Below are 70,993 nucleotides of genomic sequence, written 5' to 3' on the forward strand. Positions count from 1 at the left end.
AAAACACGATTTCAATATCAAATGAATGGACACGCCGTCCTGTTACCTCTCTCAACTCATCGGGTTTTTTTTCTATATTTATAGAATCTGAAAGAGATTCTCTCACAACATGAGCAAAATCTACGCTGTTCGATTAATACTGTATCTTCAGGTACTATTAACACATCGTATCCATCTTCCATCAAATATGTGATTTTGCAATGTGAAAATCAGCTCTCTCCAGTCACAAGACAAAGCAATTCTACAGAGGCGAGAGCATTCTACATCAGAAGCTTTCCAAAAATAAAGGAAAAATTCCCAGTGAGATCAAATCTTGACGAATCTGTCAGTGGTCAATCCTGAGAACCATGATGATGTGAAAGCAGAGCAGATTTTGACTTTGGCAGAGAGATTTCCAAATGTAATGAAGGCCGATGCCAGAGAACAACTCCATTTAGAACTCCTGGATTATGTCTCATCTAACCTGGAAGCACTGGTACCAAATTATAAGAATTTACCAGTTGATGAGTTCTGGGGGAAGCTGTCCAAAGTCACATCTGTGAGCCCAGGGCGGGTGAGGGTCAGGGAGCTCTCTCAGCTGATGAAGCTGCTATTGGTGCTGCCAAATTGTAACTGTGATGTGGAAAGGGCTTTCAGCATGGTGCGTCACATCAAGACAGAATTTAGGAGTCAGACGTCTCACCAAACACGTGTGAATCTGATGTCTTGCAAGATTAATAAGTTTATTGACACAGAGTACTACGAGGTGGAGGTGTCTGGAAAACTGCTCAAATCTGCAAAGCAAGCAGCCTCTAAATACAATGAAAGCTTGCAAAAGGAACAGGCAGAGAACAGAGGAAAGGAAAGAGCCCTTTAGGCCGACATGTACAATTGCATTCATTGTCATTCATGCAATTCATTCATTGCTCTGTTATATTCATCTGTGTTTCGGTATCTAAGTAAAGCAATGTTCTGTGGTGAAATATCTCTCTATCCTGCTCATCCTTCCTTATTTATGGGGGGGGGGTCCAGATTCAATCAGTAAGGAGCTTAATATATGGCACATTGTAGTTATCATAGTTTATGGGTTGGTGCAGCTCAGTCCCCACGTCAGGGTGTCAGCTATGAATCGGAGTGAACTGAGTGAATTCAGGTATACTGTAGTTCATCTCCAAAAGGCCACCCCAAAATCCACCAGAATGCTAGTCTGGCTAACGCGACTTCAAAGCTCTGCGACCATTTGGTCTGGCAAAGCTATTAAGCCCAACCATTTCCCAAAGCGTGTGGTTGACCCGCCTCCCTGAAATGCCTCAGTTTGCTACTGGTCGAAGCCAGAAAAGGCTGTGACGAAGCTTAAACCAATCACATCACTCTTTCCTCTGACGTATGTGACGCGACGGAAACTGCTTGAGTAACAGGAAGAAGATAAATACCTCCAGGGCTGCTCTTTGCTCTGTTTTCAATGAGAACTTCCCGTTGAATGCTTTCAATACAGCATCTACCGCTGTGTCAAAGGCTTGCCGCTGCTCCATGTTCGTGATGTTTCTAGTGAATGAAGCGCTTCCGGCATAGATTCTGTAAACAATCTATGGCTTCCGGTCGCAGTTCTACTATGTCAGTGCCTTGAACACGCCTCTACCCAGGGCCGTTGGAGATGCTCAAAGTTGATTGGCTCCCGATTTTTCGGGAGCTTGGAAAAGCTGTAGATAGCTTGCCTTGCCAGACTAAGGGCCTCTGCATGCTCTTGCGACAAGGCTTTTGCAGATAGCTTTTCGCAGACAGTTGTAATTTATCGTTGAGCGGGGAGTAATAGGCGTGCGCGATGTTATTCACTGCCACAATGCAAGGGGTCACGAAATCGCTAGGAGTAGTTGGTGGGTGTGGTTAGTGGAGTGTTTATCCTCTGGTTACTTATAATGACTAGAACTGGAGTCGTATAGATGTACGTACTTCCTCACTTCCTCGATCAACCGCTCTTCGTGCTGCTCCATCTTCGCTCGTGCTTTTAAAAATGGCAGTCGTGAAAACAAACCAAACCGGGAAAGTAGGGAAGCGGAAGTGCATGTACAGCGGATGTAGAGTGGACCAATCAGAGCCCTCTTGTCTACGACGCTGTCTGCGAGGGTTCTGCGGTGGTCACAATTTTTGGGAGGTGCGCGCAGAGCGTCTGCGAAGGTGGGGGGGCTACGCAGACGCCATCTGCAAGGACTGTGTTGTCAGCATAAATTGGCCTTAAGTTCGCAACAGGTCCTTGTGTTGCATCACACTTAGGATGGGTGGGCCCAGGCTACCAGAATGCAGGAAATCACATCAACCAAATCCAAAATTTTCTGGGGGAGAACCCCCATACCCCCCAGCAATGTATTTGTCATAAAAAAAAAATCCCCCAAAAAAGGGGGGGGGTCTCCCTGAAATGAATTTGATCAGGTTGGGATGTCTGTGATGTCTTGAAGTAAACATGCAGCTCAATTCTTTTTTTTTTGCCATGCTGCAAGTTAAATTTTGAACACAACTCTGAATAGTAGCATGCTAAGCTAGCAATCAGAACCATATTAAAACTGACATATACATTTTATATATATAAAATGCTGGGGGATGCTAATGGACAAAGAACAGCTAATCAGCTAAGTTAACCTTCCAAAACGTGGATGTTCCAGACACAAAGTGATGCAAACTCGGGTGGCAAGCTCATGAACAAAGTTAACTATCAACCAACACAGGGGCACTTATTATCAGTACGGATGTCAGAGTGTTATTTAGCAGGTTTGCTAACATCAACTTGAGATGTAGCTAGCGGGAAAACATCTGTTGAAATGGATGAGCTTGGCTTCTGATCAAAAGTTTGCAAGTTGACAACTTTACTAACAGCCAAACATCAAGCAACTACAACAACTCGACACACAGCGAGACAGCGAATGTAATATTACTAATGAGTTCAACAGAAAGAAACCCAGCGTGGCGTCTGTCTTACAGCATTTTATCTCTCTGAGCTCTCAGTAATGTGTGAAATCCAGTCCTAGAGTTACTCTTGTTCAGTCTCTTGCTCTGTGACTCTTCCTGGCTTCCTCCATCATAGTCTTCTTCATCTAGACTACCATGATGTCCACACTGAGAACACTGATTTAGCTTATTTTATGGGTCGTGTTGCTGGCTGATTTTGGAAGCTGGTCATGGTGCCGTAAAGCGACACGCGGATCTCACGCTGCCGTAAAGCGACACGCGGATCTCACGGTGCCGTAAAGAGACACGCGGATCTCACGGTGCTGTAAAGAGACACGCCGATCTCACGGTGCCGTAAAGAGACACGCGGATCTCACGGTGCCATAAAGCGACACGCGGATCTAACTGTGCCGTAAAGCGACACGCGGATCTAACTGTGCCGTAAAGCGACACGCGGATCTAACTGTGCCGTAAAGCGACACTCACCGCTCACGGTGCTGTAAAGAGACACGCGGATCTCACGGTGCCGTAAAGAGACACGCGGATCTCACGGTGCCGTAAAGAGACACGCGGATCTCACGGTGCCGTAAAGCGACACGCGGATCTCACGGTGCCGTAAAGAGACACGCGGATCTCACGGTGCCGTAAAGCGACACGCGGATCTCACGGTGCCGTAAAGAGACACGCGGATCTCACGGTGCCGTAAAGAGACACGCGGATCTCACGGTGCCGTAAAGAGACACGCGGATCTCACGGTGCCGTAAAGAGACACGCGGATCTCACGGTGCCGTAAAGAGACACGCGGATCTCACGGTGCCGTAAAGAGACACGCGGATCTCACGGTGCCGTAAAGCGACACGCGGATCTCACGGTGCCGTAAAGCGACACGCGGATCTCACGGTGCCGTAAAGAGACACGCGGATCTCACGGTGCCGTAAAGAGACACGCGGATCTCACGGTGCCGTAAAGCGACACGCAGATCTCATGGAACACAAGCCATTCTCCTGATTACAAATCAATATGCCATTGAAATGATACTGAAGCTGATATTTTAAGGTAAATATCCTCCTCATGTTGCTTGCAGTACTTTACTGCCGCTACCTGTATAGTAGTCAAGTTTATTTGTATAGCGCTTTTTCCAATAGACATTGTTCCAAAGCAGCTTTACAGAATGTGAATGACCCAAGACATGAGCCAATTTTATCCCTAATCTATTAATGACATATTATAACATTAATAACAGTAAATACAGTCTATAATTATTTTATCATGTGTTCATTAAAGTAAGTTCAGATGTAAAGTTCAGTGAGGAGCAGTAAAGCTCCATGACCTCACTGATAAATGAAGCGTGAACTTATGTGTTTTTTTGGGAGGAATAAACTGCCCGAGTATCATCATGTCCTGCCTTTAGGTGATGAACTTGTTGAAGAACGATGTGGACTGTGATTCTGAACTTTACTTTGACCTGAGTGTCTAATAATCAACACTGAATGTATTACTCAACTGTGACTGTGAATCTTTTACTAAACCTCCTGGAGCAATTTATATCCACACAGCGGTGAGTGTGAATGCAGTATAAACTTTATAAACTCGAAACTGAAATGTGAAAGTGGAAAAAAACCCACTTATTTTCACCTGAACAGAACAGAGTGAGTTAAAATCATGAGTCTTTCATTAACTTTAAACACACACACAGTTTATCTGTCTGTAGTATTACACAGCACGGTGGTGTAGTGGTTAGCACCGTCGCCTGACAACAAGAAGGTTTTGGGTTCGAGCCCAGTGGGGCTTTTCTGTGTGGAGTTTGCATGTTCTCCCCATGTCTGTGTGGGTTTCCTCCGGGTTCTCCAGTTTCCCCCACAGTCCAAAGACATGCAGGTTAGGATAATTGTGCTGTCGGTGTGAATGTGTACCTGCCACCAAAGGAGGGTTCGAGTCCCTCTAGTGCGTTATAATCACCCAAAAGAATTCGTGGAAGGTAGCTGACGGCTCCCTGCATCGCTGACCCTCAACTTTGAGAAGAAGCAACACACACCAGTATAATTCATCATAAATACATTTTAAAAAGTTTATATATCAGTAAATGTAATGTATAGGAATTTATTTTTATTATTATTGCAGAAAATCTCAGACTTCCTGTTTTGACAAACCTTTGACCTGCTTCCCTCCTGAGAGCGTCTGTTACATATGAAGTTGCCATAGCAACAGGGACATGTATCTGAGGATATCTAAAAGCACTGTTTTGTAATGTTAAGAATTTACTGTGAGCCTTTTGCTTCTTTTGCTCTCCGCTGGGTCGCGTCCTGAATCACAGCCTGGGTGTGAAACACACTACAGTGAGGGAGTGTGCAGGTTTATGGCCCTGAAGGAACGCCACGGTGAGCGTGGAGCTCTCTGGCAGGTCAGAGAATGAACGGTTGCTAAGCAACACACTGAAGTGGTGAAAGTGAAGCATTGTGGGAAAGAGTTCCTGTGCTTTATACAGTGCCTTGCAAAAGTATTCATACCCCTGAACTTTTTCACATTTTTCCACCTTACAACCACGAACTTAAAAGTTTTTTATTGAGATTTTATGTGACAGACCAACACAGAGTAGCACAGAATTGTGAAATGAAACGAAAATGATAAATGGTCTTCAAAATTTTAAACAAATAAAAATCTGAAAAATGTGATGTGCATTAGTATTCAGCCCCCCTGCGTCAATACTTTGTAGAGCCACCTTTTGCTGCAATTACAGCTGCAAGTCTTTTGTGGTATGTCTCTACCAGCTTTGCACATCTAGACACTGAAATTTTTGCCCATTCTTCTTTGCAAAATAGCTCAAGCTCAGCCAGATTGGATGGAGAGCGTCTGTGAACAGCAATTTTCAAGTCTTGCCACAGATGCTCAATGGGATTTAGGTCTGGACTTTGACTGGGCCATTCGAACACATGAATATTCTTTGATCTAAACCGTTCCATTGTAGCTCTGGCTGTATGTTTAGGGTCATTGTCTTGCTGGAAGGTGAATCTCCTTCCCAGTCTCAAGTCTTTTGCAGCCTCCAACAGGTTTTCTTCCAGGATTGCCCTGTATTTAGCTCCATCCATCTTCCCATCAACTCTGACCAGCTTCCCTGTCCCTGCTGAAGAAAAGCATCCCCATAGCATGATGCTGCCACCACCATGTTTCACAGTGGGGATGGTGTGTGCAGGGTGATGAGCAGTGTTAGTTTTCCGCCACACGTAGCGCTTTGCATTTAGGCCAAAAAGTTCAACTTTGGTCTCATCTGACCAAAGCACCTTCTTCCACATGTTTGCTGTGTCCCCTACATGGCTTCTTATGCCTGTCTTTCAACAATGGCTTTCTTCTTGCCACTCTTCCAAAAAGGCCAGATTTGTGGAGTGTACGACTTATAGTTGTCCTGTGCACAGATTCTCCCACCTGAGCTGTGGATTTCTGCAGCTCCTCCAGAGTGATCATGGGCCTCTTGGCTGCTTCTCTGACCAGTGCTCTCCTTGCTCGCTCTGTCAGTTTAGGTGGACGGCCATGTCTTGGTAGGTTTGCAGTTGTGCCATACTTTTTCCATTTTTGAATGATGGATTGAACAGTGCTTCTTGAGATGTTCAGAGCTTGGGATATTTTTTTATAACCTAACCCTGCTTTAAACTTCTCCAGAACTTTATCCCTGACCTGTCTGGTGAGTTCTTTGGTCTTCATGATGCTGTTTGTTCTTCAGCGTTCTCTAACAAACCACTGAGGCCTTCACAGAACAAGTGTATTTATGCTGAGAGTAAATTACACACAGTAGGACTCTATTAACTAATTAATGACTTCTGAAGGCAATTGATTGCACCGGATTGTATTTAGAGGTATCAGAGTACAGGGGGCTGAATACTAATGCACACCACATTTTTCAGATTTTTATTTGTTTCAAATTTTGAAGACCATTTATCATTTTCATTTCACTTCACAATTATGTGCTACTCTGTGTTGGTCTATCACATAAAATCTCAATAAAAAACTTTTAAGTTCGTGGTTGTAAGGTGGAAAAATGTGAAAAAGTTCAGGGGTATGAATACTTTTGCAAGGCACTGTAGATTCTCAGCTCTTCATCACACTGTGTTTTAAACTTCTCATCTCATTATCTGTAGCCGCTTTATCCTGTTCTACAGGGTCGCAGGCGAGCTGGAGCCTATCCCAGCTGACTACGGGTGAAAGGCGGGGTTCACCCTGGACAAGTCGCCAGGTCATCACAGGGCTGACACATAGACACAGACAACCATTCACACTCACATTCACACCTACGCTCAATTTAGAGTCACCAGTTAACCTAACCTGCATGTCTTTGGACTGTGGGGGAAACCGGAGCACCCGGAGGAAACCCACGCGGACACGGGGAGAACATGCAAACTCCGCACAGAAAGGCCCTCGCCGGCCCCGGGGCTCGAACCCAGGACCTTCTTGCCGTGAGGCAACAGCGCTAACCACTACACCACCGTGCCGCCCCTTAAACATTTGTGACTCATTTAAAAGAAATATATTTGTAATATTCCTACTAGAAATGTTTGTGATGTACCTTTAATAAAACTGATTTATATTCATACTTTAAATTTATGTATTAATATTTAATTGTTCCAAATAAAAAATGTGTATTTGTAGAGAGGGAAAAAAAAAAATTCTCTATACATAAATTTGCTGTATTTAATGGGGAACAACAAAAAAAAACCCTAAAATTCTTTAGACTTTAAATGTCATTTCAAAATTTACAGCTATATCATTTGTCTAAAATTTACAGAATCAGACAAATATACAGCAATCTAAAATATTTTATTTTATTGATAAAGTACACACACAGTGTTTATCATTGATTTAAAAAAAAAAAAAAGGTCACAGGTATGGACTGATTTGTGAAGCTGCTACAAAGTCATGAACTCTCATCTGTCTCTCCCTCACACACACACACACACACACACACACACTCTCGCTCTATTTGGAGGGTGTGTGTGTATCGAGCAGTGCTGATCTGATGCCCAGTTTGTCCAGTTCCTCCACCAGGTCTCCACTCTGATGCATCTGCAGTAAAATGTCACAGCCGCCCACAAACTCTCCGTTAAAGAACACCTGAGGAATCGTGGGCCAGTTTGAGAACGTCTTCACACCTGGACAAACAACAACAAATAAATATTACAAAAACAGTGCACCACTGATCTGTGTGTAAATGTTTAAAGTGACAGTAAGGACAGAACGGTGAACACACTGTTACAGAAACATGAACAATGCCTCGTGTGTGTAAGAATTGAACGTAAACGCCCTCACACATCTGTACACAACTGATAAAACATAGTGAGGCCACGCCCACCGTGCTATGATCAGATTAGGGCGGAGTCATGGTGTTCGGTGGAGAAGAGAAAATCCACAACGTTCTGAAGATTAACGACATCAAACTGACTTAAGAGAGAGAGAGTGCTTTATCTGACCGCTGATGTTCCACCCCAGAGCTGTGGCAACACACACACACACGGGGGGCGGCGGGTTTCAGTGCCACTTCAGCCATTCTTGCTCATCCAGGGAATCAAACCAGCAACCTTTTGGTCCCAAAGCTGCTTCTCTAACCTTTAGGCTATGGTTTCCGTCATTACAGGGGATAATATTCTGCTTACTCGAGGAGGAGGAGGAGGAGGAGGGCTGCAACAGAGGTTCAGACTGTAAATGAATAAATCTAACGAGTTATCTGTAAATAAACAACTAAAACTCCACGTGCTCGGTGGTGAACAGCAGCGGAGACGCTTAAAATCGTTTCACAGTGACGCCGCTGAGAGAAACACCACGCCGTTTCATTTTCTTCATTTACTCCAACGCTCACATTTTGAGATTGAAGACAGTTACAGCTTTTACGGAGGTGAAGAACACCGGGAGGGGAGAAGATCCTTCAGAAACCCCGTGTGTAGCCGCTCTGCTCTGAAGGCTCGCAGCGGGTTAGTAATTAATAAAGTTCGGAACAGGAGAGAAGGAAACGAGCATCACGACATACAGCGCACTCTGTTCCTGCAGAGAGTACATTCCCAGTAAATTCCCAGTAAGTAAGGAATGTGTGTACGGAAGCTCCGTCCATCACTGGTGAAGTTCCTTCAGTATGAATGCGACGTTTCTCTCAAACACTCCGTTTCTCAGTCAGTCCTTTTCACCAATACTCAACAGCTCAGTACAAAAGTTTGCACCCCCCAGTTTGTGTGTGGAAACTCCCCTGCAGTGTTCAGTTTCTCTTAAATCTCTGTTTAACAAAAATCAGCAGAGGAATCGAGGAATTAAACTGTAAATGAAGGCTGTGCGCATAGACACAGCGGCTGAGTACACTCTACAATGGAAACGCATCTTGTTTTTGATTGTGTTCTGGAAATTTAACCACGGCACATCAAATGTGATTCGTTACACCCGGGAATCACCGGGACAAATCAGGAACTATTCAGCATCCCTTTCCGATTCCAGCGGAGCTCGCTCGACCACCGCGGTCTCCGTGGGTCATCACAAATACAATTATAAAATCTACTGACGAGACAACAGGAGTGGGATTGATCTCCAATGGCAATGAGGCAGCTTATCAGACCCTCCAGGATGTTGTGATTTGCAACTTCAACGCAAATTCAACCAATCCCCGTGAATTCAGGGCGGTGTTGCAATTATATCCAAATCACCGCAACTTTCCCGCAAATTTGACCAATCTCTGGCGTTGTCTTGAGGTGACGTCGACAAACTACCTTCTGCCTTACTTCCAGTGTTGCCAGATTGGGCGGTTTCAAGTGCATTTTGGTGGGTTTTGAACATATTTTGGGATGGAAAATGTCAACAGGATCTGGCAACACTGCATGTGCGAGTCAGTGTTTATGTAGGCTTAAATTCTGTTACTGAAAGTGTGTGATGTTTACAGTGAAGGACTGTGTGCACTTGACATTATTTTTTTTACTGAATACAAGAAATTAATGGATGCCAACATTTTTGCCAAAATGGTATTTTATTTTCCATTGTTTAGGCAGCTTCAGCATCATACTGTGAGATTCTGTTCAAATTGTTTTTTTTCTTCTATGAAGCCTGAGCCATTTATTTTATTAGTTTATAATTATTGTTTAATTTAGGCTACGTTTACATTACATCGAATCAGCGGATCATCAGATTAATGTTCTTAAAATGATTCGCGTTTACACTAAAACCGTTAGCCGTGCACACAGCAACACCAATACGCGGATACGCTCGGCTCCGCAGGCATCCTGCGCTCCAAATCACTCCGCCCTGAACAGCGAGTGCCCTCTGGAGGGTGCGCACTCCGGCCCTGCGCAGCTCACAGAGCGCGCGAGTGAAGCGCACGAGCAGTGATTCGGGACTGAGCCGCTGTGTGTGAGATCCCAGCGCAGATCACTTACCACTTGCAAGTGGAAGGATGGCAAGCCTAAAGACAATCATAACTACACAATGGGCAGTATTTGCATCAGTATTTGCAGTATTTTCATACTTTTATACTCTTTAATGAAAGGTGATACAAGGCGGAAGTCCGCACCGTTTTTCAGCAGTCGCGTCACATGACCAATGCCAGCGAATCAGGAAGGTGGATGTCACAGTGACGTTGTCCAATGAGACGCCAGCTAGAGCTCAGCACAGCGTATCCGCGTATTTTGAATGTTTACACAGCACCGGAGCTGACACGATCTGGATTGAATACGTGGACGCTGGCGGATTCCCGTTTCCAGGCGGTTTAATGTAAACGGACAGTGCATCCGCGAAGAAAACGAGACAGATACGGTCTAGTGTAAACGTAGCCTTAGTCTTCAGGAGAGACTGCCTGCACACAGTACTAGTATTAATAGTTTTTTTTTTCATACATGAAAGCTGAGGCATTTATATTATATTTGAAGGTAACTTCATGTTGTGCTGTGAGGTTCTCTGCACTTTAACTTTAGAACCAACAGGTGCATTTGGATAAGTAAAGCCTATTTTTCTGCATTTTTGTAGTCCTGGTAATCTTTTATATTGGTAAAGTTGTTTATAGGACCATTTCTCAGTGTCTTTGTTTTTTTAATCAATAGTTTTTCAGTAATAACTTAATATTTAACATATCACTCAATTTTAATCACAAAAAGAGAAAATCGCAACAATTTCTCGCAACTTTCACTTCCTCCCGCAATGCAATCGCAACAAAAACCTAAAAAATGCTGCAACTTTCATCGCAATTTTTTGGAAAACCCCCGCAACATCAGACATTTTAGCCCGCAACAATCACAAAAAAGGCCCGCGGAATCCTGGGGGGGACTGTCTTATAGGGACGAGGACCGCAAGCTGACTGAATGGTGTGCGGATAACAACCGGCCACTAAACATCAAAAAAGACAAAAGGAGCTTCTTATAGACTTCAGACGGTATCAGGAGGAACCCCTGCCACTGGAAATAAGGGGACAGAAGGTGGAGAGGGTCTCCAGTTTTAAGTTCCTGGGAACCCACATCAGTGAGGACCTCAAGTGGACGGTCAGCTCCACCGCTAGAGTCAAAAAGGCTCAACAGAGACTCTACAGACTCTGAGGAAGACCAACATCTTTGCAAAGCTGCTGGAGTCATTCTACAACCGCTCAGACGAGAGCATACTGACCTACTGCAGAACGGGCTGCGATGGAAACCGTTCAGCAGCAGACAGATGCCGCTTTTCCACTACCAATGCGGCTGAGTTGGGCTGAGCCGTGCCGTGCTGAGTCGGGCTGAGCCGTGCCGTGCTGAGTTGGGCTGAGTCGGGCTGAGCGGGGCTGTTGGAGTTGCATTTCGACTACAACCGCACTGAACCGTGCTGGCTGGAAGTGGGTGGACACATTGGGTGGAGTTAGTGAAAGTGGGTGGACGTCACGTGATGTCGTTAGGTGGCGCAAACAGTGACATCAGTGATCTTTTAAGCGGTAGTCTCACGACCCGGATAGTAAACAATAAACATGGAGGACATGGAGTCGTTAGTGTTGCTGGTCTTGGTGCTGTGGCTTGTTGTCACCGACAACGCGGACAGATACTGGCAAGAGCGTATAGATGAGGCGAGGCGCATAAGGCTTCAGAAATTCTCGTAATTCTTCTTCTTCCGGGTTTACGGTGTTTACAGATCCCAGCGTGCTCGCGGGGCGTGTGTGGGCATGTGAGGACACTCCTCTTCACCAATCAGTGCACAGGGGAGTGTCTCCTCATGCCCCTAGCCTCACTCGGCTCGGCTCGCTTCAGCCCCACTCCAAAACCGTGCGAGTTTTGGGTGCTGAGCAGGGCTGAAGCGAGCGGAGTCGTGCTGCTCTGAGGTAGTTGAAACGTGAGCCGTGTCGGGCTGAAGTGAGCTGAAAAAGGGTAGTGGAAAAGGGCCAAGAGCAGCCCTTCAGAGGGTATTAATACGGCACAAGATCATCAGGCTCCCCCTGGAAGTCATGTACAGATCTCACTGCCTCAGCAGAGACGATACGCTTCAGTTTCATCACCTGTTCTCACTCCTGCCATGTGGAAGACGCGACAGAGCCGGAAGGGCTGCAGCTCCAGACTCAAGAACAGCTTCGACCCAACAACCATCAGTGAACTGAACCCACACCCGTCCACCCACCACGACAACTTTACTTCAAGCGCAACAATAACTGCAGAAGTTGCTTTAAATTGTTTTATACACTTTAAATTATTTCATATTCTAGTCATTAAGTGATCACTTATTTTAACGTGTGAATGGACCGATGAGTCGAGTGAACAGGGTTCAGTTTAACTTCGTTTTAAGAGAAACACCAAGTTTCACTGTACGTTCATATGCAGCGACACTAAGGGGGTTCTGGTTCTGAACAGAGAGCTGAAAAAATAAGGTACAAAAGTCTCTCCATCTAATTCAATATTCCACTTTGTCTTAAGGGTGTGTAAACTTTTACACTCAGGCGGAACTGAATTATAATAGATTGATGTGATGGCAGTGTGTGTGTGTGTACCTTGTCTGAGCTCCTGGTCCTCCAGCACGTTGTAAGCAGTGTGTGTGTGTGTGAGTGTGTGTGTGTGAGTGTGTGTGTACCTTGTCTGAGCTCCTGGTCCTCCAGCACGTTGTAAGCAGTGTGTGTGTGTGAGTGAGAGTGTGTGTGTGTGTGTGTGTGTGTGAGAGTGAGAGTGTGTGTGTGAGAGAGTGAGTGTGTGAGTGAGAGTGTGTGTGAGAGAGTGAGTGTGTGAGTGAGAGTGTGTGTGTGTGTGAGAGAGTGAGTGTGTGAGTGAGAGTGTGTGTGTGTGTGTGTGTGAGAGAGAGAGTGTGTGTGTGTACCTTGTCTGAGCTCCTGGTCCTCCAGCACGTTGTAAGCAGTGTGTGAGAGTGTGTGTGTGAGTGAGTGAGTGTGTGAGTGAGTGAGAGTGTGTGTGAGAGTGTGTGTGTGAGTGTGTACCTTGTCTGAGCTCCTGGTCCTCCAGCACGTTGTAAGCAGTGTACTCCTCCACCCCGTGCATCCTGAGGATCTGCACCACGGCGTTGCTGAAGCCGCACATGGGCTGCGCTGGAGTTCCCTTGATGAACACCACCACCCTGTCCTTCTTCACCAGCAGCTCCAGCTTCTTCAGCACCTCTCCTGAGGATGAGGAGCAGCGGGGGCGCGCGCCTGCAGCCAGCCAATCCGCTGCGACCGAGCGCGCGCTCCACCTCAGCACACCGTTCAACAAGCGACTCATCCTCAACCACGCGCTCAGACCCGGACCCGAACCGGAACCGAACCAGACCCGAACCAGGAACTTTCTTTATTTTCCTGCTGCTGCTGAGCCACGAGCCGCCTGTCCTTCCAGAAGAGTACACCAAGCTCCGCCCCTAAACACAGAAAACAAATCTTATTGGGTCACATGGCCAGCTGCTTCTATTTCATTGGCTACCGAAAACGTCAATCATTCCGGGACCGGCTCCGTCCAGTGATCTCATCCAATGAGCACACAGCTTTATTATTATCGGTTTAAAGTCATTTAAAGAGAATATCTGTGAGTGTTTAACGCCGTGTTGCTGTAAATGTAAAAATAAATGTTGATCCTATTTTAACCAGATTCACCATGTCGGATTTTTTTTTCTTTTACATAAACATACAAAACAAGTACTTCCGGATATAGACTTAAATTTCTTCCGGTTCACCTTCTACTCCATCCGGGTTATTTTGCCGCTTCTTGTTTAAAAGGTGAGCAGGTTTGTGTTTATTTGTAACTGTACATTTTTAATATTATTTTATATGAATATTCTGCATCTTTACGGACAGTTTGAGCCGCACTGCTGCGGTATTATTGTAAAAAAAAAAATCCTTTTCGGCGGATTTAACCCTCAGTGTGTTTGTTCGGTTTTACTTCTAATATTTTTATGAGTTTATTTTGGGAAATTAATCCTTATTTTATTCATTAAACAAGATAAAACAGCATTACTTAAATTATTAACTTGGAATAATTTAATTAATTTAGACAAAAAACCCCGAGGATTAAAAACTTGTCCGCAGACTGCAGTAGAATAAGGCGGGGCAGGCTGGCTCTCTCTCTCTCTCTGTCTCTCTCTCTCTCTCTCTCTGCTCCCTCAGGGACTTTAATCTGCTTTACTGCCTCAGCAGCTACAGTACAATCATTTAATAAAGACTAAAGCAGTTATAGACATAGAATAAAAAAATACAAGAATCTGAAATATACACGTTTGAAAAGTGGATATATTTAAGGGGGAAATTAAATATATAATATAAATTAAAATAAAATATATTTTTAAAAAGTTTTTGTGATCCATGAAGGTTATGTATCGTGATATTTATCTATTGTTATATATAATTTGTCTTTATTTTCTTCAGTAAACCTTAAAGACACCAGAGTTCTGTGATAGGAAATTATTTTTATTTATTTTTAATTTAATGTCTGTTATCCCAGGAGTAATAGGGTTATACCCAGAACAAATTAGTAACAAGCTGAAAATTTCAGAATATGTTCAGAATACCTTTCGGAATAACCTACGGTGGATCAGGATATGGTGCACTCTGACATCTCTCCTGGACTGAGACAACTTTGGACTGAAGGTGTCGAATTTTGTAATAAAAAGTGCGATAAATTTTTAAGACGTTGCTTACAAAATAATTGCTTTCCTAATTCTGTCAAAAGAGATTACATATTAAAAGATTTTGAAACAGTAGAAATTAAAAAGATTAGAACTAAATATCTCTCCTTTCTAATTCCCTTCAAAGCGAAAGAAATACAGTTCAAAATTTTGAATAGAATTTACCCAACCAAAGAATTTCTTAAGAAGAAATTTAAATTTGAAACTGGTAAATGTGTGTTTTGTGAAACAGAGGAGGAGGATTTGGAACATCTTTTCTTTCAGTGTGATTTAATACAAAGATTTTGGATTGATTTTCAGGCTTGGCTACAGTCTCGGGGGATTCAGTTTGCCCCTTTATCCATTCAAGAAATTAAATTTGGAGTGTTTTTAAATAATAACAAAATTGAATATGGTATTAATAATTTACTACTTTTAGGTAAACACTTTATTCACAAATGTCGTTTTTTTAAAACTAAACCTTATGTTACACACTGGAAGAATTAGACTAGGTCGATTTTCAGATAATGTGACACCCCCAGGCATTTTTGAGTAAAAGTTGGCAAACAAACTTTTCTAAAAGTATTTTTTGTGCTGAATCCATTTTTGCTGTTTGCCAAGCTGTATCTCTTATGTGGAAGTCTGTAGAGCACAAAATCTAAGACAACCTCTAAAATTTCAGTAAATTCCGTTTTTTTAATTTTACATCATGTACAACAATAATGATCAAGTCTAGGAGGTTTATTTGTAGTGAGAATTATGGTACTTGTATGTGACAAGGACAATTGCACTTTCATTTCTTATTGTTGTCCTGAATATGTCTTCTTTTATCCCTATATTTCAAGCAGACAAATAGAAAATCTTACATTCCTGAGTCATTTCATTGAGGATGCAAGGAAACTGTTGCCATCACATCAGAGTTTGTAAATTAACTTCAAACTTATCCACAAGAACTTTAATTCAAAATAAAATCACTTTTTGCCATCATTTCTATTTCCATACAGTGTTTAAATATTGCTAATCATAGGGCTGGGCAATATATTGATATTTAAGATGTATCAAGATGGACAAGTATCTCGATATGGATTTTGAGATGTCGAATTAATCGAGAAAAAAAATTACTTTTTGGAATTACAGAGGTTTGGTCACCCTATCACTCTGTAACACCTCAAAGCACTGTTAGTTGAAAGATAAGTAGCATTTAATATTGTGCAGTAGCATTTACTTGATTGTGTTTTCACATATTTCCACTGCATGCCTTCGGTTGGCTACTCCAGCGACTTCACTCAGACTGCCCGTGCTTCGATCGCCCATGCTGCAGTAGCTTCAAAGAACATCATCACCTCCTCACAGGCATAGGTCGAGGCGAACTGGCTGACCAAACTGCAAAAGATGCTAAATTATTTGTGTGTAAGGTGTATCGGGCTCACAATGTAACCAGCGTGAACAAGGCAAGGGAACTCCTATTTGTACAGTCCCGAGCTCCAGAGAGTCTTCCACCAACCAGTGATGCACTGTCATTTCATATCCGTCGGGCACATTACCAGTCTGCTTTGTGGCGCCAAGCAAACAAGCTATATCCTGTCCTTCCTCCTCCAGAGAAAATGGGATGGAGACTGGAAGGTTCTACACTAGTGCCCATCTTGATGTCACTTCCTCCAGTCCCAGACTACTGTTTGGAACTGATCAGCTGCAGCTGCACCTCAAGATGTATGAGTGCACGATGTATGTGCAAAAAGTCCCATTTACGTTGCTCTGCTGCATGTAAGTGTAAAACAAGTGATGCAGAATGTAGCAATTGCTGAACTTTAGTTTAGTTAACTTCATTTTAAGATCATTGGCCAGGCATGATATCACAGTCTGTGGTATTTTTGCTGTTTTGTGAAAATTAGTCATATTGGAGAATCTTGTCATGTTGTTGTTTATAGTTTTATGTTAATATATGTTTATATGTTAAACCATCACCCTAGTTACATTACATAGTTACAGATCATTTATGTACATATGATTTTGATGTTCCTATATGGATGCATTCAAGTAAAAAAAAAAAATCAAAGTTCTGGAGGCGCCGTGGCTTGGTTGGCTGGGATGCCGTAACATAAATCCGGGGACCCAGGTTTGAGTCTGACCCAAGGTCATTTCCCGATCCTTCCCCATCTCTCTCTCCCAATCATTTCCTCTCGCCCTCTAAATGTCCTACATAAAGGCAAAAAAGACCAAAAAAAAAAAATATATATATATATATATATATATATATATATTTGGTCTTTTATTTATATATATATATATATATATATATATATATATATATATATATATATAAATGGATAAAAAGTTCAGTGTTCACCAAAAATATTCTGAGATAAATATTATGTATTTTAAATATTAGCCTATGTTTGTTTTCTGTACCCAATAAATCTTCTGTCGCAATTTAAGATTTTATTTTTGAGCCAGAGCTGAGAAATGTGTTTATTTTTTTAGCCTATGAGACTGCCACTCTACTGAGTTACAAATAAAAAGACTGCCTAAATGGATTCAGCAGAAATAATTACCCTTTATATAGTCTATTATATAGTCTATAAACTCAAGACCACGAATTTTATAATTTAATATGGTAATTTGGACCACACACACTACCTAAAGTCTGTTTTTGAGAGTTCCTTTCACCCAATTGAAGCCAAATTTTGTACTTATTTAGCCAAGAGGTATATGCAACTTTCTGCTATTTTACTTTTTTCATACTGTACAACATTGAAGAGTTTTATATTGAAATACTCGAAATATGCAAATTATATGCAAATGTGCCCTCTACTGGGCTCCACGTATGAGATACAGCTTGGCAAACAGCAAAAATGGATTCAGCGCAAAAAATACCTTTAGAAAAGTTTGTTTGCCAACTTTTACTCACAAATGCCTGCAACTCCTTATTTAAGCCCCTTTTTGCAATTCTGACCCAGTCTAAATGACCTCAAGCTTTTTGCCAAATCTTTAAAGTTAGTTGAAAATAAGGATGTTGGTTATTTTATATCCTTTTTGGATGACTTTGATTTACTCGATTAACATATGTAAAGATAGTTAAGTAGCCCTTTTCTTGTTCATATTTTTTACTTTATTGCTATGTGTGTGTTTTACTACTTTGATGTTTTTGGATCTGTATATATATATATATGGTGCTCTATTTGTTTGTATTTTGAATGTTTTGGGAAATTAAAAAAAAAAAAAAACGAAAAAAAAAAAACCCTTTAGGAATAACATGCTAAAAGTCCCTGGAAATCCCCCTTGTGCTCTCTGAGAAATTCAAGAAGGCGTCCAAAATGGCCGCCAAATGGAGATCTGCCCATATCTCAGGCCCAAAACAAAATATTAATGCAATTAAAAGGTCAGAATATATGTTTTGTAGGGTAGGAGAGTAAATTCCAACATGTGTGTATTAATTACATTGTGTATTAACATTATATAATAACAATGTACACATTATTATAACAGTATATTTGTGTATAGTGTGGATCCATTGGTTACTCGTTCACTCCGTGTCATCCTATTCTGTTCACAAAACAACAAACACAATTACTAGGGGTTGGAGCACTTATTTTCATTAATATTAAAGTAAATTGGTGGTGTAAAATGAAAAATGGCATGTTAAAAGGTCATGCTGAGTTCAGTCATTTTTAAAAGGTCATGCTGAGTTTAGTCATTTTTTGTCCGAACACACTGGCGTTGCTAGTAGTAAAGACTGGCGCTAGAAACTCAAAGATTATTTTTTTCCACCCTTAAACAAGCTTGAATAAATTCCCTACTTCATTGATGGTACAACAAAGATCCAAGCATTACAACTGAGGCACTGAGAAGTGTTTAAGTCTACTCATTGTTTATAAGCAAGAGCTTTTATTGAGGCAGACCTTTTTGTCATGAAAGTCGCTGGAATGTTGAAGAAGTGTACTGAAACAGCTTGCCATTGTAGTTTTAGAAGATAGAGTTCTCAAATTTAATTTCCCTTTAATATTTTATCAAAGCTTAAAGATGCACTAAATATTAAGGAAATTAATGTCTAATTGTTGTCTTACATTATGTTCATGTATGTAGGTAGCCTACTAAGCTAATCTGTCAATCATGTCAACCATCAAATTCCATGTAATTTCCACATTAATGACCTTGTAATCTTGGTTAGTTTTAATTTTAACAGTGTGACAATGGTGAATTTGCATTGCTTGTATGAGAGAACGTATAATTTAACATTTTAATTGCATTTATATTATGTTTTATCCCTGAGATATTGAAAAATCTCCAATTGGCGGCCATTTTGGACGCCATCTTGAATTTCTCAGAGAGCACAAGGTGGATTCCCGGGGACTTTTAGTATGTTATTCCTGAGGGTATTCTGAACATATTCTGAAAAATTCAGCTTGTTACTAATTTGTTCCGGGTTGGACTCAGTTTTGAGCTAATGCTCTTGGGCTATGTGATTGAAGGGCCTGATGGAGCCGTGACCCAAGGCACATTCCTGTCGCATTGTAAGTAAGCAATCATGACTAATTAATTCAACAACAGCAATATTATTTAATTAAGTCCAAAAAAAATCTGCCTCAGTAACAGGCTTAAACACGTCCATATTTGTGGGAAATCCAGATGCTGGTAGAGCGTTCCACATCCTACTTGCTGTAGGATTGCGGGAAGAGAGACGGAGTCTGGTGTTCGACTGTGGTCCGATCCCGGCGTATGAGTGGCCCCTCCCACTCGATCAGTTCCTGTAGGCAATACTCCACTCAGCTGGACAGATGGTTGCAGAGAGTGATGATGGTAGAACAGATACAGTGAAGCGATGCTTGTTTGTTTCTCCTGTGCTTCAGTGGGAAGATGCCTGGCTTACAGGAGTCATCAGTGTTTAAAAGGTGGAGAGATTTCCTCTTCATGCCGCGGGTCCTGCTCCGCTCGTACTGGGGAAGTTCAGCTCGACTCTACTCTGTGACACGGCGAGTGTAGGCCACGTAAAGGGTGATGTGAGCTTGTAAGGGAAGGAGATTTCTTGTATGACCCAAGAGGTATCTCCTCCTCACCGAGCCCATGGCCGGGTGATGGTGAGCAGGGTTGCGCTCTGCACAGGGAATTCTCAATTAATTAATTACAGAAAATAAAGCAGCTGAATGAGGAGAAGGATGAACAGTGACAGCTGTTACACATTCAGACTTTAACATTCATCCAGTTCCTTGATGTGTGAGGGAGGGAGACGGGGAGGTGTGTGTGTGTGTGCACGCAGCTCCTGCTCCTGCTCCGGTCTCTGACTCGTGGCCGTGATCTTGCAGGACTGCGCAGAGAACCAGAAGAAGAAAAGGCGGAGCTCTGGAGATTCGGAGTTTTTCCGTGCGATATTTTTCTGACACTCTGAACCCTGTTTGTTCCACGGAGGTGACGGTTCTCCTCGTACCCTCACTCTTCTACAGGCAGGCAGAGAAAAACTCAGCAGTGAGATATTGTCTGTGAGGACGAGCTCGCCTTTCAGACACTTCACACTGACACACTGCTCGCTCTCTGCACTCAGATTCACACTAAAACTCTAAACTCTGTTTCTTTTCTCTGTGCAGGGTAAAGTGCTGATGTGTAACATGCTGTTTGCTCTTCAGTCTCCTCTCCAGCTGGATCTTCAGACTTGAACACTGGAAAAACTCCACGTTAAAGAAATATCGTAAATGAAGGTTGTACAGCTTCTAACCCTAGTACTGAAAACCTCAGGATCATTTTTGCCTGTATTTTAACAATAACTTCTCTTAAGGCGACTCATTTTAGATTTTTCAGATCACGGATCCGCTGACGGCAGTTAAATACTACCGCTAGAAAAATAAAAAGTCTGTGTGTATTTTTATTTTAAACGCCGAAACATACAAAAAGAAATGTAAAAAAAAAAAAATAGTCACATTTTTCTTGTAACAGCACAGTATCCCTGGTACTAGGTCATATTTCTTTAAGTAAAAAGTATTAGAATCGCAAATACAAACGACAGTGTGTGTTGTATATATCCACTTCAGCCGAGTCCGAAAACGAAACTATTTACGACATTTGGATATTCACTTGAATGTTTTTATGGTATTTACGACCGCTTTACGACAGTGTCAACCTCGTGCTGACCATGGCAACGCTGACAGCGTGGATTCCGAGCTATCGCCTCAACTGTATGTAAGCATAAAGTGTTGTAAAGAAATATATGTATATATGTGTGTGTGTGTGTGTGTGTGTGTGTGTGTATGTATGTAAAGTGTGTCTCTTGAATTTAAATTATTTTATCATCTTAATCCGACATTGAAATTTTGCCATGCAAAAAAAAAATTGGACAAGGACGCTTTTTTTTTTTTTATTTTTATTTCGACCGACATCAAAAATATGTTGAAAAAATCCTTGAACCTAAAGATAAAAAATGGGTGGCCTTACAGCATCTGAAAAAATGGATGAAAATAATCCCAATAACACCAGGAAAGGCCTCGCTGTACGTTTTGTCAGTCTCTTATTGTTCTGCAAAAGTAAACATCCAAAATATCTTCTTACAGCTGGACGGCGTTTCGATTTCATAAAGCCTGTGAAATTTAGTTGCGTCTGAAATGTGGTGATTGTGATATCTGTTTATTTCTGTAATATCTCACACAATATCAGGCCATTCTGTGGCTGGGAAGTTATTTAATTTGAGGGGATTAAAGCAAATAATGTGCATGAAATCACTCACTTGGCGCAGTCAAGCAGACAGAGGAAGTCCGTGTGCGCATGCGCAGGTTTACCTTCTTCTTCTTTTGGGTTTTACAGCAGCTGGCATCCACAGTGTTGCATTACTGCCATCTACAGGTTTCCCTTTGAGCGTGCACTGACAGTTCCATCATTCTGTCGCTAAACGAACAGCTGATCACACCAAGGTGCTCGCTGAGCGCCCATATTTATTAGTTTGGTCCTGCGTTTCCTTTCCTTCGTATAGAACATAACATCTTTTCTTCTCACTTTCTTTCCCTTACTGTCGTCGCTCTTTCACGTTTCATTCGCACACTCACGCCCTCCATTTTTCTCTCCTGTTTCAAATTTGTATCCCACAATGCCTTGCATGAACGGGGAAAGCCCACCACGGGATGTGATGCATGACGTAGTATCTTGAATTGGGTCATGGTGAAGCAGGAAAAAATAGCGGAGAATTTAGAGCCATGTGGAGATAAATTCATTAATTGTTCTATTTTTAAAAAACTAATAAAATTTGAAGACTGTGATTCGAATTCAGTAGCTTTCGGTCACTAAACAAAAATAATTGTGTGTCGGGGAAAATCTTTTTATGACCTACACTTGAAAAATGTGAAAGGCAGGACAGCTTTAACAAATCTGTATGATTTTACCTGGATTTTATTCTTCAAATCTTTGTTCTTTTTACAGCAAAACTGTGTTCAGAATGAACATTTAATTAAATAAATAAATGTATTTTCAAAACAGTGTGTGTTTGTGGTCAGAAGTTTACATATATGAATGTCATGGCACTGTTCTGCTTTGTGTGTGAGCTGTTCTTTTTCTGCGGCGGACCGATTGATTTGTACAGCGTTCATCCTTCATAAAATATTTGGTGCTCAATTTTTAATTTCTTTTGAATTTTCTCTGAATGACACAGGGTCAAAGATATCCATACATTATTTATCTGGGCAAAGTGAAACTCGCCAAGAGACATTTAACCAAATACTGTGTGCTGTATGTATACTTTTGACCCGTTGTTGATTTTAAGAAATCCCAAAATAAATTAAAACTTTTTTTTCACAACTTTTTTTTTTTCTCAGTTCAAAGAACTATGACCTGTCCTTGTACGTAACCGTGTGTGTGCACAGTGCTCTCCACAATTATTGTGTTCCCTCCCCGCTCCCAAAAAAAAAACTTTTTGGTGAAGTTGCTTCATCTCACATTGAGAAAAATCCAAATTTTAATTGAAATAAATTTGTTCAGAGAAAAACATCCCTCAAGAAATATATTTTCAACAAAAACATGTCACCCCTGTAAATGACACTGAACACAATGTACCTGCAGCATGTCTCCCATTTAAATTGTACATGTGTGAGTTGATTGGCGTGTGTAGGAACTTTCAAGCTGTAATCCATGACTTCCTGATTAACTGGGGAACAAATATGAGGCGACACAGAGGCCAAATTCCCTCAACATCACCATGGGAAAGATAAGAGACACACAAACCCACTGAGGGAGAAGTGTGTTGACCTTCATAAGTCAGGGAATGGGGATAAAAAACAGCTCCCCACCTGAAAATGTCCATTTCCTATGTCCTGTTAGGGCAATAATAAAAAAGTGGACACCAACTGGAACTGTTCCACACTCACCTGGAAGAGGAGCCGAGTTTATTTTACCCCACGGACAGTGAGGAGGGTAAGAGAGGCAAAAAATCCTCAAGGATCACTGTTGGTGAATTACAAGAAAAAGTAAACTCTTGGTGTTTCCGAGTCTCTAAAACTACCGTCAGACTCCACCTCCATACCAACAGATTATTTGGAAGGTTCCAGAAAAAAGTCTTTTCTGTCAGGTAACCACAAACATAAGCACCTGAAGTTTGCGAAAGGCAACAACAACTTTGACTGGAACTGTGTTCTCTGGTCTGATGGAACAAAAATGGAGCTTTTAGTGATAAACACTCGTGGTGGGTTTGGAGTAAAAAGAAGGACGGCTATAATGAAAAGAACCCGATCCCAACTGTAAAATATGGTGGAGGTTCTGTGATGAATTGGGGCTGTTTTTCCTCCAAAGGCCCTGAAACCTTGTTAGGGTCAATGGTACACCACCAGATGGCATGAGGAAGAGCCACGCAGATGGCCAACAGATGGCATCACTCAGCAAGTCAGTTGTCACTGCGGGGGAACTTCCATACCTGTCAAGTCTGTGGCACTTTTTCTGCACTACTTGGCATCAGGTCTGGAGGTCCAGAGAGACAACACAATGGGGGCATGACATCATTTGTCTTACCTTACTGCACAAGGCATGTCATTAGGAGAGGAGAATAAGAAAGCCTTGTGGTGATGGAGTAAATTCAACAGCAGCAGGTCTGAGAAGCTGGAAGTTGCTAGCAGGAACTTTACACACAGGTGGTTTGCATTTGATGGTCACAGCCTTGCTGAAGCTCTGGGTAACGGCAGGCTGAGTGGGTGTCCAGGCAGCCCTATTTAGGGAGAGCACTGCCTGTCCAGGAAAGGGAAGCCCCTAGAAAAGGTGGGGTAAAGAAAGCTTACCCAGTCCTTACCTGGCTGGCTCACCGCGGCAAGCAGATCTCCATGATGGCGGTAGAAAGATGAAGAATATGAAGTTGATAGTCGGGACTTGGAATGTCCAGACTGTGTTGGACAATGATAAGAGACCTGAGGTGTACAACAGTTCTGATCACCAAGGAACTAGATCGCTACAGCATCGACATTGCTGCACTCCAAGAGACAAGTCTTGAAGGTCAAGGACAAGTGCAAGAGCGTGAATAAACCTCCTGGAGTAAGAATATAGACAGAAGAAAAAAATGCAGGAGTTGCTTTTGCTGTTTCGAATAAGATAGCTGGCAAACTGCCATCACTACACAGTGTCTCCATCAGTAAGAGTCTGGAATGTCATTATTTATCTTCATCTCCCACTCAGATGCCAATCCATCATCAAGTCATGATTTAAGTTCATTTTGTTGAAGCACTGCAAACATGAGGATAACGGTTTGCTCCGGATATTCTGAAGCAGTGAAAAAAACAGGTGCTGTTTAGCTTAGGCATTTTAAATACTTTTGTCTTTAGCATCAGGAATGAGGTTTAACAGCATCTCACTGCGGGGGTTGAGGGTTAGGTTTGGAGTTACGTCCACAGTTGCTGTAATTCTTTGTAATCTAATCGTGTTTCAAAAAACACACATTTAACTATCATCCTTGTAAGAGTAAAATATTGATTGTTCAAAGTTCTCTCAGTTTGGAAGAAAAAAGCCTGTGTGTGGGAGGGGATCAGTGTTTACTGTTTAATTCTATGATAAATGATTCTTAAAATCTCCTCTGCTTTGGTCTAACTCTCAACCCTGACACACATTCATCTCCAGCATGGCCGTAGAGTCAGGAACCAGTGAGGGTAAAACTACATGTGCATTATTTCTGTTTTAATTTTTAAAATTATTTATAAAATATGATTTACAAGTTCACTCTTGGACGCTACACACTTTCTCACACCTCTTTTTTTCTCTACTTATGTGGATTTTGCTCAACATACAGTGGTGCTTGAAAGTTTGTGAACCCTTTAGAATTTTCTGTATTTTTGCATAAATATGACCTAAAACATCATCAGATTTTCACACAAGTCCTAAAAGTAGATAAAGAGAACCCAGTTAAACAAATGAGACAAAAATATTATACTTGGTCATTTATTTATTGAGGAAAATGATCCAATATTACATATCTGTGAGTGGCAAAAGTATGTGAACCTTTGCTTTCAGTATCTGGTGTGACCCCCTTGTGCAGCAATAACTGCAACTAAACATTTGCGGTAACTGTTGATCAGTCCTGCACACCGGCTTGGAGGAATTTTAGCCCGTTCCTCCATACAGAACAGCTTCAACTCTGGGATGTTGGTGGGTTTCCTCACATGAACTGCTCGCTTCAGGTCCTTCCACAACATTTCCATTGGATTAAGGTCAGGACTTTGACTTGGCCATTCCAAAACATTACCTTTATTCTTCTTTAACCGTTCTTTGGTAGAACGACTTGTGTGCTTAGAGTCATTGTCTTGCTGCATGACCCACCTTCTCTTGAGATTCAGTTCATGGACAGATGTCCTGACATTTTCCTTTAGAATTCACTGGTATAATTCAGAATTCATTGTTCCATCAATGATGGCAAGCCATCCTGGCCCAGATGCAGCAAAACAGGCCCAAACCACGATACTACCACCACCATGTTTCACAGATGGGATAAGGTTCTTATGCTGGAATGCAGTGTTTTCTTTTCTCCAAACATAACACTTCTCATTTAAACCAAAAAGTTCTATTTTGGTCTCATCCGTCCACAAAACATTTTTCCAATAGCCTTCTGGCTTGTCCACGTGATCTTTAGCAAACTGCAGATGAGCAGCAATGTTCTTTTTGGAGAGCAGTGGCTTTCTCCTTGCAACCCTGCCATGCACACCATTGTTGTTCAGTGTTCTCCTGATGGTGGACTCATGAGCATTAACATTAGCCAATGTGAGAGAGGCCTTCAGTTGCTTAGAAGTTACCCTGGAGTCCTTTGTGACCTCGCTGACTATTACACGCCTTGCTCTTGGAGTGATCTTTGTTGGTCGACCACTCCTGGGGAGGGTAACAATGGTGTTGAATTTCCTCCATTTGTACACAATCTGTCTGACTGTGGATTGGTGGAGTCCAAACTCTTTAGAGATGGTTTTGTAACCTTTTCCAGCCTGATGAACATCAACAACGCTTTTTCTGAGGTCCTCAGAAATCTCCTTTGTTCGTGCCATGACACACTTCCACAAACATGTGTTTTGAAGATCAGACTTTGATAGATCCCTGTTCTTTAAATAAAACAGGGTGCCCACTCACACCTGATTGTCATCCCATTGATTGAAAACACCTGACTCTAATTTCACCTTCAAATTAACTGCTCATCCTAGAGGTTCACATACTTTTGCCACTCACAGATATGTAATATTGGATCATTTTCCTCAATAAATAAATGACCAAGTATAATATTTTTGTCTCATTTGTTTAACTGGGTTCTCTTTATCTACTTTTAGGACTTGTGTGAAAATCTGATGATGTTTTAGGTCATATTTATGCAGAAATATAGAGAATTCTAAAGGGTTCACAAACTTTCAAGCACCACTGTATTCTCATTGGTTCCAGATGTTTTGGAGACACTGCATGATTCATGCACATGTCCAAGTAAAGCGTTGAAAAAAAAATAAGCATGAAAGCACAATGTTTCAGAAACACATTTTCATCCTGTTTTTATTTATACTGAGTTTACAGTATGTCGTGCATCAAATGAACTACGCATTGCGACAATCTTTTTTGTTCACGTCATGCTTCCAGGATATTCTTCAGATTTGTTTTATTATTCAGCATTTTTAAATTCAGATATTAACTTCTCCTATGTGTTATTGGTGAGATTTGCTCATATGGTGTCTGTGAACAGCAGCCTCTTCAGCGTAGAAGCTGAAATCTCCTGACTCAGCTGTAAACACATTGCATCACTGTGCCGTAGCCGATTGGACTCCAGAATGTAATGTTAGGTCACTGGTTAAAGTGTAATCGGTCGTGTGGAGCTGATGCTGAGGGTATAAACTGGAGAGAATCCATGCTAAGTGTCTCCTATTGGACAAGACACCAGTGGTAAGTAGTTTAGAAGATTTGAAATGAGTTTTCAATTCATCCAAAACAGGTTAATTTATAACAGATATTGTGAGCTTTGTAGGAAACAAAGCCTAGTGTTCTAAAAATTATATCGATTTATGAATTTTATTTATTGTACTGCTTTGTTTGAACCATCAAAGACTCACGTGCAGCTGTTTGAGGTTTTTAACACCGCTGATCAGAACATCGTTCAACATGAAGACTTTATTCTGATTTTGATTGATTGATTGATTGCTTGATTGATTGATTGATTGATTGATTGCTTGATTGATTGATTGATTGTCACGTCTCATTTTAGACCTCTATAAACACGTTTAGTTTTCAGTGCTGCTGTATGATGAGACAGAACTGTGCCAAGGAATATAATCATTCTAATTCTGTATGATTGTGGCTTGTGATAAGTAAATTCAGGATTTCCCATCTAAACCTGACAAAAAGAGAAATACTAATCCGAATTGTGAGATCAAAAATGTTTTCTGTAACTGATGCTAAGAAGCTAGTTTAGAGCTTAAATACATTTTTCATTTCCTGTCTTATGATAAAAAGCTTAAATGCTTAGCAGATGTTTGTGTAGTTTAAGTTTAGTTCAGCAGAATATTTAATAGCGGAGTTTTATGCTTCAAATCCGTTTAATTCAACTGTATTCAGCTCCTGCTTGACTGATTGGTTGAGGTTTATATTGAAGGCTTGGTTTTAGGTCTGCGAGTGTAACACGTAACAGTGTGTGATTGAGGCTTGAGATAAGCAAATGACTTTCCTCCTAATCCTGACAAAAGGTTAGAATCCTAAACCTTAATAATGTCTCAATCAAACCCTGTGGGATCTCTGTATTATTCATGATTAAGTTTCTTTGTTGAAAGACGGACCTTTTTCCACCAACAGAAAAACATACAGTACTTCCTCTCAAATACACCGAGTTGAATTCCATTCCTCTGTACAGGCTGTAAAATGTGGCGAAAGATCCAGTGGTGTTTGACCTTTGCCTTCCTGCTGATGGTGGCTTTGGCTGACCACCAGGAGAGCCATGATGGAGAACATTCAGCAGCTCACCATCTCCGCCATGGCGTGAATGAACCCCCCTCCCGTGACAATGGAGAAGGCAAGATATGCAGCAAAATCTTATCTAAGAATGCTGACTTCGCCTTCACCCTGTACAATAAACTCTCCAGCCACACAGGTGCCAAAGGCAAGAACATCTTCTTCTCTCCACTGAGCATCTCCTTGGCTCTGTCCCTGCTGGCTCTGGGTGCCAAGGGTGAGACCCACTCACAAATCTTCAGCACTCTGGGCTACAGTTCCTTCACAGAGGATCAGGTCAATGAAGCCTATGAGCACCTGCTGAACACACTGGACCAAAGCAACGAGGCTGCGCTGCTGGAGATAGGTGGTGGTCTGGCTGTCCGAAAAGGCTTCAAACCTCTCGACAAGTTTCTAAAAGATCTTCAGCGCTTCTACAATGGAGAAGCCTTCAGTGTGGACTTTTCCAAACCTGAAGTTGCTGTCCAAGAGGTCAACAAGTTCATTGCCAAGAAGACCAATGACACCATCACTGACATACTCAAGAGCCTGGACCAAGATACCATCCTGGTGCTCATCAACTACATTTATTTCAGAGGTATGTTCCAGAAAAAATTTATCACTTTCTGATTTCAGTTATTGCATAAGCGCCAAATCTTAAACCATCGAGTCTTCTTAGGTAAATGGGAGAAGCCCTTTGATGTAGAGCGCACACACAAAGCCGACTTCCACGTGGATGAGAACACCAAGGTGACTGTGGACATGATGCAGAGGACTGGACGCTATGACTTCTACTATGATTGGACTAACTTCACCTCTGTCATCAAACTGCCCTACAAAGGCAACACCTCCATATTGATCGTTCTGCCTGATGAGGGAAAACTGGAGGAGGTGGAGAAACACCTCAGCAAGGAAAGCCTCAAGTACTGGCAAGACAAACTCTTCAGAAGGTAAAAAAAATAAACTTTTTTTCTTCAAACATTATAATCTATTATATAATTCTCTAATAATGTTTCTATTCTTCAGCTCTGTAGACCTTTCCTTGCCCAAGTTCTCCATTTCTGCCTCCTCTTCCCTTGAGAACACTTTGAAGGAACTGGGCATCATTGATGCATTCTCTGACCATGCAGACTTCTCAGGGATAAGTGTGGAGACCAAGCTGAAGGCTACTAAGGTTTGTTGAGAAATCAGTGAGTTAATCCTTCCACAAAAGACAGTTTTTGACATGCTCAAAACCTCTCATGCATGTGTGAAACTTCTCCACAGGTTGTCCACCAGGCAGTCCTCAAGGTTGATGAGAGAGGAACTGAAGCGGCTGGTGCCACCACTATAGAGATCCTGCCCATGTCACTGCCAGGCATCTTGAACCTCAACAGACCCTTCCTGGTCTTTATTGTGGACGAAAGCACCAAGAGCCTCCTCTTCGTGGGCAAGATCAGCAACCCTACTGAACAATAAGTTAGATCCCATCCAATCTAGAAAATGCTATGGCTGAAGAGCAAGTATTTAGCAGTTAGTACTTTCATTCCAGGACTGGATTTAAAGAAATGCACTACAGTTCCATTCAGGCCCCATATGATCACTGTACAAACAAAACGTGATGAAGAAAAGGAGGATTTTATTTAAACCTGCACGTTGCCTCTCTCTCGATGTTTCTGATCAACACGACACTGATTTAAAAAAAAAAAAACTTGCGAGTATGAATTGCAATAAACATTTACAAATAAAAGTGACTCATTGTTTTCTTTTATAATGTATTATTTGTTTATGTACTCTATTAGTCAAAGAGATGAAACATGATAAAATGACGTTAAACCTGGCGAGGTCTGCAGTGTCACACATGACATAAAATATCATCCATATTGCTCGATAACTGGGAATTCTTTGGCACTAAGTGTTGAAGGCTCATTGATTCGCATGGGGTGAAAAAGTTAATGGTGTCTAAAACAGAAAGGTGTCAGCATTCACTTTTTCAGCAGTTCCTGCTACAGTAGCTCTTCTGTGGGATTGGACCATATGGACTAGCCTTCATGCCCCATGTGAATTAATGAGCCTTCAACACTCATGAGCCTATCGCTGATTCACCGGTTGTCCTTCTTTGGACTACCTTTGTTCGGTACTAACCACTGCATACCGGGAACACCCCACAAGATTTGCCATTTTGGAGATGCTCAGACTCCGTCATCTCGCCATCATAATTTGGCCCTGGTCAAAGTCACTCAGATCCTTACACTTGCCCATTTTTCCTGCTTCCAACAAGTCAACTACAAGAACTGACTGTTCTCATGCTGCCTAATAAACCCCATGACTTGACAGGTGCCACTGTAATGAGATAATGAATGTGTGACAGCGAGGGTGTGGTCAAACATTGGCTGTGAATAGCGAAGAGTAACATGTGATGAGGTACACCTGTGTCTAATTACTGGCTGTCTATTAATGTGTGTCTGTGTGTCTTTCAGACAGCCAGTACACAGAGAGAGAGAGTGCTGTATCAGTGCGTGCGTCTGCCTGCCTGCCCGCCCGCCCCTCTCTCTGTGCGTGAACATTAAAATCACTGAAAAGTGTAGAAAAAATAAAAACCACACCTTGAATTGCAGTGCCTGTCTCCAGTTCCTCATTACCCACTCTGCTAAAATTGTTATGCTGGTGCTGAAACCCAGGACTTGAGGAACAAACACTGCCATGGAGTCCAAACCAGTCAGGGAGCTCCTCCAGACCCTCACCACTGACCTCCAATGCCAGTACCAAGAGCTTCTTGCACTGTCCAACGAGCAGGAGCAGCACTTCCAGGCCCTGTGCGAGGCCCAGGTGAAGGACCGACAGGTGATACGGAGCTTGGTCTAGTCAGCGGCTACTCCAGCAGTCGCTCCTGTTATGATTGGCTATGTACCCAAATCCTTTAAACTAGCAGTTATCAAACCCCTGATTAAAAAACCTGACCTTGATCCCTGTCAGCTGTCCAATTATCGGCCAATATCAAACCTCCCCTTTATCTCCAAGATCCTTGAAAAAGCTGTGGCACAGCAGTTATGCTCATATTTACATAGGAATAACATCCATGAAATGTATCAGTCAGGATTTAGACCTCATCATAGCACAGAGACAGCACTGGTTAAAGTAGTAAACGACCTACTGTTGGCGTCTGATCAGGGCTGTGTCTCGCTACTTGTGTTGCTTGACCTTAGTGCAGCATTTGATACCATTGATCATTCCATTCTTCTGGATAGACTAGAAAATGTTGTGGGAGTTAAGGGAATGGCCCTCTCCTGGCTCAGGTCTTATCTAACTGATCGTTATCAGTATGTTGATGTAAATGGTAATATTTCTAGATGTACCGAGGTAAAGTTTGGTGTTCCACAAGGTTCTGTTTTGGGTCCACTGCTTTTTTCTCTATATATGTTACCTCTGGGCGATATTATTCGTAAACATTGTATTAGTTTCCACTGTTATGCTGATGACACACAGTTGTATGTCTCTGCAAAACCTGATGACAGACACCAGCTTAATAGAATTGAGGAATGTGTTAAGGACATTAGACACTGGATACTTATTAATTTCCTTCTGCTTAACTCTGACAAGACTGAAGTACTTGTGCTAGGACCACATACAGCTAGAAGTAAGTTTTCTGATTACACAGTGACTCTGGATGGCCTTTCTGTTTCTTCACGTGCAGCAGTAAAAGACCTCGGAGTGATTATTGACCCCAGTCTTTCATTCGAAACTCACATTGATAACATTACCCGGATAGCTTTCTTTCATCTCAGAAATATTGCTAAGGTAAGAAATTTAATGTCATTGCATGATGCAGAAAAACTAGTCCATGCTTTCGTTACCTCCAGGTTGGATTATTGTAATGCCTTACTGTCTGGATGTTCCAATAAGTGCATAAACAAGCTCCAGTTAGTTCAAAATGCAGCAGCAAGAGTCCTTACTAGAACTAGAAAATATGACCACATCACGCCTGTCTTATCCACACTGCATTGGCTCCCAATCAAATTTCGTATTGATTATAAAATACTACTATTGACCTTTAAAGCACTAAATGGTCTCGCACCACAGTACCTGAGTGAACTTCTGCTCCTCTATGACCCGCCACGCCTACTTAGATCAAAAGGTGCAGGCTATCTGCTGGTACCTCGTATAGTGAAGGCTACATCAGGGGCCGGAACCTTTTCTTACAAAGCCCCACAGTTATGGAACAGCCTTCCAAGTAATGTTCGGGAATCAGACACAGTCTCAGCGTTTAAGTCTAGGCTGAAAACATATCTGTTTAGTCAAGCCTTGTGTTAATGGTGTTTATGAGGTAAAGGTGTAGATCTGGAGGGTCCTCAGACAGAGTGTTTTGGTAAACTGGGATGTATGGATGCTGTCAGTCCCCACTCGCTTGCTCACTCGAGTTTGTTGATGGTGTAGTGGCTGCTGCTTTATGTCCTGGGGCTCCCTCATGCCTGTGTTACCTTCTGGCTCTCTCCGTTTAGTTATGCTGTCATAGTTAGTTGCCGGAGTCCCTGCTTGTACTCGGTGCAATATGTATACTGCTCCTACTTATTCAGGTGATATTGGGCATACCTAACAACCTGTGTTTTCTTTCCCTCCCCCCCACCCCAAATCTGTCCCTCTGAGTTACATGGAGTCAACAGGAAATGTTTTGGTGGAGAGGGTGGAGACCTCGACTGGCTATCGTAGCCTGCAGGGAATCGGCCGTCAGACATTCTGTCGCATGTCCCAGACCCGGTGAAATGTAACTGAATTGTCTTGGCCAGGCCTAAGGGTCCCATCTGCATCTCATCATTGCTGAGGAGTGTGCTCCCATCACCCAATCAAGCATCCAGCCAGAGCAGGTCATGATATTTTTTACCATATTAACATGCCATTGTTGTGTGTTATGCCTGATGTAAAGACTCTCGTCTCTGCAAGCCTACCACACAGATTTAATACTTGTCATTTTTAGGGCATACCTAACAACCTGTGTTTTCTTTCTCTCTCTCTTCCCCCCCCCCCCCCCCCCCCCCCCCATCTGTCCCTCTGAGTTACATGTTGATCCTGGGATTGAGATGCTGGCCTCTTCTGCCCCTCGGACCTGCTTGATCCATCCTGGTGCCCTGTGTCTGGTCGGAGTTTTATCGCCCCACTCCTGTGAAGGACGGCCCCATGAGGACAGTTGAGGGTTATACCTGTTAAAACTGTTAATATTATAGTCAGGCTGTCTGTTGTTGCCCAAATGAGGATGGGTTCCCTTTTGAGTCTGGTTCCTCTCGAGGTTTCTTCCTCATGTTGTCTGAGGGAGTTTTTCCTTGCCACCGTCGCCACAGGCTTGCTCATTGGGGATAGATTAGGGATAAAATTAGCTCATGTTTTAAGTCGTTCAAATTCTGTAAAGCTGCTTTGCGACAATGTTTATTGTTAAAAGCGCTATACAAATAAACTTGATTTGATTTGATTTGATTTGATTTGATCCTGTGGCTAGCATTCCTATTCAGCTGGTCAAGATGGAGCTGCAGGATGACACCGAAGCCTTTCTTGAGCTGTTTGAGCATGTCACAGAGATGCGCTTGTGGCCAACCTTGCAGTGAGCAACTCATCTATTGCCGCTCCTGTCAGGGGAAGCATAGCTCTCGGCTCGGCAGCTCCCAACCACCAGCATGCTGGAGTACCCAGACCTGAAGCAGGCTATACTGCAACGAGTCGGCTGTGGCCCAGAAGAACGTTGCCAGTGGTTCCGTGCACTGGGCTACAGTGCGGTCAGCCCCCGTTTGGGTTTTCACAGCAGTTCCAAGACACTCGCCAATGGTGGTTATGGACAGGCGAGTGCAATGTGAAGGATGCCATCTACCACATGATGCTAGAGTAGTTCATCGCCCAACTGCCAAGCAAGACCTTGATGTAGATCCAGTGTCCCTGTGTGGCATCGCTGGAGGAGGCAATCCAACTGGCAGAGGATCACCTGACGGTGTTTCTGGGAGCGGGCGCTCCCGCAACTTTTCTCCCTAGCTCTCATTCACTTTCACTTTCTCCCTCTCCTTCTCCCTCTCCTCGCCACTCCCCTACCCCAGCCCCACAGAAATGGGGACCAATTCCCCCGAACTCCACTGCCTGCACTCATGTCTGTCCTCATGTTTCTTTTCTCCCTTCTCCTTCTGTGTCTGTGCTGCTGTTAACCCCCCTCTCTCTCTCCACAGGTGGACTCATACATGCCCACCAGAACCAGGAGCAAGCCCAAGCAAGTCTGTTGGCATGGCAGGAAGGCTGGGATTTCCCAGAATCAGCACTTCCACAAGGAGGTGGGACTACTGATTTGCATTCCTGATGCACTGCAGGCTTCCCCTTATCAAGCAGGAATGTACCAAGTCTCTGTGAGTATTCAAGGGGGTACACATCAAGCTTTGGTAGATTCTGGTTGTGATCAGACCTCCATACATCAAAGTCTGATTCACTATGGGGCACTGGGAAATACACAATTGGTGAAGGTCAGGTGTGTGCATGGTGATATTCACAAATATCCACTCATGCCCATCACTATACGGTTTTGGGGAGAAAAGCATAGTTTAGAGGTAGCGATTAGTCTGAGCTTCACCCATCCACTTATCCTGGGAACAGATTGGCTGGGATTTAAAATGTTAATAAAACAGTTAGTCGTAGGTGGGTCCTGCAGTAGTACATCATGGGGGAATCCCATGGCAATGTTAGCTGGGGAGGCGGTCCCAGGGCCATCGATGTCAGTTCTGCATCATGATGACATGGAGAGTGGGGTGGCCCCTCCTCCTCCTCTGTCTCTGGTGAAATCCCTCAGGGGATTTCCCCTTGGAACAGATGCATGACAGGTCTCTGAGGCACGCTTTTCACCAAGTAAAAGTCATTGATATGCGATTGCGGCCTGCCCGAGACCTAAGACCAAAAAAGGGGTGAGGCAGTTCCTAGGGCTGGGTGGCTATTATAGGCAGTTTGTGTTCACTATTCGGACATTACCAGCCCACTGACTGACCTCACTAAAAAGGGGGCGCCAGATCCGGTCCAGTGGACAGAGCCATGCAAAGGGGCTTTTGCTCAGGTAAAAGCAGTTTTGTGTGGAGGCCCGCTGCTGCATTCTCCTGACTTTTCTCTGCCTTTTATTTTACAGACCGACATGTCAGACAGAGGGCTGGGGGCCACTTTGTCCCAGGTGGTGGAGTGGGAGGAGTGCCTGGTGCTGTACATCAGGCACAAGCTCTCCATGTGAGGGTCAAAGTACAGCACCATAGAAAAGTAGTGTCTGGCCATCAAGTGGGCAGTCCTCATTCTCCAGTACTACTTGCTAGGATGTCCATTCACCCTCTGTTCCAACCATGCCTGAAAAACTTTATTTTCAAGAATACAAGAAATTAAGCAAAATATTGTGTGCTAAGCTATTCCCTGTCCAGGTAGTGAAATGAGGAGAAAGATCCAGTGCTGTTTGACCTTTGCCTTCCTGCTGATGGTGGCTTTGGCTGACCACCAGGAGAGCCATGATGATGGAAAACGTTCACCAGATCTCCATCACCATCTCCACCATGGCAAGAATGAACCCCACCCCAGTCATGATGGAAAACATGATTCATTCCACAAAATCTCATCTCACAATGCTGACTTTGCCTTCACCCTGTACAATAAACTCTCCAGCCACACTGATGCCAAAGGCAAGAACCTCATCTTCTCTCCACTGAGCATCTCCATTGCTCTATCCATGCTGGCTCTGGGTGCCAAGGGTGAGACCCACTCACAAATCTTCAGCACTCTGGGCTACAGTTCCTTCACAGAGGATCAGGTCAATGAAGCCTATGAGCACCTGCTGAACACACTGGACCACAACCAAGAGTCCGCACTGCTGGAGATAGGTGGTGGTCTGGCTGTCCAAGAAGATTTCAAACCTATCAACCAGTTTCTGAAAGATCTTCAGCACTTCTACAATGGAGAGGCCTTCAGTGTGGACTTTTCCAAACCTGAAGTTGCTGTCCAAGAGGTCAACAAGTTCATTGCCAAGAAGACCAATGACACCATCACTGACATACTCAAGAGCCTGGACCAAGATACCATCCTGGTGCTCATCAACTACATTTATTTCAGAGGTATGTTCCAGAAAAAATATGACTTTTCTTAGTTCAGATGCTGCATAAATACCAAGTCTTTGGGTCTTTTTAGATAAATGGGAGAAGCCCTTTAATGTAGAGCACACACGCAAAGCCGACTTCCATGTGGATGAGAACACCAAGGTGACTGTGGACATGATGCAGAGAACTGGATACTATGACTTCTACCATGATTGGGCTAACTTCACCTCTGTCATCAAATTGCCCTACAAAGGCAACACCTCCATATTGATCGTTCTGCCTGACGAGAGAAAACTGGAGGAGGTGGAGAAACACCTCAGCAAGGAAAGCCTCAAGTACTGGCAAGACAAACTCTTCAGAAGGTAACAGGTAGAATGTGACATGTGACTTTTAAAGCATAGGTTGAGTTAAAACACAGCTATGCAGGTTAAATCAAGAACAATTTAGAAACCAGAGTCGGAAAATAAGGGTAAGTAAGTAAAGTTGAGGCCACATGTTTATGTACAGCCAATCTAGTTGGAATCTACAACCTTGTTTCCAAAAAAGTTGGGATGCTGTGTAAAACATAAATAAAAGGGTTAGGGCTTGGGTTTTGCAATAAAAAAAAAACCTGTTTGTTTGTCAACAGGTCAGTAAGATGATTGGGTATAAAAAAAGACCCTCCCAGAGAGGCGGAGTCTCTCAGAAGTAAAGATGGGGCGGAGTTCACCGCTCTGTGAAAGACTGCGTGGGCAAACAGTGCAACAATTTAAGAATAACGTTCCTCAATGTAAAACTGCAAAGAATTTGTGGATCACATCATCTATCGTCCATAATATCATTAAAAGATTCAGAGAATCTGGAGAAATCTCTGTATGCGAGAGACAAGGCTGAAAACTGACACTGGATGCCTGTAATCTTCAGGCCCTCAGGAGACACTGCATTAAAAGCAGACACGTGTCTGTAGTGGAAATCACTGTATGGGCTCAGGAACACTTCAGAAAACCATCGTCTGTGAAAACACTTCATTACTGCATCCACAAACGCAAGTTAAAACCAGATATAAACAATATCCAGAAACCCCGCCCCCTTCTCTGGGCCTGAGCTCTTTTACGATGGACTGAGGCGAAGTGGAAAACTGTCCCGAGGTCTGACGAATCAAAAGTAGAAATTCTTTTTAGAAATCATGGACACCACGTCCTCCAGGCTAAAGAGGAGAGGAACCATCCGGCTTGTTATCAGTGCACAGCTCAAAAGCAGCATCTGTGATGGTATGAGGGGGCGTTAGTGCACATGACATGGGTACCTTGTACATCTGGGAAGGCATCATTAATGCTGAATGATGTAAACATGTTTCAGAGCAATATGCTGCCATCCAGACAAAATCGTTTTCAGGGAAGGCCTTCCTTCTTTCAGCAAGACAACGCCAAACCGCTTTCTGCACAGATTACAACTGCATGGCTCCGTAGTAAGAGAGTCCACGTGCTAAACTGGCCTGCTGCAGTCCAGACCCGTCTCCCATTTAAAACATTTGGTGCATTATGAAGTGCAAAATATGACAAAGGAGATCTTGAACTGTTGAGCAACTGAAACTGTATATCAGGCAAGAATGGGACAACATTTCTCTTTCAAAACTACAGCAATTGGTCTCCTCAGTTCCCAAACATTTACAGAGTGTTGTTCAAAGTAAATATGCCCCTGTCCCAACTTTTTTTTTTTTAAATGTGTTGCTGGCATCGAATTCACATTCTGTTATACAATGTCCCAATTTTGTTGGAATTGGGGTTGTTGTACATTTCCAGTATACTGCTGGATGAATAGCATTAGCTGTAATGATCATATTAATCACTGCAACCTTGGTTAATTTTAACCATATGGCTTCCACTCATTATTCAGCAGCACATAAACTAGCACTAGATCCAGCACATCCTGTTATTTTGCATTTTGTTTGTTTATATCATTTAATTGTTCATACTTTTGTGCAGCTTAATGAAGCCATAAAATATTAAATGAGGACATGAAATCATAATGTGTGATTTTCATTTGTGGAAATTAATGCAGTAGTGCCAAAGCTTTTGTTAACTGAATGTATTGAGGTTACATTTGTAGTTAAGCTTAAGGTTCTGAACAGCCACATTATGAATTCAGTTCTCACTTTGCTCATCTCTGAATTTGGCACTGTCCTGATACCCACCATTTTGCTCTGCAGGAGAATCGGGTTTTCTTTACCCAAGTTTTCCATCTCTGCCTCCTTCTCTCTTGGAAACACTCTGAAGGAGCTGGGTATCACTGATGCATTTTCCAACAATGCAGACTTCTCAGGGATGAGTGAGAAGACCAAACTGAAGGCTTCCAAGGTATGTTGAGAAATCTGAAGGTTGACCTGAAGGTTGATCAGTGCCACCAAAAGGAGGTTGTTTGGCTGAAGGAATTGTTGAAAAGCTTAAGTCGTGTAAAGGGTTGATGAAGGTGCTATGTGCAATGTCAGGAAAAACACTCATGCTCTACCCCAGGTTCTCCACCAGGGGGTCCTCAAGGTCGATGAGAAAGGAATGGACACAGCTGCTGTCACCACAATAGAAGTTTTTCCTTCTTCTCAACCATACACCCTGAACATCAACAGATCCTTCCTGGTCTTCTTTGTGGAGCACCACACTAAGAGCATCTTCTTCATGGGCAAGATCACCAACCCTACTGAACAATAACAGCCAGATCCCACCTGTATCAAGCAAGCAACCTGATTTTTAAAGATCAACAAATTGTGACTTTCCATTTTGAAATGGAAAATGCTTTCCCATTTCAGCAGGGAGGGAAGTGCAGAATTGGAGAATAACTTTCTTTTGTTTTAAATAAAACCGTTTCATCCATATGTGTCATAAGTCGTACTCAGTGTCGGAGTAATTATCAGAGTCAGTCAACATTTCTGGTCGTATTTCATATTAGCTACAAACTGAGAAGAGAAACGATCATTTGAACTGTTTTTAACTACACGTTCAGTCATAAGATGTCTTTAGGATTAATGTGTCATAATTTTGTTGGACCTGGCCGTGTTCATTAACCAACCAAAATAAAGAAATTCCCCAAATACTCAAACTCAACTTATTTTATATGCTCAAATAATACGAGTTTGGCTGGCGGAGGGGGCCAAAGCTCAAATCCATTTCAAGCTCACTTGTTTATTAGTAATCAGCTTATAAACAACCTGTTTTTTTTAACCATTATTATTAATACTTTCTTTTTAAACCCCTGGGTTTCTATTTTTATCTGTAACTTTGGAAAACACAGTAACACACCACCACTAATAAAAACTCTTCAGCGATAACATACCATAGTGCACTGTTACAGTGTGTTTCACAAATAATTGTGGAGCGTGCATTGTGTTGGACTCGGGACATGAGTGTGTTTGTTCAGCCTTCAGTTCATGAGGGGAAATTCAATAATCAGTGGTGGGGTCAGTACACTGGCAAACACACACTCTAACGGGGTAAGAGACCATTTAAAAGTATGAATACAGGCAAAGATCAAGGTGAGGAAATGCTCAAAAATAAAAAGGAGGAGGATCAAACACAGGGCCTGTTCTGAATGTTCAGGGCCCAAAGTGATAACAATCATATTTTATAGGCAAGAATCTCATCTCATTATCTGTAGCCGCTTTATCCTGTTCTACAGGGTCGCAGGCGAGCTGGATCCTATCCCAGCTGACTACGGGCGAAAGGCGGGGTTCACCCTGGACAAGTCGCCAGGTCATCACAGGGCTGACACATAGACACAGACAACCATTCACACTCACATTCACACCTACGCTCAATTTAGAGTCACCAGTTAACCTAACCTGCATGTCTTTGGACTGTGGGGGAAACCGGAGCACCCGGAGGAAACCCACGCGGACACGGGGAGAACATGCAAACTCCGCACAGAAAGGCCCTCGCCGGCCACGGGGCTCGAACCCAGGACCTTCTTGCTGTGAGGCGACAGCGCTAACCACTACACCACCGTGCCGCCCCTAGGCAAGAATGAACAGGATAAATATTTATTATTCTACCTACATTCACTGGATATGAGCAATCGTACACTCTGATTGGCTACTCTACTACTAGGATATCAGCTCATATACCGTGAGGAGAGAAAAACAAAATGATGGAGCGCATCAAGCCAGATATATCACTTTGTTGTCAAGTATTTAAAAGAAACAGAAATAGATAAAAAGAACATAGTTTTTGTTGTTGTTGTTGTTGTTTCCCTGAGTATCTCCTGTTCCACACTCCAGCCAAGTTGGGGGCAGAAATGCACCTTTAAGTTGGTTTGACCAGGGGTTCCCAAACTTTTCCATGCCAAGGCCCCCCAAACAGCATTAGCTTCTGGCCGGGGACCCCCTTTGCAAACCCACAGACAATGCTACAAAATGTGTAAAGAAACATCAACTTTTAGAATGTTTTCTCTTACTTTTATTCAATAGTCAATAATTGTTACATTTGTTTAGCATAAGAATATTATTAATTAACATGTTTTCAACACAAATATTTTCGCACTGAACAATAAACTTTTCAACAAACTGTTGATAAGAACAGCATAAAAGAAATCAAACCACTCTCAATTGTGTGTGTGTGTGTGTGTGTGTGTCTGGGAGTGACAGACGGTTTACACTAGTGGGAGGGATGGGCTTGGTGGCTCCTACATAGTTTGTCAACCCTGGGCTTAATCTCCGTCAGTGCCATACACATGTCATTGTCCACAGGTAGACGTGCTCTATGTTTGGTTTTGAGCAGAGGTGGAAAAACCCGGGTGCAGAAAGTAAAAACCCTGCCACATTTTTGCTCCAGCCAATTCAATGAACCAGCTGATCCTAATTACCACATCCCCTAAGCCAGGTTGATGAGCTAATTGGTGAAATCACCTGTGTTGAGAGCACAGGCAGAAGGAAAACCTAAGCAGGACTTTTACTTTGTCAATCCAGTTTTTCCACCTCTGTATTTGAGTACCTTTAAAGTTGAAAAGCCAGACTCACACAAGTAGGTTGTTGCAAAAGGGAGAAGGCATTTCAATGCCCTGTCAGCCAAGCCGGGATCGTCCTTTCTTACATGTAGCCAGTAGTTAGACAGGGGAAGAGCCTCAAAGTCCATTTTTAAATCCCCTGAGTTTGTCATCTCAATCAGCTCCTCCTGTGACTTTCAGTCCAGACTAGAACCGACCCCGGGGGCAAAGGGGTTCCTAACCCAGTTTAAATGTGTGTTTTCGAGGTCAGGGAAATAGTCTTTGAAATCTCCTTGGAGGTTCTCCAGGTGGGACTGGATCAATGGAGAGACGGAGCCCAAATCATCACATGACAGCAGCTCCTGGTGAAGTAGTGGGAACATTTCTGTAACTCCCTCCTGGAGCTTGTTTGACCACAGCATGATCTTTTTGGAAAAAGCACGCACTCTGTCTTGCACCTGGAGTATGTACGGTACGTGTCACGTCCTTGCATGCTTTGATTCAGTACGTTTAGATGCTGGAAAATGTCTGACATGTATGCAAGTTTGCGGATCCAGGTTGCATCGGTGAACCAATCTGCCAGCTGATGCTTTTCAGATGAGAGGAACTCTGCAACCTCCCTCCACAGCTCATAGACACGGTTCAAAACTGCGCCCCGTGACAGCCAGCGCACGTTCGAGTGAAGCAGCAGCCCCTCAAAACGAGCGCCCATCTCATTACAAAGCAGGGTAAACAGTCTGTGTTTCATGGGACGGGCTTTAATCAAATTCACTACTTGTATAACCTCCTGTAGTACCTGATTTAACTCGTTATCCATCCTTTTTGTGACCAGTGCCTCGCGATGGAGCGTGCAGTGTGTGGCCACTACATGCGGGGCCTTCTGCGTAATGAGCGCGGTCACTCCACTGATCTTCCCGGTCATTCCCGCGGCTCCGTCCGAACACACCCCCACACAACGGGTCCAGTCCAATCCGTTAGACTCGATGTAATCGTCCAAAACTTGAAAAATGTCTTTCCCAGTAGTTCTTCTTTCAAATGCTTTACAAAATAGTATTTCCTCCACAATACACTAGCTTGAGGAGCGAAGCAGCTTGATAAATGGCGCAAACCGCAACGTCACAGGCAATCGGAGAGATGAGCATGGCAAACAACGTTTCGATATGATGTATTATTATTAATAATTATAGTTTATAATAATGATTAAAAAACTAATTACAATATATTTAATAATAATTATTTAAAATATTTTTTTTCGCAATTTTTTTGTTATCGTCCCTCCAACTCTCTGAGGCCCCCCTAGCGCCCCCTGGCGGCCCCCCGGCCCCCACTTTGAAAACCACTGGGTTTGACAACCAACAAAAAACCCAAAAGAAAAAGAAGAAAATGGCGGCGCATGTTGCTGAACCAATGGAGGATGAAATAAAAACTATTAGAAAACAAAACCCCAAAAATACAAAAAAGCAACAAAATATGGAATAAAAGTATTTGATGGTAAGAATGGATCTTTTTATTTTTCAAGAATTATTATTATTATCGCATTTTTCACAAATTGTTCCTGTCATTTTGCCGGTTTGTTTACATTATAAGTGGAAATTATTTTGTTGGACGTTTTGTATAAAGTTTTTATTTATCAAATTTGCTAAAAATAAAAATGCTCTGTTTCTCAAAATCCAGTGAATGTGGAGAGAATAAAACAGTCATTCCACTCAATCTCGGTGCTACGCGCCTCATTACCTATCAGCTCATGTACGACTCGATTTTGTGGAATAATTGTTAATTACTTAACAGGATTATACTGTTTAATAAACAATAAAACAAAAAACAACTGAACACAAACTATATACACAAGGAATGAACTGCCTAAACAAGTAAATTAGAATGAGCAAGCAATAAATAAATAAATAAATGTCTTAAAATTGAAGCAAAGAAAAATAACTCTTCCAAAGAAACTGCTAAACAATTAAATTGTACACACAAATGTTAATGAACCAAATGTAAATTAAATACAATAATAAGTCATAATTTGAAGCAAACTTTAGCAAACACAATTTCGACATCGCAGGAGGAAATAAAGTCAGGCGAACATTAGCTTTAAAATGTTCCTGCAGGGCGGCACGGTGGTGTAGTGGTTAGCGCTGTCGCCTCACAGCAAGAAGGTCCTGGGTTCGAGCCCTGTGGCTGGCGAGGGCCTTTCTGTGTGGAGTTTGCATGTTCTCCCCGTGTCCGCGTGGGTTTCCTCCGGGTGCTCCGGTTTCCCCCACAGTCCAAAGACATGCAGGTTAGGTTAACTGGTGACTCTAAATTGAGCGTAGGTGTGAATGTGAGTGTGAATGGTTGTCTGTGTCTATGTGTCAGCCCTGTGATGACCTGGCGACTTGTCCAGGGTGAACCCCGCCTTTCACCCGTAGTCAGCTGGGATAGGATCCAGCTCGCCTGCGACCCTGTAGAACAGGATAAAGCGGCTACAGATAATGAGATGAGATGAGATGTTCCTGCATCACTTTCACTTGGCTGTAATGCTGATGACGCTCCGAAATATTTCCTGCACTGAGCTCCGTTTCTCTGCAGTACGACAGACCACAAACTCCCCACATGATCAGTCATGTGACTCTCTTCCCAGCTCACACCTGATCACTAACTCAGCACACCTACAGGCATTTCTAATCCTACACTGAACATTTTCACAAATTCAGTAGGACATCTCACTTCCTGTGTAACACTAGTAACGTTATCCATTTTAATCACATCAGCAAGTGGAAGCAAGAAAGTGGACAAATTGACGAAGATTAATTAATGTTAATCTTTCTTTCAGTGTTTTTGATTTTGTTTTGCGTCTCCTCACTCCGGATGACATTCAATCGCTGTCAATTAGAGCGGCGGCTACAATTATCAACGGCTTATAATTATCGACACCTTTTCAGATTTACAAAAAAAAAAAATTTTACAAAGGTGAGTTTCAGTTCCAACAGTTATTATTTGTTAATTAATCAACCGTAAGCCCCCCCCCACCACCACCACCATTTGCTCTTGTTGTCTGATGACGCAGCTCAAAGATGGAAATTTTTTCAGCGCGATCAGTAATTTTTCGGAAAACCCGGACGTTATCATCGCAGGTGAGCATGGTGGAAAGATCATGGACATGATTTTACTGATCAAATTCACCGATATTTCATGATTTCCTCGTCGAAACCTACTTTGTTTCTTACTTTTTCATTTGACAGTCGCCATTTTGTATCTAAACGCGCGTTTGAGAATCACGTGAGGTGTCGATAATAGTGATCACTTTCACCGGTGTTCACCATTATCGACACCCCGTGGGATTAAGCGACATTTACAACTGTTATGGATCGATCTTTGTGTAACATTGTTGAAGTAGATGAAGTACTTTAAAAAAAAAATAAAAGTGCTGGGATTTATAATATATTTTTTTTCTGATTCATAACAGAATGGAATGTTTATAGAGCATTTGGAATCCGATTGCAATGAATAGAATTAGAGCAGAATTAAATTCCAAGCATATAAAAAATTACATGCGCAAAATATTCAGATTTTTCGATTCCATTCTGAATTTTTTTTTTTTGCAGTTTGTTGTAAATCTCTACCACATATTACAATATCAGGAGACATTTTATATTCTGGTTTGAGGAATGATGTGCGACCTTTGACCTGGATTGTCATGTGGTTATAGTGTTGATTCCCTGTTGAGATTTATTGGTAAACGACAAAACTAGAAATTAATACAAACAACAACGAATGATGAACAAATTGTGATCTATGAAAATACTGAGAAAGTGGAACAAAAAGATTTTCTGACGCAGGTTAAACATTATCAGTTCATTTGTTTACAAACATTAGAATTACTTCCTCATTTACATAAACACCAACATCCATATATTTATCTCATTCTCATCTCATCTCATTATCTGTAGCCACTTTATCCTGTTCTACAGGGTCGCAGGCGAGCTGGAGCCTATCCCAGCTGACTACGGGCGAAAGGCGGGGTTCACGCTGGACAAGTCGCCAGGTCATCACAGGGCTGACACATAGACACAGACAACCATTCACACTCACATTCACACCTACGCTCAATTTAGAGTCACCAGTTAACCTAACCTGCATGTCTTTGGACTGTGGGGGAAACCGGAGCACCCGGAGGAAACCCATGCGGACACGGGGAGAACATACAAACTCCGCACAGAAAGGCCCTCGCCGGCCACGGGGCTCGAACCCGGACCTTCTTGCTGTGAGGCGACAGCGCTAACCACTACACCACCGTGCCGCCCCGATATATTTATATAAAAGATATTTTGTACTAAATATAAGTCTATGGAAAACACATTTTAAATAAAAACTATGTTTTGTTAACTTAATACCACATACCGATTATTATTTTTAAAATAAATAATCATCTGGATGTCGATGACTGTGGACAAAGGTGTTGATAATTGTGGAACGGTGTTGATAACTGTGGACAAAGGTGTTGATAATTGTGGAACAGTGTCACATGATCTGATACGCTAAGTAATCAGGAATCAACTCATTTTTTTCCAGTGGAAGTTTGAGTAATTATTCATGCACAATTTATGTACTGAAAGTCTTTTCTACTTTTGCAACGGCCAAAAGATCGTTAAGGTGTCGATAATTGTAGCTGCTGTTCTATATATGTGTGTGTGTGTGTGTATATATATTTATATATATATATTATGTGTGTGTGTGTTCTGATGTTTGTTGTGCTTGTCAGTTCAGACTTCACTTCCACACCTCACTGAAGCCCCTGTGACTGCTTCATAACAAACCTTTTCCACAGATTATAGCAGTGTGCTTCATTTTATTTATTTTTAATATCTATCTATGTTAAAGCTCATGTGGCCCCCTGGTGGTCCAGAGGCCCTCAGCAACCATTTATACTGTCTGTATGAAGAAACCTCCCTGAGCAAATGTAAATATCAAGGTCAAATATACAGACTAATTTGGGGAATCAAGGTATTTAATTCCAGAAATGGTCCAAAGATGAGTCTGGGCCTGAGCTCTGCTCATGACAGGACATTACCGGGGTGTTTAAGGTCTTATCATAAACTTTTGATATTAACCTTGAATTAAACGTCTGATATCCTGAATTTTCTGGACCTTGGTGCCAGATATGATCATGGGTAAAAGCTGATGCCATCAGTCTTGATGCAGTTTGTTTTCATGAGAAAAATTAAAGAGCTTTTAACACCAAAAGTGCATGTGGTTGTTGAGCTCCCCAGATCACAATATATATATATTTTTTTATATATTATATACAATCAGGAAAATTATCAAAAGGATCAATAAGTTGCCAAGAAGAGGATGCATAAGCAAATTCGCATGTATGTCCAGAAACACACATGCGAATCAGAAATGGTTGCAGGACACAAACAGCAATGAGGCCTCAGACTCCTAAACACGCTCAGTCCTGGACATTCATTAAAAACCTGTGGTTAAAACTGAACAGGGTGAAGAGCTCATATTACATCAACAAAGCTTTGAATAGAAATGTAACACTCGCTGTGGACTGGACGTTACCACTCACCACCAGCAGAGGGCACTCTGTAATTCCAGAGAACAGCCTCTTCAACTGACAACCAGTCAAGCATTTCTTATTCTCTGTGCAAATGGCAGCCAAGTTCAGCAGCACTTTGCGAAGTCTTGCTGTACTTTATGACCATCGAGTACTACTCTACTTTACATCGAGAGAGTTATATTCTTGCTGCATTTATTTATTTATTTATTTTAAATTCAGTGTCTACTTTGATGACTTCCTGTTTCCCGACTCTGAATGTAAGTGATGATATCATCTTGGTTTAGTCTACATGAACAACAGTTCCAAAAATGTCTCTTTTGAAAACACTTCCATGAGGACATGAGCCCAGTGATCGTACATCACCAACTGAAGAATAATGTTGCGAGCTGTAAAAGGAGCACTGTATAACTCCAAGAGTTCTGAAAATTCTCCTCTTGCATTTTTAGCCACAACAGTCTCCAAATGGACTTGTGATGTCAGTTGCTAGTTTGTCTTTTCCAGAACCCCATCTCACCATGTGATTTCACAGGGTCGTATTCTTGGTCTGTTATTCTTTGTAATCTACATCAATGGCATAGAGTAGGGTGACCAGACATCCCGGTTTTACCAGGACAGTCCCGATTTGGGGTTGTGTGTCCCGAGTCCCGACAAAAGTCTGTCGGGACACGGATATGTCCCAGTTTTTGCCACTCGCGACATTTGCGACTGAGCAGCGTGCGAATCATTAGCGGAGAAATGTCTGCGTTTACTATTTTGATGAATTGACAGGAATCGCAAACTTTCCTGGTTACTGCCCCCTGGCCCTGTGGCATGGGGGTTTATTTAGCCACATTATTCCAGACAACAGAACGGGTTGCCATGCAACAATAAAATAAACATTAACTGGCGCGAATGTTCTTTGTCTAGCAGCTAGCAGCAGTAATGCCACAGCAATTATGCCGAAAAGAAAATGTACCTTTTCCAAAGATTTACAGGGCACCTCCCCCTTCCTCCAAGAGGTGCAGAACAATGCGCACGGAGCCTACTGTGCACACTAAGTGTTTCTTCTCCGTAGCCCACGGTGGTAACGCCGATATACAGGATCACATTAAAACTGGAAAAGATTCACTCTTCTTGTAAATATATGTAGGCTAATGCATTTTGTTTAGGGTGGGTGGATTGACAGTCGCCTTAGCTTTGTTCCTGTGCTTTGTTCTTGTACTGAGTTGGGTAGCCTATTGCCGCTTTTCCACTACAAACGCGGCTGAGTCGGGCTGAGCCGTGCCGTGCTGATTTGGGCTGAGTCGAGCTGAGTGGGGCTGTTGGAGTTGCATTTCGACTACAATCGCGCTGAACCGTGCTGGCTGGAAGTGGGTGGACACATTGGGTGGAGTTAGCGAAAGTGGGTGGACGTCACGTGATGTCGTTAAGCAGCGCAAACAGTGACATCAGTGAGCTTTTAAGTGGTAGTCTCACGACCCGGATAGTAAACAATAAACATGGAGGACATGGAGTCGTTAGTGTTGCTGGTCTTGGTGCTGTGGCTTGTTGTCACCGACAACGCCAACAGATACTGGCAAGAGCGTATAGATGAGGCGAGGCGCATAAGGCTTCAGAAATTCTCGTAATTCGTAATTCTTCTTCTTCCGGGTTTACGGTGTTTACAGATCCCAGCGTGCTCGCGGGGCGTGTGGGCATGTGAGGACACTCCTCCTCACCAATCAGTGCACAGGGGAGTGTCTGCTCACGCCCCCAGCCTCACTCGGCTCGGTTTGGCTCGCTTCAGCCCCACTCCAAAACGGTGCAAGTTTTAGGGGCTAAGCAGGGCTGAAGCGAGCCGAGTCGTGCTGTTCTTTGGTAGTCGAAACACGAGCCGTGTCGGGCTGAAGTGAGCTGAAGCGAGCTGAAGTGCGCTGAAAAAGGATAGTGGAAAAGGGCCATATGTTGCAAATGCTGTGCGCTCCTGTGGGGGCTTTCCTCGGGCTGTCGCCCCTCTCCTCCTTTACTGCTGTTTTGTTTGAGTGTATATTCTCAAATCACTTGTCTCTTTTTTTGTTTCTGTTTAACACACCATTCTGACAGTTTGGCCATATTGCTGTGTTGAACAGCTTGTTGCACCTTCCATTAAAGTGTTCACTTTTGTCCACATCTTCTTGCTTTATTCATTCAGTTGTGGGGAATGGTTAGTAAGGTTGATTCTGACCGAGGCTATGTTGAGGTCACATATCTACTTTTTAAGTTCATGCTATAGTGCATACAATTGTAGAGATATAGCCTACATGTGCATATGCATTCTTCTTGGTGTTCTCACAAACAGGTGAAATAAATCAGTGTAAATGTGGCCTATGGACATAGCCTGGCCTATTCTCAGCCATTACAACATCTGCTGTCTGACCATAATTTAACTGATCTGTATCCCACTATGCTACTAGATAACAACATGCCTGTTTGTTTTATTTCATGTGAGATGTTGATAAATGTGAGCTTCAACAAACTGATAAGAGCACCTCTCTGAGTGTCACGTTTACGTAAAAAAAGGTGTGCGTGCACGAGCATGGTCGCGCGCAAAAGTGTCCCGGTTTCAGACTCGGGAAATCTGGTCACCCTAGCATAGAGTCGACTCCCCAGTTTTCCAAGATGGCGATGTGTGCTGATGACATGGCCTTTTACTGCTCTGAGATTTCACCTGTTGATCTCCAACGCAAGCTTCACCAGGACCTTCAATCTGTCTCTTCATGGTTACAGAATCATAAGCTTAGTTTGAATGTTTAAAAAAATCTAGATTCATGATTACCAGTAACAAGACTAAGTTAAAGAACTTTCAAGATGTGCAGCTCTTGATGGAACAAGATGAACTTGAGAATGTTAGAGAGTTCAAATATCTCAGTATGGTCATTAATCAACATCTCACTTGGCACGATCATGTTGAAATGCTACACTCTGAGGTTGCACAACGGCTTGGAGTTTTCAAGCAGATAAAACATCTGTTGCCTTTGTTTATAAGGAAACTGGATGTCATGACGTTACTAGTCCCGCTGTTTGATTGTGTGTCCATTGTCTGGGGTGACAAGAACAATAAAACATTAATGAACTCACTCCAAGTACTTCATAACAAAGCGCCAAATTAATCCTGAATCCATCACCGTGGGTCTCAAATTTATTTTAACGCACTCAAAGATCTCAAGTGGCTCAACGAAGAGAACTCCATCGCTGGGTCTACATGAAGAACAAAGTATCTGAAGATACATCAAGTTTCTCTAAAGGTACAGATTTCCACAAGTACAACATGCGCAATAAAAATATGCTGAGAACGGTCAAATCCAACACGAACTGGTCCTGTTCAGATCTCAAATCTCATGTCTACACAGCTGGAACTCTTTACCAGACCACATTCTATCACTGTCAACTATTAAGAAATTTAAAAGAGCGGTGAAAAGTTCCTTCATAGTAAATAATCAGGCTTTGTTTTTTTTAATATTTATTTTATTGATATTGTAATTTTTTTCTCATTATCATGTTCTTTTTTATCATATTGTTTATTAGATTGACTTACTAACTGGTTAGTTCTGTGTAGTTTTTAATTTTATATATATACATACATATATATATCTCATCTCATTATCTGTAGCCGCTTTATCCTTCTACAGGGTCGCAGGCGAGCTGGATCCTATCCCAGCTGACTACGGGCGAAAGGCGGGGTACACCCTGGACAAGTCGCCAGGTCATCACAGGGCCGACACATAGACACAGACAACCATTCACACTCACATTCACACCTACGCTCAATTTAGAGTCACCAGTTAACCTAACCTGCATGTCTTTGGACTGTGGGGGAAACCGGAGCACCCGGAGGAAACCCACGCGGACACGGGGAGAACATGCAAACTCCACACAGAAAGGCCCTCGCCGGCCCCGGGGCTCGAACCCGGACCTTCTTGCTGTGAGGAGACAGCGCTAACCACTACACCATATATATATACATACATACTACCGTTCAAAAGTTTAGGGTCACTTTGAAATGTCCTTATTTTTGAAAGAAAAGCACTGTTCTTTTCAATGAAGATCACTTTAAACTAATCAGAAATCCACTCTATACATTGCTAATGTGCTAAATGACTATTCTAGCTGCAAATGTCTGGTTTTTGGTGCAATATCTCCATAGGTGTATAGAGGCCCATTTCCAGCAACTCTCACTCCAGTGTTCTAATGGTACAATGTGTTTGCTCATTGCCTCAGAAGGCTAATGGATGATTAGAAAACCCTTGTACAATCATGTTAGCACAGCTGAAAACAGTTGAGCTCTTTAGAGAAGCTATAAAACTGACCTTCCTTTGAGCAGATTGAGTTTCTGGAGCATCACATTTGTGGGGTCGATTAAATGCTCAAAATGGCCAGAAAAATGTCTCGACTATATTTTCTATTCATTTTACAACTTATGGTGGGAAATAAAAGTGTGACTTTTCATGGAAAACACAAAATTGTCTGGGTGACCCCAAACTTTTGAACAGTAGTGTGTGTATATATATATAATTTTTGTTTTTTTCGATTTTCCCAGAGCCCTACTGAAAATCATATTGCATGATGTAGGTCTTCTGAATAAAAACTCTTCTTCTTCTTCTTCTTCTTCTTCTTATTATTATTATTATTATTTCTAGCACCAGAGTAGTGGATTCAGGAGCAGAACGATAAAACAAAATCTAAATAAATTGCAAATACTTTATCAAATAAGAAAACACGGAAAAAAGTAAGAGTTTGTTCAGCAGATGTGATAAACTGAGTCCTAGCACCTTCCTAACACACAAAAGCACACACACACACACACACACACACACACACACACAGGTCGAAGCTGTGATGATTGGTTATGCCGTCTGCACAAACAGGTGAAATATGAGCATTATAATTTCTTCACCTCTGATTTCAAACAGTTTCATTTTCAGTGGCCAAAAACACTGTTTTCATGTGAAGAGCAAAGATTAAAGTGATTTTTTTTTTATATTTGTGTGTGTGTGTGTGGGGGGGGGGGAGAGCTTTAGTCTGGTTTTCTACAATAAAAGAGCGAAATGTCGCGTCTCCAGCCTTGTTAGAAAGATACTCAGTGCTGTTACACTCACGAGGAGAGAACATTATTTTTATTATTTAAATAAACTTTTGTCGCATCCTCATTTGCTTCTTCCTACTTGTCATGAATGAATGAATGACTTTATTCAATTTATAGATGATAAGTTGATCAGCAGAGTTGTTGGGGTGGTGCATGTACAGATACAAATAGTTACAGAGACAAAAAGCTAAAAATATACACAACCTTAAAATCTGTTGATTATCTGCACATTAAATTCATTAATACTGTAGTATGCATAACTTTTGTCTTTGTGTTTAATTACAGCTACAATGGGATCAAAGTTTATTCTGTGAATGTCAAATTTAGCTTATAAACACTTGAACTCATTTAAGTTATTGGCTGTTGATTCCTTGTTAGATCGACTGTTCCACACTGTCGCTCCTCTGGATTGGATGGAGTTCCTGTGGTAGAGTTCATTTCTGGACCTGGAAGAATTATGTCTCCATTTCTTCTACTTTCACAGCTTGAATTCCTCTGTTGTCCAGCACTGTCGCCAGGTCCGGGTCCATGTGAACCCTACTGATCCATATGTCATATTAACTGGAGCATAGTTACAGTGGGGCAAAAAAGTATTTAGTCAGCCACCAACTGTGCAAGTTCTCCCACTTAAAAAGATGAGAGAGGCCTGTAATTTTCATCATAGGTACACTTCAACTATGAGAGACAGAATGGGGGGAAAGAATCCAGGAAATCACATTGTAGGATTTTTAATGAATTAATTGGTAAATTCCTCGGTAAAATAAGTATTTGGTCACCTACAAACAAGCAAGATTTCTGGCTCTCACAGACCTGTAACTTCTTCTTTAAGAGGCTCCTCTGTCCTCCACTCATTACCTGTATTAATGGCACCTGTTTGAACTTGTTATCAGTATAAAAGACACCTGTCCACAACCTCAAACAGTCACACTCCAAACTCCACTATGGCCAAGACCAAAGAGCTGTCAAAGGACACCAGAAACAAAATTGTAGACCTGCACCAGGCTGGGAAGACTGAATCTGCAACAGGTAAGCAGCTTGGTGTGAAGAAATCAACTGTGGGAGCAATTATTAGAAAATGGAAGACATACGAGACCACTGATAATCTCCCTCGATCTGGGGCTCTACGCAAGATCTCACCCTGTGGGGTCAAAATGATCACAAGAACGGTGAGCAAAAATCCCAGAACCACACAGGGGGACCTAGTGAATGACCTGCAGAGAGCTGGGACCAAAGTAACAAAGGCTACCATCAGTAACACACTACGCCGCCAGGGACTCAAATCCTGCAGTGCCAGACGTGTCCCCCTGCTTAAGCCAGTACATGTCCAGGCCCATCTGAAGTTTGCTAGACAGCATTTGGATGATCCAGAAGAGGATTGGGAGAATGTCATATGGTCAGATGAAACCAAAATAGAACTTTTTGGTAAAAACTCAACTTGTCGTGTTTGGAGGAGAAAGAATGCTGAGTTGCATCCAAAGAACACCATACCTACTGTGAAGCATGGGGGTGGAAACATCATGTTTTGGGCCTGTTTCTCTGCAAAGGGACCAGGATGACTGATCCGTGTAAAGGAAAGAATGAATGGGGCCATGTATCGTGAGATTTTGAGTGAAAACCTCCTTCCATCAGCAAGGGCATTGAAGATGAAACGTGGCTGGGTCTTTCAGCATGACAATGATCCCAAACACACCACCCAGGCAACGAAGGAGTGGCTTCGTAAGAAGCATTTCAAGGTCCTGGAGTGGCCTAGCCAGTCTCCAGATCTCAACCCCATAGAAAATCTTTGGAGGGAGTTTAAAGTCTGTGTTGCCCAGCGACAGCCCCAAAACATTACTGCTCTAGAGGAGATCTGCATGGAGGAATGGGCCAAAATACCAGCAACAGTGTGTGAAAACCTTGTGAAGACTTACAGAAAATGTTTGACCTCTGTCATTGCCAACAAAGGGTATATAACAAAGTATTGAGATGAACTTTTGTTATTGACCAAATACTTATTTTCCACCATAATTTGCAAATAAATTCTTTAAAAATCCTACAATGTGATTTCCTGGATTCTTTCCCCCCATTCTGTCTCTCGTAGTTGAAGTGTACCTATGATGAAAATTACAGGCGCCTCTCATCTTTTTAAGTGGGAGAACTTGCACAATTGGTGACTGACTAAATACTCTTTTGCCCCACTGTATATGCCGGATGTCTTTCCTGCCACAACCGTCCCATTTCTGGGCTCGGGAAACAGCCATTCACACAGATGGGAAATTTAGAGTCACCAGTGTAGGTGTAATTAATGATTTTGTGTATTTAGGATTGGATAAGTGATCAATCTTTAATAATTACATGAAATCAGTCTCATTAAATTTGAAGGTTAATAGTTAAAATGAATCAATCCTATTGAATCGTTTAATTTGACTCATTTGAATTGAATCATACCACAGAATCAGTCTCATTTGAATCGTTTGAAATGAATCATTCAGTGAATCGAATCAGTGAATCATTTAGTGAATCAGTGAATCATTTAGTGAATCATACCATTGATACTGGGTAAATTACCAGACAGCTAAAATGGTATCTTCTAAATTATTATTGATCACTTACCATATTACAAATTATCTACACCTTTCCTTGAATTCTTTGCGATTGGGCCACTTCAAAGTATCGAAACAGCAGATGAATACACACAGCTTTGATAATAAATGAATTTATTATACAAAGATCAAAAATGGATAATCAGTTGGAATATATATAGTGAGGTGTGTGTATATGAATATGTGTGTGTGGGTGTGGGTGTGTGTGAAAGAGAGGGAGAGAGAGAGACACCTTGGGTCTCTCTTGAGAGGGTTGGCTCTTGTGGCTGTGGAATGTTATCTGCAATCTTGGTATGTGTGTGCGTGGGGGAAGGCCCTATGGCCTAGCTAAAGTGTGTTTGTTATCTGCAATCTTGGTATGTGTGTGAATCCTCATGATTTAGTGAGCATGTGTTTTCTAAGTAACAAAGGAATTCCACACTCATAACATTATCAAACTCACTGAAATCTTAATAAGGTCAAAATGTATGTTAAGGAGATTGAGGATATTAGTAAAAGAATAAGAGAGAGAGACATGCACAAACTTATGGATTAACCAATTTTAAATCAACAAACAAATGATAGAGAACCAAAATTCAGTGTATACACTTCATTTAACTTCATATAACTTCACATTAAGTGAATAACTAATTCCTAAGACTTAAACTTTTGCCCAATGCCGGTTCTTACTGCAAAAAGTCTCGCCTTTTGTAGGAAGCAGTCTTACTGGAGAAGTTTGCGCTTCGGTGAGAGAGAGAGAAGTGAGAGCGGTTGCTCTGAAGTTTTCTTTGAAGATCTTCGTAGCTCGTGAGAAGAAAGTTCTGATCAGACAGGGTTAGGACAGTCCAGCCGCTCCCAACACCAATAAAACTGCCTATTTGGTTGCAGTCTAGTACGTACTAAAAGAATGACTGAAAAAAAACGGTTTATAACTCACTTGAGTTAAAGCGCGCACGTTTCCGGAGTCCACCGTGATCAAGGGTGGATAGGAGGAGAACGTTCTAAAACGTGTCTCTTGCAGGAAAGAGTCGTGGTTTCGGACAGTCCGATGGTGAGCGTCCCTCTCTGGTCTGTTCTCCACTGAGTTCAGACACCAGAGACAAAGAAAAATGGAGTTTCCAAGTCTCTTATGTGAATTCCTGAGGAATGTGATGTACGTGATCCCGCCCAGACGTGACGTAGTCAACGCGGAAGTGGGCTGGGAGTTGTAGTTCTTAGACACAAGATGGCGGCATGATACCTACACCAGTTAACCTAACCTGCATGTCTTTGGACTGTAGGGGAAACTGGAGCACCCGGAGGAAACCCACGCGGACATGGGGAGAACATGCAAACTCCACACAGAAAGGCCTCGCCGGCCACGGGGCTCAAACCCAGACCCTTCTTACTGTGAGGTGACAGTGCTAACCACTACACCACCGTGCCACGCCCCACCCAGCAGCCTCATTTACTTAATTTAAAATGAATCCTCCTTTTGTCACATCACTAACGCACAGTTCCTACTGCTCACTGCTGCATTATCTGGTTCTAAATTGACCGTAGGTGTGAATGTGAGTGTGAATGGTTGTGTGTCTCTGTGTGTCAACCCTGCGATGACCTGGTGACTTGTCCAGGGTGAACCCCGCCTTTCGCCCATAGTCAGCTGGGATAGGCTCCAGCTCGCCTGCGACCCTGAACAGGATAAGCGGCTACAGATAATGAGATGGATGGATGCTGGAACAGTCTTTCCTCCTCCTAATGAGGTCATTCGGTCTGCATAATGGGGGTGATAGATGTCAACAGGGGGCACTGCATTGTCTTTGTGTGGAAGGAGTGAAGAGTGAAACAGATTGTTGACCACTAAGTTACTGAATTTTAAGTGAATTTTTGTTTTATTTTTGCTTGACGTCAACCACAGAGAAATTGTGTGTCTATGTAAATAAATCCCTATCATTTTTTGAACCTGGAAGAATCTCCACGAGCACTATTTTTTACTCTTAGTGAGTCACGAACCTCCTCCTCAAAGGCTACAAAATAAGGATCCTTGTGAACGAAGAGTAGCCTTAACAATTATACTCTGTGAATGTTTGATTTGCAGGAGTCATCCACAACATGTATTTTTCTTTCTTGTTTTTATTTTGACATTCATTGTTTGCATGTTATTTCAGCTGAACAAATTTGTTATTCCAATCTAAACTTACACATCATTGATAAGTAACAACAAGACCCAAAAGCATTTGCCGATGTAGTTGAAATGAACAAGGAAGTTAGTTTACTCAACTGTGGATTAGATACAGCTAGAGCCAGCTGCTACTTTTCAGCAGGGTTGATGATCTTGCCCATGAAGAGGATGCTCTTGACACTTTCTTCCACAATGAAGACCAGGAAGGGTCTGTTAATTTTTATGTGTAATGGTCCAGCCCTTGGTACGAGCTCTGCAGTGGTGACACCAACTGCTTCAGTGCCTTTTTCATCAACACTGAGGACTGCCTTGTGGAGTACCTGTGGAGATATTGAACACAAGAATAAAGTAAACATAATGCATTAATCAATTTGGCATTGTTGGTGGTTCCATGCTACATCAAGGGTTAAAGAGATAAAGAGCAGATTTGTCTACATACTTTGGAAACCTTCAGTCCTATATTCTCACTTATTGCAGAAAAGTTTGCCGTGTCCGAGAATGCATTAACAATACCCATTTCCTCCAAAGTGTCCCTGAGACTGGCAGAGGCAGAGATGGAGAACTTGGGCACATAAAGGTCCAAAGACCTGAAGAAAAAACAAAACAAAACAGGAATGCGTTCAGACATGGAAATGTATATTATCAGTAATAATACACAAATAAAAAGAAAGCTTGCTGTGTTGAAAGCTCATTTTTCAGATATTTGGGACTGCATTACCTTTGTCTGACTTTGTCTAGCCAGCCATTTAACTGTTCCTTCGTAATGTGTTTCTCCAATTCCTCCATTTTTCCCTCACTGGGAAGAATGATCACCATGGAAGCATTGCCAGAGTACTGCAACTTGATAAGGGTAATGTTCTTGGAAGTGTAGATCTTGTATCGGTCATCCTTCGCCCTCATCATGTCCACAGTCACCTTGGTGTTCTCATCCACATGGAAGTTGGTTTTGTGGGTAGCCTCCTCTAGGAAAGGCTTCTCCCATTTACCTTAGAGAATAGATTAAAGGATTGAACAACACTTTGCAATTCATCAAAAGAAAATAAATTAATGTGTGTTGTATTGCTAAGATGCTGACTGTACCTTTGAAATAGATGTAGCTGATGAGCACCATGATGGTTTCTGGGTCCAGGCTCTCGATCATGTCAGTGATGGTGTCCTTGGTCTTTTTGGCTATGAACTTGTTGACCTCTTGGACAGCAACTTCAGGTTTGGAAAAGTCCACACTGAAGGCTTCTGTATGGTAGAAATGCTGAAGATCATTCAGAAAATTGTCAAGAGGTTTGAAGCTTTTTTGGATAGCCAGACCACCACCTAGCTCCAGCTGCCTGGCCTCCTGGCTTTGGTCCAGTGTGTTCAGCAGGTGCTCATAGGCTTCATTGATCTGATCCTCTGTGAAGGAACTGTAGCCCAGAGTGCTGAAGATTTGTGAGTGGGTCTCACTCTTGGCACCCAGAGCTAGCATGGACAGAGCCACGGAGATGCTCAGTGGAGAGAAGAAGATGTTCTTGCCTTTGGCATCAGTGTGGCTGGAAAGTTTTTTGTACAGAGCAAAGGCAAAGTCAGCATTGTGAGATGAGATTTTGGAGCATAACTCGTCTTTTCCTTGGTGATCTGCTGGATGTTCTGTATCATTGTGGCCCTCATTGTGGTCAGCTAAAGCCAAGAAGGCACTCACCAGGAGGGCAATTGTCAGACAGCACTGGATCTTTTGCCACATTTTATCACCTGGACGGAATCAGAATCAGAATTAGATGGCATCAGGAGGAGTTCCTGCCATTGGAAATAAGGGGAGAGGAGATGGAAAGGGGCGCCAGTTTTACACATCAGTGAGGACCTCAAGTGGATGGTTAACTCCAATGCTCAAGTCAAAAAGGCTCAACAGAGACTCTACTCCTATGGACTCTTAGGAAGAACGACGTTTCTGCAAAGCTGCTGCAGTTGTTCTACCACTGCTCGGTCAAGAGCATACTGACCTACTGCATAACAGGCTGTGATGGAAACTGTTCAGCAGCAGACAGAGCAGCTCTTCAGTGGGTTATTAATATGGCACAAAAATCATTGTACCCCCCCTCCCCCGACCCCCCTGGAGGACATCTACAGATTTCAATGCCTCAGCAGAGCTTACAACATCATTAAGGATGATACACTTCTCTTTCATCACCTGTTCTCACTCCTGCCATGTGGAAGACGCTACAGAGCTACAGTGCACTCATGATACAAGAAGTAGTAGAAGAAACCTTTATTTATCACATGTACACTCAAGCACAGACTTAAACACAGTGAAATTTGTCCTCTGCATTTAACTCATCTGAAGCAGTGAACACACACAAGTGAGCAATGATCACACACACATACCCAGAGCAGTGGGCAGCTATGCTACAGCACCTGGGGAGCAGTTGGGGGTTCGGTGCCTAGGGCACTTCAGCCCAACCCCCAAGGCCGCCCCATGTTAACCTAATCGCATGTCTTTGGACTGTGGGGGAAAGCACAGCACCCAGAGAAAACCCACACAGACACAGGAAGAACATGTAAACTCCACACAGAAAGGCCCCATTGGCCACTTGGCTTGAACCCAGAACCTTCTTGCTGTGAGGTGGCAGTGCTAAGCACTACACCACCGTGCCGCCCTACACCTTTGCCTCAGTCATGCTGGTTTTTCTTTTACAACCTCAGGAGGACAGAGGACGGGAAGGAGCAGTAGCCTAGCCTAACAATAAGCAATACCGGACAATGTGCAATATAAAGTGCAATATCTCTCCTGCCGCCCCCCTTCCCCCCACACTTACCCTAACCCCACTTCTCCCCACCTTTCCCCCCTCCCCCTTCCTCTCTTCCCCATATCTTATTCTTTTATATTTGTATATGTAAATACTTAATTTATTTTAATTTATCTAGAAGTTTTTCTCGATTTCTTTTCTCTGTTTATCTGTAATGATGCTGCTGGAATCTTAATTTCCCTGAGGGAACCCTCCCAAAGGGATCAATAAAGTTTTATCTAATCTAATCTAATCTAATCTAATCTAATCTAATCTAATCTAATCTAATCTAATCTAATCTAATCTAATCTAATCTAATCATTTTGTGACTAGACTCCTGAAATCACTCCTGGCCACTGGAAGACTTGTTTTCAATCTTCACACAGTCTCACACACCCCCTCGTATGGTCTCACACACACCCTACACTCCCTCCATCCCTCCCTTCTGGCTTATTATAACTTATAATATCAGATATAAAACAGTTATGCTTACTTATGAAGGAAAAAAAAAGACCAGTACCCACTTACCCTAAAGCATTTATCACAGCCAGCTCTGCACCACACTCACTCTGATCCTCTAATACGGCATACCTGGATCCACTATCTCTCAATGTACAAGTAAGGCATGCATCAAGATTCTTCTCTGTCCACCCCCAGGTGGGATAAAGAACTTCCTCATGCACTTCTTTACATAGCCCTGGATAAGGACGTGTGCTGAATGGTATAAATGTAAACACAAGCTCACACTATGGCATTCTCATCAGCAAGCACAAATCAGATGATAGGTATATTAATCAGGGATGCAAACGGTGCGCCTTTTGGCGGATGCCGCCTTTTTCACGGCTGAATCGCGCAGATCCGATTTTTTTTTAGGGGGGGTGTTGGAGTGTCTGATTATAATTTCAAAGTAAATTCTGTATTAAAATGACTAAATAAGCAAATGCCGTTACAGTCCATGAAACATAGGAAGTATAAGTATGAGAAGAAAACAGTAAATCAGAAAGCTGCGCACGTTTGCATGAAAGCTGCGCAAAAGTGCGCAGCTTTCTGATTTTACTGTTTTCTTCTCATACTTATACTTCCTATGTTTCATGGACTGTAACGGCATTTGCTTATATACAGAATTTACTTTGATGAAATTATAATCAGACACTCCAACACCCCCCCTAAAAAAAAAATCGGATCTGCGCGATTCAGCCGTGAAAAAGGCGGCATCCACCAACAGGCGCGCCGTTTGCATCCCTGATTAATATACTGTGAAATCTCTACTTTTGGGGTGGCATGGTGGTGTAGTGGTTAGCACTGTCGCCTCACAGCAAGAAGGTTCTGGGTTCGAGCCCCGTGGCCGGCGAGGGCCTTTCTGTGTGGAGTTTGCATGTTCTCCCCGTGTCCGCGTGGGTTTCCTCCGGGTGCTCCGTTTTCCCCCACAGTCCAAAGACATGCAGGTTAGGTTAACTGGTGACTCTAAATTGAGCGTAGGTGTGAATGTGAGTGTGAATGGTTGTCTGTGTCTATGTGTCAGCCCTGTGATGACCTGGCGACTTGTCCAGGGTGTACCCCGCCTTTCGCCCGTAGTCAGCTGGGATAGGCTCCAGCTCGCCTGTGACCCTGTAGAACAGGATAAAGCAGCTAGAGATAATGAGATGAGATCTCTACTTTTGCAATGGCCCTAGTGTGACATATTTGAACTCCAAGATGGCGCCGCAGACGGTTGCCTCGGTACTTCGCTCTCTTGTACTTTCTACATTTTTGTGTATTTGTTGTGTTTCTTGTGTTTTTTCGCTTGTCACATACTCTAGAGAAGAACTTAAAAACATTGGATTAACCACCAGTAAAGTTCTTTCATTGGCTTTCATCAATCCGGAAATTTTTTCAGAATTACTTGTCGGGGGAGCAGCAGCTCTCTATGGATTACGCCAGGGACGCCGGAGACACCGGGGGAAGCGAGCCGGCGTGCTCGTCAGACTGAGGCAGCGGGGGTTTCGCATTGCACTCCCGTCTATTCACCTGGCTAACATCTGCTCTCTGGCCAACAAGATGGACGAACTGCTGCTCCTCAACACAATCAACACAGATTTTAACAGATCCGCTGCCTTGTGCTTCACCGAATCCTGGCTCGGTGAGCACATCCCGAACTCTTCTCTCCACCTGCCTGGATTTCACCTTCATTGAGCGGACCGCGAAATGGCGCTCATGGGGAAAACAAGGGGAGGCGGAGTCTGCTTTTACATTAACGAAGGTTGGTGTACTGATATCACAGTTCTAAATAAATCATGCAGTCCTCATCTGGAGTCATTATTCATAAACTGCAAACCGTTTTATGCTCCGCGAGAGTTTTCCTCGTTTATTCTGGTTGGAGTTTACATCCCCCTCAGGCAAGTGTTAATGAGGCATTACAACACCTGGCTGACCAGCTAAACAATGTGGAGAAAAACCACCCAGACTCTTTGCTCATTGTTTTGGGGGACTTTAACAGAACAAACCTCAGCCACGAACTGCCAAAATATAAACAGCACATTAAGTGTCCCACCAGGGACTCTAACACTCTGGACCACTGTTACACTGTTTTAAAGGACTCATACCACTCTGTCCCCCGTGCAGCCTTGGGACTATCTGATCACTGTATGGTTCATCTTATCCCGTCCTACAGGCAGAAGCTGAAATCTGCTAAGCCTGTAGTTAAGACGGTGAGGAGATGGTCTGATGAGGCCAAAGTGGAACTACAAGCCTGCTTTGACTGCACTGATTGGAGTGTTTTTGAGGCTGCAGCCTCAGACCTGCATGAACTGACTGATACTGTGACATCTTACATCAGCTTTTGTGAGGATGTGTGTGCCCTCCAAGACCTTCCGCACATACAACAACAACAAACCCTGGTTCACCGCAAAACTCAGACAGCTTTGCCAGGCCAAGGAGGAGGCCTACAGAAGTGGGGACAGAGTCCTGTACAAACAGGCCAGAAACACACTGACGAAAGAAGTGAAATCAGCTAAGAGGAGCTACGCTGAAAGGATCAAAAACAGCCTTTCAGCCAACGATCCAGCATCAGTGTGGACAGGCCTGAAGAATATCACTAACTACAGGAGACCATCCCCCTACACTGCAATGAACCATCAACTGGCTGAAAAGTTGAATGTGTTCTACTCCAGATTCGACAAATTCACACCTCTCCCCCCCCAGACATTAAAGACCCATTCACACCCCCTGCTATTCTGCCTCCTCTCGCCTCTGACCCCACATCAGCACTCAAGATCTGTGAAGAGGATGTTTCTCAGCTTTTTCGCAGACAGAAGATCAGGAAGGCACCTGGCCCAGATGGTGTGTCACCCTCCTGTCTGAAGGTCTGTGCTGATCAGCTGGCTCCCATCTTCACCCAGATCTTTAATAGATCCCTGGAGCTGTGTGAAGTCCCCTCATGCTTCAAACGCTCCACAATAATCCCGGTTCCCAAGAAAACCACCATCACAGGACTGAATGACTACAGGCCTGTAGCTCTCACATCTGTAGTCATGAAGTCCTTCGAGAGACTGATGTTGTCACACCTGAAGGACATCACAGACCTCCTGCTGGACCCCCTGCAGTTTGCCTACCAGGCAAACAGGTCAGCAGATGATGCAATCAATATGGGACTGCACTACATCCTGCAACACCTTGACTCTGCAGGGATGTATGCCAGGATTCTGTTCGTGGACTTCAGTTCAGCATTCAACACCATTGTTCCAGACATCCTCCACACCAAGCTCACCCAGCTCACTGTGCCCTCCTCCACCTGTCAGTGGATTACAAACTTCCTGACTGACAGGAAGCAGCAGGTGATGATGGGGAGCATCATATCCAGCACTCGGACTGTCAGCACTGGTGCCCCCCCAAGGGTGTGTGCTCTCCCCACTGCTCTTCTCCCTTTATACCAACGACTGCACCTCAAGAGACCCGTCTGTTAAACTCCTGAAATTTGCAGGCAATACAACAGTCATCGGCCTCATCCGGGAGGTTGAACGGCTGGTCTGGTGGTACGGTCAGAACAATCTGGAGCTGAACACGCTCAAAACTGTGGAGATGACGGTGGACTTTAGGAGGAGCCCCCCCACTCTGCTGCCCATCACCATCACCAACAACACTGTGACTGCCATTGAAAGCTTCAGGTTTCTGGGTTCCACAATCTCTCAGGACTTGAAGTGGGAGACAAACACAGTCACTGTCATCAAAAAGGCTCAGCAGAGGTTGTACTTTCTGCGCCAGCTCAGGAAGCTCAACCTGCCTAAGGAGCTGCTACTTTTCTAGAGGAGCTACACAATTCTACTCTGCCATCATTCAGTCTGTTCTTTGCTCTTCCATCACTGTTTGGTTTGGATCAGTCACCAAACAGGAGAAGAACAGACTGCAACAGACAATAAGGTCTGCAGAGGAAATTATTGGTGTCAGCCTGCCCTCCATCCAAGACCTGTACCTGTCCAGAGTCAGGAAACAGGCAGGTAACATCTCTGCAGACCCATCACACCCTGGTCACAATCTGTTTAATCTTCTCCCCTCAGGGAGGCAATATAGATCTCTGTATGCAAAAACAACCAGACAGAAGAATAGTTTTTTTCCCTCAGGCTGTCTCTGTGATGAACAGCTAAAATCCAGATTCTATATCAGTAATATCACTTGCAAAATATCTGCACACTCATACTGTCATTCTGTGCTCACTATTACTTATATTTATACTTATTTAAATTTACTATTCATCTTTGCACTATGCACCATATTGCACCAAAAGGGAAATCCTTTCTGTGATGAACAGCTAAAATCCAGACTCATATATCAGTAATATCACTTGTAAAATATCTGAACACTTATACCGTCATTCTGTGCACACTGTATACTTTATATTTATTTAACTATTCCATACTTGACTTACCTGGATTACTTTGCACTATGCACCTATTTTGTTGTTGTTGTTGTTTGCTTGTTTGTTTGTTTTGTGTCTACGCTTTTTTATCTGTTTTGTACTATGAGAGCTCAGTGAACGGGAGTCAAATTCCTCGTGTGTGTCCACACACCTGGCAATTAAAGCGTTTCTGATTCTGATTCTCCAGTCACCAGTTCAGACACAACATGCAAAAAGATAAATCATCTAAAAAGCAAAATCTGCATTATACATGTTGACATCTTCCATTTGGCAAAACTGTTTCATAACAAACTGAGATCCCACACTGGAATTTCGAAGCTCAAATGCATTCTGCACCTTTGAGAAAAGTTCTCGATAGTTAATGTAAACATAATGTAAACCCAAGAAGAGTCATGACAGAAGGGTAGCATGGTGGTGTAGTGGTTAGCACTGTTGCCTTACAGCAAGAAGGTTCTGGGTTCAAGCCCAGTGAAGTGTCCTTGACCAAGGCACCTAACCCCTAACTGCTCCGCAGGTGCTGTCTATTTCTGACCCATGATTTGGACATAATAAGGAAAATTTCCACTCGCCTGCATACCTGCCCATGACTAACAAGTCCCAGGATGCCAATAATTTCAAGGTATATGGTCTACTTTGCCACACTGGACCTACTTATAGAAATCAACATCGCATCCCCTTGGTGGTTGATGTAAAACATCACCATGGTGTTATAGTTCTCAAAATGTTCCTGAAGATGTTGCAGCACCAGCCTTACAGAGTTCATGTATAATCTGCTGATGCCGAGAGTCAAAAAGTGTGATGAGATCAACATGATGAGAATGGGAAAGAGGATGAGCATGATGTACTGTGGACCTTTCACAGGCTGCACACATGAGGTCACATCAGGGCATCAAAGTATTTGCTATTACACAATTTGGTATTTGGTAAATAAACAGGAAAACTGCACTGTTTCTAAAAGGATATCGTCCTGGCGGTCTGGAACGAAAGAAAATACAACGAAGTTCTAGAGAATTCATTGTTTACATTGTAAAGTTGTTCTGAGACCTGTCTATGTAGACAAATAGATAATAATTAGATGGAAATTTTTCATTAAAATATTTATTTTTTTTAATTGAAAAAAGAAAGCATTGATTTATTTGTTCCCCCTGTAATATGGAGTATCCTATTTTATGTGTCATGAGTACACACGTTTTTGTATCCTTTGTGAGACTGGTTTATTGAATGTCAGTAAAAGATCTCATCATAAATATTTACACCAGAATTGCAGAAACAGCGTGTTAGTATTGTAAATGTTTGCTGATTAGAGGATCAGATTAAGCAGCAGGTGGGAGGGAGTTGCTGCACTGTAAGGTTCGTTCAAGACAGAAATCTTGACGTCGCCACAGTTGTCTCTGGCACGAAGTCCAAGAGAGCAAAACCTGGCCTGCGGTTTCAAGGAGGGAAGGGCTTACTCTCTTTCCCCGTCAATCACAGAGACACTAACCAATCATGGCTGTCTGTGAGCTCATGCATGTGGAGGTGGGCGGATAGTGTTTTCATCTGAGTGTTACACCGCCCTGGTGTTGTGTGAACAGGAGTTCAAAAAGATGCGGGGAATGTGAGAACATTCGCACTTCCTGTCTTGGAGCTGTCATGTGATTTGGGGAGCTAACTGGAGGAAGGGAACTGGGAGTGAGTAAACTAGAGAGAATATCGGGGGAATAATAATAATAATAATCTCATTATCTGTAGCCGCTTTATCGGGTCGCAGGCGAGCTGGATCCTATCCCAGCTGACTACGGGTGAAAGGCGGGGTTCATCCTGGACAAGTCGCCAGGTCATCACAGGGCTGACACATAGACACAGACAACCATTCACACTCACATTCACACCTACGCTCAATTTAGAGTCACCAGTTAACCTAACCTGCATGTCTTTGGACTGTGGGGGAAACCGGAGCACCCGGAGGAAACCCATGCGGACACGGGGAGAACATGCAAACTCCGCACAGAAAGGCCTTCGCTGGCCACGGGGCTCGAACCCAGACCTTCTTGCTGTGAGGCGACAGCGCTAACCACTACACCACCATGCCGCCAATAATAATAATAATAATAATAATGAAATACAACATGTAGTCCAAATCTTGGAATGATGGTAATTTTTATTTAGAAACACAGTGGAATATGTTTTTTAAAAATGATATACACTGTTTTGTCCTTTTGCGCTCCCTGTATTCCTCCACATGCACAATCCATTTAGTTTTTAATATGATATTTATCCAAAGTCAGAATCCATATGATGCTTACTTATAGGTAAAAAAAAAATCTAAAGAATCGGGATATTATTATTATTATTATTATTATTATACATGAAAGGGTTTTAAAAAATAAGTGAATTTCAGGCTTTCACTTGAGAAATGGCCAATAATCCAGCCACTGGGGGTGCATAAGCGTACTCTTGGTACCGGTCCCAAGCTCGGATAAATTGGAGAGGGTTGCATCAGGAAGGGCATCCGGTGTAAAACTGTGCCAAATCTAACATGCGGAATGAAAAGAGAAATACCATACCATCGGTCGGGGCCCGGGTTAACAACGACCGCTTCTGGTACTGTTGGTCAACAGGGTGCCAGTGGAAAGTGTGCTACTGTTGCGTCAAAATGGAGGAGAAAGAGAGGGGGGAGGCGGGTTAGGAGAAAGCGTGAAAGATGGAAGGGAAGGAGCGTAGAATTGAGGATAGGAACACTGAATGTGGGAACATTGACTGGCAGAGCAAGAGAGTTAGCAGGTCTGATGGAAAGAAGGAAGTTGGACATTTTGTGTGTGCAGGAGACGAGGTGGAAAGGAAGCAAGGCCAAGAACATTGAAGATGGATGCAAGTTGTTTTATTATGGAGTCGATGGAAAGAGGGTTAGGATTTGATAAGTTATTTACTTCTTCCTAATCCTTTCCGAACATTATTATGTTACTGCCTTGTGACTATGCTATTCTGTTTATGACAATGTTTTGATGATTGCATTTTTTATTTTTTGTTTGTTTTTATATCTTCTTTACTGTTCGCAATCAATCAATCAATCAATCAATCAATCAAGAGAAATGGTGTTGGTATTGTTTTGAGGGGAGAGTTGGTCAACAGTGTGATTGATGTGAAGAGGGTGTCAGATAGAGTGATAGGCATGAAGTTGGAGATTCAAGGAGTGGTAATCAATGTTGTGTGTGCGTATGCCCCACAGGTTGGATGTGAGAATGAAGAGAAAGAGTCTTTCTGGGAAAAGATGGATGAAGTGGTAGAAAGTATACCAAGGGAGGAGCATGTGCTGATAGGAGCAGATTTCAACGGACATGTTGGCGAGGGAAACAGAGGAGATGAGGACATGATGGGCAGATATGGTGTAAGAGAGAGAAATGTGGAAGGGCAAATGGTGGTTGATTTTTCAAAAAGGATGAATTTGGCAATAGTCAATACATACTTCGAGAAGAAAGAGCAGCACAGGGTGACGTTTAAGAGTGGAGGAAGATCTACACAGGTGGACTACATACTCTGCAGAAGGGGTAACCTGAAGGAGATTGGAGACTGTAAAGTGATGGCAGGGGAGAGTGTAGCTAGACAACATCGAGTGTGAAGGATGAGCTTGAAAGTGAAAAAGAAGAAGCGTGAAATAGTGGAGCTGAAGATTAAGTGGTGGAAACTAAAAGAGGTTGAACATCAGAAGGAGTTTAGGGAAGAAATGAGATGAGCATTGAGTGGTCATGGAAGTCTGCTGGAAGATTGGGATACTACTGCTGTACTAGTAAGAGAGGCAGCAAGGAAGGTGCTAGGGTGGTCATCGGGAAGGAGGAAGGAAGACAAGGAGACATGGTGGTGGAACAAAGAAGTGCAGGAAATTATAAAAGAGAAGAGGCTAGCAAAGAAGAATTGGGACAATCAGAGAGATGAGGAAAGCAGGCGGTTATACAGAGAGACGAGACAGAAGGCAAAAAGAGCGGTAGCGAAGGTGAAAGCAGATGCATACCAGGAGTTGTACGAAAGACTGAAGACCAAAGAAGGAGAGAAAGACCTGTACAGACTAGCTAGGCAGAGAAACAGGGAAGCGAGGGATGTACAGCAGGTAAGAGTGATGAAAGATGGAAATGGAAATGTGCTGACAAACAAAGAGAGTGCATTAAGAAGGTGGAAAGAGTACTTTGAGGATTTATTAAATGAGGAGAATCCAAAAGAGAAAAGGTCAGATTCATTGGAGACAGCAAATCAGGAAGCAGAGTTGGTTAGTAAGGATGAGGTGAGGGCAGCCATGAAAAGAATGAAGACTGGGAAAGCAGTCGGACCAGATGGTATCCTGATTGAGGCTTGGAGATGTTTGGGTGAGACGGCTGTGGAGTTCCTAACGAGATTGTTTCATAAGATCCTAGAGAATGAGAAAATGCTAAATGAATGGAGAAAGAGTGCGCTAGTTCCAATATACAAGAATAAGGGAGATGTACAAAGCTGCAGTAATTACAGAGGAATAAAATTGATGGGCCACACCATGAAGCTATGGGAAAGGGTATTGGAGGCGAGATTGAGAAGAGAGGTAGCAATCTGTGAACAGCAGTACGGGTTTATGCCAAGGAAGAGCACGTCGGATACAATTTTTGCTTTAAGAATGTTAATGGAGAAGTACAGGGAAGGCCAGAGAAAGCTACATTGTGTGTTGTAGACCTGGAGAAGGCATACGATAGAGTGCCGAGAGATGAGTTATGGTATTGTATGAGAAAGAGTGGAGTGAATGAGAAGTATATTAGAGTGGTGCAGGACATGTATGAGAACAGTGAAACAGCAGTGAGGTGTGCAGTTGGAATGACTGAATGGTTCAAGGTGAAGGTGGGACTCCATCAAGGATCTGCTTTGGGTCCTTTTTTTGTTTTCCATAGTGATGGATAGCTTGATGGATGAAGTGAGGCAAGAGTCACCATGGAACATGATGTTTGTGGGTGATATTGTGATATGTGGTGAAAGTAGAAAGGAGGTTGAGTTGGGTTTGGTGAGATGGAGGGATGCATTGGAACGAAGAGGAATGAAGGTGAGCAGTAGCAAAACAGAATACATGTGCATCACTGAGAATGGGGATGAGTGTAGTGAAGATGCAAGGAGTAGATGTAAAGAAAGTTGGTGAATTCAAGTACCTGGGGTCAACTGTGCAGGAAAATGGGGGCTGCGATAGTGAGGTGAGAAAGAGAGTGCAGGCAGGGTGGAGCAGTTGGAGAAGGATTTCGGGAGTCATTTGTGATAGGAAAGTCCCAGCAAAAGTGAAAGGTAAGATGTATAAGACAGTAGTGAGACCAGCTGTGATGTATGGATTGGAGACCGTACCCGTAGCGAAGAGACAGGAGGCAAAGTTGGAGGTGGCGGAGTTGAGGATGTTAAGGTTTGCGATGGGAGTGACACGGTTGGACAGGATAAGGAACAAGCACATCAGAGGGACAGCACATGTGGAGAGCTTGGGAATTAAGCTAAGAGAGATGAGACTGAGATGGTTTGGGCACATCCTGAGAAGAGATGCAGAGCATGTGGGAAGGAGAATGTTGAGGATGGAGCTGCCAGGCAAACAAAAACAAGGAAGGCCAAAGAGGAGATACATGGATGTGGTGAGAGAGGACATGAAGGTGGCAGGTGTGGTAGAGAAGGATGCGGAAGACAGGGAGCAATGGAGATGAAAGATCCGCTGTGGCGACCCGTAATCGGGAGCAGCCAAAAGAAGAAGAAGAAGAAGAAGAAGATTTGAGAAATGGCCAATGAAGAAGAGGAGAGAGTGCAAGAGAAGCTTGAGGACCCTGGATGATCTGGAGAGATTGTGTAAAGAGGAATGGGCTCAATGCCCTGCTCTGGATCTCCAACCTTATAACCTTATGTTAGAGGAGAGACTCAGCACTGTTTTACTGGCAAAGGGGGTTGTACAGAGTATTAAATGCAGGGGTGCCAATAATAGTGGCACATGTGTTTTTGTTGAAAATGTATTTGTTGGTGAGGGATTTGTTTTTCTCTGAATAAATTGATTCCAATTAAAAGTTGGATTTTTCTCATTTTTCAGCGTGAGATGAAACGACTTGACCGAATCTTTTTCCAACACTTTTTCCTAAACTTTATAAGGGGTGCCAATAATTGTGAAGGACACCGTGCATGTGTGTAGAATATATTTCCATTGAGTCCAATGGCAAGACAAAACAAAACAAGTGAATTAAATAATTTAAGTCATTTACTGTAGACAGACAAAATGAACTTGCTGTAAGGTTGGTGATTTATTTATGATATTAAAGATTTAATTTTAAAATTCTTTACTTAAAATATAAAATCCATTAGTAGTTCACCATCAACTTCATTACATTTATGACCTTCAAAATGGAAACGTAATGTTTAAATGGAACAAAAATGCACTGGTACTTACATTCAGTGTCTCCACACGTAATGGGGTTTAGAGTGGCCTAATGCTCGCGGGCAGGAACTGACCCCGGAGATCTTTTAAACATTAACTCTTCTGAAGGCCAGGAGCAAAAGGTCATGTTGGAACCACGCTGCGGATCTGATTAGTCATGACTTGAAGTTGCAACGTAAATATTTGTTTTTCAGATACACCTGAAAGCGTTTACAACAATAATGCTGTCTTTAATCGTCAGCCGTTTACTGTATTTG

At 42.7% G+C, this 70,993-nt stretch overlaps 4 protein-coding genes and 1 non-coding gene across 12 annotated transcripts; 3 read left to right on the forward strand and 2 right to left on the reverse strand.

Annotated features, from left to right (window-relative positions):
• Nucleotides 1-7,716: 7,716 nt before the first annotated feature.
• glrx5 (glutaredoxin 5 homolog (S. cerevisiae)) lies at nt 7,717-13,723 on the reverse strand. The gene is made up of 2 exons (XM_060915755.1): nt 13,307-13,723; nt 7,717-8,057 (listed from the first exon to the last, which is right to left on the reverse strand). The coding sequence occupies exons 1-2, from the start codon at nt 13,584-13,586 to the stop codon at nt 7,885-7,887; spliced, it is 453 nt and encodes a 150-aa protein (XP_060771738.1). The 5' UTR covers nt 13,587-13,723; the 3' UTR covers nt 7,717-7,884.
• Nucleotides 13,724-14,013: 290 nt separating this feature from the next.
• LOC132883064 (alpha-1-antitrypsin homolog) lies at nt 14,014-30,073 on the forward strand. Of its 8 annotated transcripts, none has more exons than XM_060916215.1 (6): nt 14,014-14,074; nt 20,538-21,122; nt 28,268-28,942; nt 29,024-29,294; nt 29,371-29,518; nt 29,611-30,073. In XM_060916215.1, the coding sequence occupies exons 2-6, from the start codon at nt 21,026-21,028 to the stop codon at nt 29,800-29,802; spliced, it is 1,383 nt and encodes a 460-aa protein (XP_060772198.1). In that variant the 5' UTR covers nt 14,014-14,074; nt 20,538-21,025; the 3' UTR covers nt 29,803-30,073. The 8 variants fall into 8 exon arrangements, with proteins under 8 accessions (XP_060772198.1, XP_060772204.1, XP_060772200.1 ...); XM_060916218.1 differs by lacking the exon at nt 14,014-14,074 and having other exon boundaries at nt 19,495-20,648; nt 21,061-21,122; XM_060916216.1 differs by lacking the exon at nt 14,014-14,074 and adding an exon at nt 19,495-20,418.
• Nucleotides 20,204-20,476, forward strand: LOC132883919 (small Cajal body-specific RNA 13). The gene has a single exon (XR_009654419.1). It is a non-coding gene; the product is annotated as a small Cajal body-specific RNA 13 (non-coding RNA).
• Nucleotides 30,074-35,749: 5,676 nt separating the features above from the next.
• Nucleotides 35,750-39,091, forward strand: LOC132883066 (alpha-1-antitrypsin homolog). Its single transcript, XM_060916223.1, has 4 exons — nt 35,750-36,425; nt 36,499-36,769; nt 38,596-38,743; nt 38,900-39,091. Exons 1-4 carry the CDS (start codon nt 35,750-35,752, stop codon nt 39,089-39,091), a joined length of 1,287 nt encoding a protein of 428 aa, XP_060772206.1.
• Nucleotides 39,092-56,832: 17,741 nt separating this feature from the next.
• LOC132882672 (alpha-1-antitrypsin homolog) lies at nt 56,833-58,421 on the reverse strand. Its single transcript, XM_060915756.1, has 4 exons — nt 57,785-58,421; nt 57,423-57,690; nt 57,144-57,291; nt 56,833-57,024 (listed from the first exon to the last, which is right to left on the reverse strand). Exons 1-4 carry the CDS (start codon nt 58,419-58,421, stop codon nt 56,833-56,835), a joined length of 1,245 nt encoding a protein of 414 aa, XP_060771739.1.
• Between the last annotated feature and the right edge of the window lie 12,572 nt (nt 58,422-70,993).

Source organism: Neoarius graeffei, chromosome 3, assembly GCF_027579695.1.
Source record: "Neoarius graeffei isolate fNeoGra1 chromosome 3, fNeoGra1.pri, whole genome shotgun sequence".
Classification (NCBI taxonomy): Eukaryota; Metazoa; Chordata; class Actinopteri; order Siluriformes; family Ariidae; genus Neoarius; species Neoarius graeffei.

What these genes read in the sequence shown, in the direction of transcription:
- glrx5 (XM_060915755.1), bottom strand. Translation starts at nt 13,586, where the DNA reads ATGAGTCGCTTGTTGAACGGTGTGCTGAGGTGGAGCGCGCGCTCGGTC. An exon ending in GGACCAGGAGCTCAGACAAG is followed by an intron (nt 8,058 to 13,306) that starts GTACACACTCAC and finishes TTGTTTGTCCAG; the next exon opens with GTGTGAAGACGTTCTCAAAC.
- LOC132883064 (XM_060916215.1), top strand. Translation starts at nt 21,026, where the DNA reads ATGTTTTTATGGTATTTACGACCGCTTTACGACAGTGTCAACCTCGTG. An exon ending in TCCGAGCTATCGCCTCAACT is followed by an intron (nt 21,123 to 28,267) that starts GTATGTAAGCAT and finishes TCCTCTGTACAG; the next exon opens with GCTGTAAAATGTGGCGAAAG. An exon ending in CAAGACAAACTCTTCAGAAG is followed by an intron (nt 29,295 to 29,370) that starts GTAAAAAAAATA and finishes TCTATTCTTCAG; the next exon opens with CTCTGTAGACCTTTCCTTGC.
- LOC132883066 (XM_060916223.1), top strand. Translation starts at nt 35,750, where the DNA reads ATGAGGAGAAAGATCCAGTGCTGTTTGACCTTTGCCTTCCTGCTGATG. An exon ending in CAACTACATTTATTTCAGAG is followed by an intron (nt 36,426 to 36,498) that starts GTATGTTCCAGA and finishes GGGTCTTTTTAG; the next exon opens with ATAAATGGGAGAAGCCCTTT. An exon ending in CAAGACAAACTCTTCAGAAG is followed by an intron (nt 36,770 to 38,595) that starts GTAACAGGTAGA and finishes TTTGCTCTGCAG; the next exon opens with GAGAATCGGGTTTTCTTTAC.
- LOC132882672 (XM_060915756.1), bottom strand. Translation starts at nt 58,421, where the DNA reads ATGTGGCAAAAGATCCAGTGCTGTCTGACAATTGCCCTCCTGGTGAGT. An exon ending in CTAGACAAAGTCAGACAAAG is followed by an intron (nt 57,292 to 57,422) that starts GTAATGCAGTCC and finishes TTTTTTCTTCAG; the next exon opens with GTCTTTGGACCTTTATGTGC. An exon ending in TAGGACTGAAGGTTTCCAAA is followed by an intron (nt 57,025 to 57,143) that starts GTATGTAGACAA and finishes ATATCTCCACAG; the next exon opens with GTACTCCACAAGGCAGTCCT.